The sequence below is a fragment of the Cyclospora cayetanensis genome, unplaced genomic scaffold, assembly GCF_002999335.1.
Source record: "Cyclospora cayetanensis isolate NF1_C8 unplaced genomic scaffold, CcayRef3 CcayRef3_contig_225, whole genome shotgun sequence".
In the NCBI taxonomy this organism is placed as follows: Eukaryota; Apicomplexa; class Conoidasida; order Eucoccidiorida; family Eimeriidae; genus Cyclospora; species Cyclospora cayetanensis.
Genome location: NW_020312176.1, coordinates 1 through 54736, shown reverse-complemented (window position 1 = coordinate 54736; position 54736 = coordinate 1). Strand labels below are relative to the sequence as shown.

General features: G+C 50.8%; 9 protein-coding genes across 9 annotated transcripts; 5 read left to right on the top strand and 4 right to left on the bottom strand.

Annotated features, from left to right (window-relative positions):
* Positions 1-4049: 4049 nt before the first annotated feature.
* Positions 4050-5620, bottom strand: LOC34622584. Its single transcript, XM_026338063.1, has 3 exons — positions 4789-5620; positions 4578-4646; positions 4050-4309 (listed from the first exon to the last, which is right to left on the bottom strand). The coding sequence occupies exons 1-3, from the start codon at positions 5618-5620 to the stop codon at positions 4050-4052; spliced, it is 1161 nt and encodes a 386-aa protein (XP_026193848.1).
* A 482-nt stretch (positions 5621-6102) lies between these two features.
* LOC34622583 lies at positions 6103-9180 on the top strand. Its single transcript, XM_022735740.2, has one exon. The coding sequence runs from the start codon at positions 6103-6105 to the stop codon at positions 9178-9180; it is 3078 nt and encodes a 1025-aa protein (XP_022591375.2).
* Positions 9181-16557: 7377 nt separating this feature from the next.
* LOC34618535 (structural maintenance of chromosomes protein 2) lies at positions 16558-25899 on the top strand. The gene is given in 27 exon segments (XM_026338062.1): positions 16558-16725; positions 16986-17154; positions 17465-17578; positions 17785-18064; positions 18315-18513; positions 18772-19161; positions 19343-19477; positions 19738-19793; positions 19966-20109; positions 20276-20406; positions 20564-20664; positions 20841-20920; positions 21166-21250; positions 21462-21590; positions 21830-21879; positions 22078-22180; positions 22329-22508; positions 22717-22797; positions 22906-23046; positions 23282-23425; positions 23709-23759; positions 23980-24082; positions 24285-24430; positions 24634-24810; positions 25153-25321; positions 25494-25584; positions 25743-25899. Coding segments are annotated over 27 exon segments (3774 nt in total).
* An 864-nt stretch (positions 25900-26763) lies between these two features.
* LOC113147444 (pleckstrin homology-like domain family A member 1) lies at positions 26764-27231 on the bottom strand. The gene has a single exon (XM_026338061.1). It carries the CDS (start codon positions 27229-27231, stop codon positions 26764-26766), a length of 468 nt encoding a protein of 155 aa, XP_026193846.1.
* A 4837-nt stretch (positions 27232-32068) lies between these two features.
* LOC113147443 (ice-structuring protein 4-like) lies at positions 32069-32745 on the bottom strand. The gene is made up of 3 exons (XM_026338060.1): positions 32634-32745; positions 32401-32486; positions 32069-32182 (listed from the first exon to the last, which is right to left on the bottom strand). The coding sequence occupies exons 1-3, from the start codon at positions 32743-32745 to the stop codon at positions 32069-32071; spliced, it is 312 nt and encodes a 103-aa protein (XP_026193845.1).
* Positions 32746-37967: 5222 nt separating this feature from the next.
* Positions 37968-45523, top strand: LOC34618537. The gene is made up of 10 exons (XM_026338059.1): positions 37968-39068; positions 39403-41079; positions 41450-41681; positions 42315-42588; positions 42743-42841; positions 43250-43721; positions 44028-44368; positions 44587-44822; positions 45087-45306; positions 45478-45523. The coding sequence occupies exons 1-10, from the start codon at positions 37968-37970 to the stop codon at positions 45521-45523; spliced, it is 4698 nt and encodes a 1565-aa protein (XP_026193844.1).
* Positions 45524-46049: 526 nt separating this feature from the next.
* LOC34618538 lies at positions 46050-47254 on the bottom strand. The gene is made up of 4 exons (XM_026338058.1): positions 47147-47254; positions 46809-47018; positions 46489-46635; positions 46050-46412 (listed from the first exon to the last, which is right to left on the bottom strand). Exons 1-4 carry the CDS (start codon positions 47252-47254, stop codon positions 46050-46052), a joined length of 828 nt encoding a protein of 275 aa, XP_026193843.1.
* A 1139-nt stretch (positions 47255-48393) lies between these two features.
* On the top strand, positions 48394-50081 carry LOC34618539. The gene is made up of 4 exons (XM_026338057.1): positions 48394-48759; positions 48974-49123; positions 49305-49519; positions 49922-50081. Exons 1-4 carry the CDS (start codon positions 48394-48396, stop codon positions 50079-50081), a joined length of 891 nt encoding a protein of 296 aa, XP_026193842.1.
* Positions 50082-52429: 2348 nt separating this feature from the next.
* LOC34618540 (AF4/FMR2 family member 1) lies at positions 52430-54718 on the top strand (the record flags this gene model as incomplete). Its single annotated transcript, XM_026338056.1, has 2 exons — positions 52430-54439; positions 54509-54718. Coding segments are annotated over exons 1-2 (2220 nt in total), but the record flags the coding sequence as incomplete, so codon positions are not given.
* Between the last annotated feature and the right edge of the window lie 18 nt (positions 54719-54736).

Below are 54736 nucleotides of genomic sequence, written 5' to 3'. Positions count from 1 at the left end.
TCTTCATTTATCAAGCAGTATACAGCCTACTATATCTAGTACGTTCTATTGCTCACTCACATGTCCCTAAGCCCTAAACCCTAAGCCCTAAACCCTAATCCCTAAACCCTAAACCCTATACCCTAAACCCTAAACCCTAAACCCTAAACCCTAAACCCTAAACCCTAAACACTAAACCCTAAACCCTAAACCCTAAACCCTAAACCCTAAACCCTAAACCCTAAACCCTAAACCCTAAACCCTAAACCCTAAACCCTAAACCCTAAACCCTAAAACTATTACAGTAGATCAGAACGTACAGGACGACTGTTACCTTAATGAGGATCTTACCACCTTCCTGTCACCCTAGTCCTGGACTATCTCCCGGCTGGTTTCGGCGTAAGATTTAGCTTAGTGTAACAATCTAAGTGCGACCGATACGAAAATAGCTGTTGAAGACGTTAAACATAGCTTTGCTTCTTGCCTATATGCGTGCTGGCCAAGTCACGCGCCGCCTATGGTACTCTACAAAAGTGTCACATGTCTGTTTTATATCTCATACAACACTAGATGCAAAAATGCAAAAATGCTATGTGATTGGAACCTGCCTTGACGGTGAATTGTTTATTTTTTTCAGCTGGATATTGGTGAAGGTAAAATTTATGCTCACTGCTCCGTGCGGTGCTAAAAAGGAAATATGCACGAACCATACTCTGGCCAACCTCAAATCGGGGCACCAGGGTTGGTTACAGCATTCTCGGATTATGGGAATACACCGTGCTCTGAAATTAACAAGCTGGATAAGGCCACATATCAGCGAACAGCGGAGAGCACTATTTCAAACATTTCAAGAATCAGTGTACTACAAAAACTATGGCTCTTAAGAAGATGCTGTGCTAGACACTATACTGCGGTTGGTTACCTTTTACGACCCCTCCACAACAAGCAAAACAGCACCGCGTTTTGCGTCAAGATTCCGTAGAACAGTATTGGAACAACTGCACCAATATAAAACCTTACGTCCACCGTGTGACTTGCACAAAAAGCGACCTGGTCGATTAGCGTGCCAAGAGGTGTCTTCCGACGGGTCCATTGAACATGTAACACGTGTACGAGGAAAGAATCACCTGTGGTTCCTGTAATCGGAGGCCAACTCATAGACACCCAAACCATGAAGGGCTAGTGAGCTGTTCAGCAGTCCAGTGCTAAAGCAGAACCTTCTGCACTGTCGGGGACCGCCGCGGTCCCAGATAGTGCATATTCAGCACTAAAGTATCACGTTTGTGATTGGTGATAATACTCTCAGTTTAAGCAACAAATGGACACATGCTTCCAACAGCTTGGGCATTGGCACACTGTCTTTTGGTGAGCTTTTGTGTCTGCGTGATACGCGGCAGCAGCTGAAGCAGCTAGAAAAACGTATATGCTTAGTAAAAGCATGCGCTCCATGCAAGGTGATATAGTCTGCGCGGGCTGGCTTTGCAGTTCACCAGTTTTAATGCCTTCTAAACTTCCTGCCCTACGCCTGAGACGTACTGCTATGCACACCACACCTAGGACTTAAAAAGACCTCCCAGCGATATACTTCTGTATGCATATGCATATTTCGTGCATCTGTGCTCCGAGCTTCGGCGATGACATTTTTCAAAACGATCAATAGACCAAAGAAGCAAAAATGGCTGCCTTGTCATTCTGCAGAATCAGCACATCCAAACAAAACGACATCGCAATCTATGACGAGCTCTAAACAAGGATACATATAATGCTGCATGCACACTCACAGTGCTCTGGGCGATTGCGCTGTCAGTTTTGTGCGGGTGGTCCACAGCTAATGATTCAACGCCTCGCACGAGGAACTCTTCCTGGCCACCCTTCGCAGGACATTTTGAAACGCATGCGCAACATAGCATATCGAACTGGCAAAGCCACCGAGATGGGCGGTGAGCTTGCATTCATTGAACCACCCATAAAACTTGAAGATGCTCTGAGTTAATTGATCGATCTTACAATACGAACGGCACAGATATGTAACTATTATACCTGATATATACAAGCTTCAATGCACCGGAGTTCATGCTATTTTGTTACTCAGAACTAAAACACGCAAGCACTTCTGTGGCGCTCGCTGTCCTTGGCTATCTACGTCGATCCCCCAGGCAGATAACCTTGGTTTCTCGCCGAACGTCCACAATTGGAAGCAGTAGGATTAAACGCATAACAATGGGTTTAAAAATCTGGGTTCCTAAAGACCACTGTGCGGCACTACGGATAGGTGAACTTCAAAGTTCGGCACACAGCTGATATCCCCAGAGTACAATGCATGTGAAGAGTGAGGTTGAAAGATATATGTCAGCTGCTGAGACTCTATACTGTCACTTCCTACTACTTCGCATGGGGACTCTGCTGCAGATGCTTTACGTGGTCCAACAACACTATCAGCTGGGGCACAGGATACACGATGATTAACATGCATCTACAAACAACCTGAGGCAACGCTCCTTCTATGCCAAGAAGAGTTTTGCTGAGGTCCCTCCCAAGAATCCACAACAGTGCAGTAGCTGTGCTTCTCTTTACACTGAACATATGAGGCGCACTTAAACTGGCTCTACCAGTGTCGAGACCACTGCTGAACGTCGACACTACCGCATTTATTCGACTTGCATTAATTCGTCGACAGCCCTCAAAACTGACAATGCCTAAGATTTTTGCCCAACAGGACACTACTGGACGTGGCCATAGTGTGAAGAATAAATACGACATTCGCGTCATTTTACTCATCTATAGAGACCAAGGCTGAAACGAACGAAAACTATGCTCTGCAAAGTCTTGCAAGGTTCACATATTGCACACAGCGAACCGTCCAATAGAAAGTAAATCACCAATGCTAGTGGTACTATTAACAAGCTAGATAGCTTCCAGCCGTGGAAGTCCATATTAGGATCAACACCTAAAAACGCATCGCTGTAATACATGTACTGTACATATATCTCCAACCCGCTATCAAAATCTTCAAGAACATTCCCATCTCTAGTCCGCCATACTGATCTGGTCGACAAAACCTCACTGACGCATCCATAAACAATATATTGGCTGTTGGATCGTGTTTTTCTACTAGCTGCATGACTACGGCATCCACACATCCTTTAAGCCAGCCTCTGCTTCCGCAACAGGCGTTGGGCCACGTTCAACTGTAATAGCCCCAGGCGATTTCTCGCCTACTGCTGCCAAAGAAAACTAGCTAGCTAGATTATTTAGCAAGTCGATCCAAGGTAGACAACAGTTCTAGAGAAATCTACGATCGCGCTGCATCCAAAGCCACTGGATGATCGTTGTCTTATAACAGGTGGCGCCACCAGCTACAACACCGCATCTTAACCCTCCCCGGAAAGACACTTTACTTAGGACTACATATTACAACAGAAACATGGCGGGAATCAATAACTCCCGGGTTCTCCCTGCCCGCGCCTGATTTCCCGAGATGGGTGACGGATTGCTTCAGTGCATTGCTGCACTGCCCAAGGACTATGATCAAGCGCACCTAGTTGCGCATAGCACTCAGCGCAGAGACACACATTGCGCACAGAACTCTGCAATAAAAGGATCTACAGAAAGCAAGTCAATGAGTCAATTCTTTACAAATTCTTACTAATCGAAACTAGCGCAGAACATCTTTCACCACAATTTAACGCGCTACATTCCCACTGCCTAGCTGGCTAATACATCAAATGTCCCCTTTACTCATGTTGCCTTACCCAGAAATGGGTAATATGGTCAAATACAAGGCAAAACACATTGTTTGCAGTTCAAGCTCTCGCTGCTGATGTCGCCAACGAGGCAGACACCCGAAAGCAGCAAATTACTACATGGCGCATGCATATCACTACTGCGTGTGCAATGCCTTTTTGATTAACTACAGCGAAGCCTACAAAAGCACTCGAGAAAAAAAAAGAGGCATAACACTTCAAAAACGTTGTAAGCCACTTAGTAGGCAGCATTAAAGCAGCAAGCCTTCCGTGGTGAGCAACTCAAGACATTGCTAGCTAGTATGCGAGCCAAGCACATGCAAGAGGTCACCCTGTACTTGTACGTACTCCCCTGGATCTGTGCTTTCCTGCGTGCTTGAAAATTTCTCGAAGATGCTTTCTTCGTGTTACTTGGGCCGATAGTTTTGAACGATTCCGCGAGGCTTGCTGCAATGATCCCTGGTCGTCTATGTGGCTTCTCACACCGAGGACCTTCGCCTCAGCCCATCTTGCCCTGAGGGCAGCTGTTGTTGCCTTCTTGCGAGACCGGAGCTCGGGGAGAGGCATTTTCTGCGTCTTGTTAGGAGCTGAGAACAGCGATTATGCACAAAGATCCCAGTTCGTGTGGATAGACACTGGAAAGAGAGAGATTGTAGTAAATTAAGTCTGGAAAACCTAGCTGCTGCCTCTTGGTATGCTAAATACAAAGGGAGCATCATAAATTTGCTAAAAGCAGTTCCTGTGCGGGATCCTTAGGGTTGCACGTCCTGTCTCGAAATTATAGAACAATACATTTACCTAGTGGAGAGGAGAGTACTATTTATTAGGTACCACATATTAAGCACACAAACCAACCTATGCCGAGGGCTCGTAGTGATGCTGCGACGAATTGGCGCCGTTGGAAACGGCCCAAGTGAGGGTAGACTGCGATCCAAACCAAATCCATAACAAAACGCAGTACCCTACATAAATAGGAAAGCAAACACTGCATTACAGAAATAGAAAGCTCGGGGATGCATGAAATCAAGGGCAAGTACTATTAGAGAGGCAAGAAAGAGCCACCCACCCAGATTCCGAATATCATGCACCGTAGCGTCAAACTCCTTTTGTAATTCAGCTTGTAACTCCTTGTCCCGCCCTGGTCCATTTGAATGTCCCTTTGAGTCCATTCCACGGGCTGTGTCAGTAGCTTCTTTCGATTCGCCGCTGGGGGAAAGACCTCCTAGCTTTCTTAGCAGGTGAAGGGACCGTGAGTGACTGGCACCTCCCTGTTCCGCGCATACAATATGAGCTGGAACTGAATTCTCGGCCCTCTTTGCTGCTCGGCTTCGTGCTAGTGAACCCTTACGCATACTTACCCATTCCTCACGTCCTTTTACTTGGCGCTCCAAGGGCCGGATGTCAGCCCGGAAGCCCTGCTGTTCGCGTTCGCGATCGCAACAAAATGGTTTTACATTTGCATTGTCAGCATTAGCACCTTGGTGCTTTCGGCGCTGCAGCTCGGGTCTAGTTACATCTTCAGGAGAGGCTGATGTAGCTGCGGCTGCAGTGAGCTTCCTTGGATTCCCTACATCAATACCTTTCCTCTTTTGAGGTTGAGATGGGAAGGGAAGACGGGTGCTATTGCTTTCATCTGTTTCGTCCTGATTCACAGCATCTTCATGGTCATCTCGTACATGGACTGGCAAGGAAGTACAGCTGGCTTTTGTGTCCTCCTCGCTGTCACTCCACATGCCTGCGCAGTGCTGCCGCAGCAAATCTTCCACTAACTCCAATTTACGCCTCTTTTTAATGCTCTGCGCCCTTTTGACAGCATTTTCTTTGAGCCGTTTCATGGGTTCTGATTTGGGGCAACAATCCCGTATACGCCTTGTGGGGGGCAGAGTCTCACTCGGCATGGCCAATTAAATAAAGCTCCTACATGTATGAGCACCATGCAGATAAGGCGTATGAATTAAATCCTTGGGCAATGATCCCTGTGGAGTGCTGAGTTCGGCGCAGTTTCTGGGTTAAAAGTTGTGACCCTAGTACATACCACTGGGTAGACCGAGTGCTTGAAAGCTGATCGTGAAGTCAGGAGTCGGAAGATATATGTGAATAAATCGGCAGGTAATCAGAACCTTAATTGGGGTACCTGTTCCGCACATTATTTGAGCTTTTGTGGCCTTGAGGCCAAGGTATTCTTCCGACGGGGCCCCCAGCGACGGGGCCTGACGGGGCCCAGGGAAGGGAACTAAAAAACGTCTGGAGAACACCAACTATATTCTCACACAAATAGCAGTCTTTCTGTTTCAGCACAAGGCCGCATGCCTGTACACTTCTGTACATGATGAGTAGAACAGGGGTTATGCGTTAACATTACAGACTGCTAAAATCGGGGATGCCGAGCCCTGTTTACCTGCCTCTGAGATCTCACCTGCAAAGAGGGCTCAACTGGCCTTCATTGTATCCTTTTTTAAGGGGGCGATGCGCTGTACTGCGTCATCCGTGGGTCACCTTGGGGCAGTCAACTTGGAAGCGTAGGCACTGCAAGAGGTCTTCGTTGTTTCAGCCATTTCGCTCAGGATATCCACGTATCAATTGGAATTCGCGGATTTGGGGGAGTGGAAGGGGGCACCGATTGGCATTGGAAGAAAGATCCACGGTGAAGCCTCTAGCGAACTACGCAAAGCTACCAAAGTTTGAACTATCTGTGCCCAAAGGCTCAACTTCACTGCATTTCTCACGGATTGAACTGGATTTACCCAAAACAGCAGTTCTTGATAGACCGCAGCAGCTCATTGCCGAAGCGCAAAATGCCGCGGTTCGCGTTCTCAGAGAGTCCCTCGCGGGTGAGCCAACCTCCTCTAAAAGCAAGGTTGCCCTGGAAGAACTGAGGTGCTTACTGGGCTTAAAGGGACATCCATTTCGTATTGTGGCACAGATGGAACGCCCGCAGGCGCGTTCGAGCGGAGCTGTACGCAGGCACTTGTGTAAGGAAATTTTACCACAGGAAGCCATCCCCGAGACTCGCAGTGATCAAGCCTCCCCGTATCCCTTTGTGGTTAAATCACTCCAAGAAACTACAAAGAGCATTCAGGGAATCGCCGGCACTGTCTCTTTTTTCCGGCTCCTGCAGCTCTGCTGTAACTTAGCTCAACTTGGCCGCTGTCCGCCTCTATTGGCTGCTTCAGTGTTGCAGCAGCTGCTGTTGCCGCCCCGTTGCCTTCACCCATCCAGTGTGGCCTTCGGTCTGCAGCTATCTGCCCTACTTCTGGAGCAGACAATGCTGCGGGTACAATGCAATAAGAGCTCTTCCGGCCCCAACGCCGTTCAGCCTGATCAGCTGACCCCACACGATCCCAGCAGACCTCCAAAAGGTCTTCAAGCTCAAACTGGTAGACGGCGGTATGTCTCTTCACCTACGGCTGTTTCTGGAAGCCTTTCCTCTACTGTAATCCTCAGTCGCTCCTCCTACCCAGGTTTTCAGGTCGACGGCCACATACCACATTCGACGTTGCCTGGCATGTCTGAGGTGGCAACGCTGCAACGGCTGTCTCTTTTAGTGGCAACGCAGCTCCTTGAGTTGCTGACCCAAAAAGATGACCTGCCTACGCGACTACCATTAAAAACATGCGTAATGACTGCAGAGGCCTGCATTCGTCTGCTGAGTCAGAAACCCGACGCGGACAAATTTGTACAGCTGCCAACAGCGTTTACTACTGCCACTACCCTATCTCCAGGGGCCTGCCTTCTAGATGGAGGAAAAACAGCTGAATCCACGCTTTTCCGGACAGACCCAAACGTATTGGGCTTGCCAGAGTGCTCAACGCCCTCTGCAGACAATACGGTGCACCCCGCAAAAGCGAAACTCACAGAATACACCCTACGAGACACGCACTTACCAATACCCGTTCCTTCCGGCATGCCACCGAGAGCTATTTGTGACTTGCGAGTCGCTAGCGGATTGTCAGCGGTAGCTCTATGGCATCGTATACAGAAGTCTCTGGCTCCTGCAGTGGCAATGCTGCTGCTTGCCGAAGCCAGCGCCCGTAAAGAGCGCGGCGCAGTAGTGCTCCGCAAAGAGCAGGAGGCATATGGACGGGCAGATGAATTACTGGCGGCCGCAATGTCCGCCGCTCTCAAATGCGGATTAACACGCTTAGTAGCCAAGAGGCTACTGTTGCGTCTTCTGTGCCGCCTACAGCAGCATCATTCTAATGTTTACCAGCTGCCTGCACTGGGACCGAGTAAAAACCGGGACGTGGTTACTGATACGCAATTCATGTGTGTGCTGGATTCCAACGCTGATGTATCACTAAGGGGTGTTACGGCAAGCGTTCTAACACCAGTCATCCTCGCTTCGATCTGCCGTTCGCTTGCCGTTGCTGGAGTCACCATTGGAACATCAGAAATAACCTTTCTCTTCAAAGCCATTGGGGCTTCGTTGCATGTTCATGCCATGAGGCAGTCTATTTCCGGTTTTGGGTCTGCTGGCCGTGTCAGAAAGTCTTCAGATAAACGTTGCTGTACCTTCCCTGCTGACTTCGATGTCGTTGGCGGCCAGAAAATCCCTCGTAAAGCGGATGTGTGCACTAGTACTGATCCTGCGCCACATAATCTTCCGTGCGCTTCGGCGAGTCTGTCCCATATTGAGGCTTCGTATGGGAATTGGTGCACTGTGCTGTGGGCAGGGGCAAAGATCATAAAGGGTGCCTCCTCCAATTTGCTTGCAGAAGACCCCTTTTTCCTGAAGAGACAAAGCCTGATTCTGTGCCAACTACTTGTTACCCTTGTTGGGGGGCTTTCAACTGCGGAGCCCGCAGATGCCGCGCAGATTGCTGAAGCGTTGCGACTGCTTTTGCTACTCGATCTGAGGCTAGACTCTCACCAGCCATGTCTCACAGCGTGCATACAGCAGTCAAGGCCTCTGTTGCTGCGCCAACAACTTTTTCGAGCAGAGGAACTCCTTTCGACCTTGCATGCGCTTGTACAGTACTTCATGGAGAATCATGAAAGATGTGGGGCCCTGGAACTTTTAGGAATTTTGCGTTTATTTGTACAATTTGACCTTCTGCATTACATTGACGTCAAGATGTACAAAACAGGAGAAAAATTCCATGTGCAGCAGGATGGGAATTGCAGGGCTCTAGCCACATCCGGGCAGTGTAAAGAGAAGCTGCTGGTGTCTGCTACAGAATTCTTGAATTGTGTGATCAAGAGGCTTTTGAGCCTTAATGGAACGCAGCAATTCAATGTCGACTGTACAGCTTCCTTGGAGAGTCCCCTGCAATTGGGGCATGGTGCTTTTGTTCATGCGGCTGACCAGCCGCTAGGAATGTTTGCACAGAGCTTACTGCGCTCGGTTGCAGTGAAATACCCCGAGGAGCTTCGAAGGATGTCAAAGGTGCATCAGGGAAGTGTACTCAGGTACCGTTGTAGAGGACATTCACACAGTGAATGGTGCAAATTTCGTTAGCCATTTTTCGTGCATTGCTTCAGCGAATTAGACTCCCAGCAACTGGGTTTGTTCGCATACATCTTAAATGCGATTTCCCGCTTCAAACTAGTACCTGTGCTGTTTCTTACACACTTAAATCTTGAGCGCATTCGGTGAAACACCTTTGAAACCGGCCCCCACCAGCTATCTCACCTTGGTACACTCCTCCAAAATTATCTACAGAACAGAGCTGCTAGCCTCGGTTATTGAGGTCCGAGGTGCCCCTTCTAATGCCTACTTGACCACAAAAGTGGCGTATGCAGCTTTACAGAGGATTTTTAGGTCATATGCATGCGAAGAAAGGAACTAGCCTACGAAATGGCACGTAGCAACAACGTGGTACCTTTTACCGTCTGAGTACTGACCTTTCCCATCAACACACGTAATTACACGTGCAAAAAGTCTCGCCAAGACCACAAAGCCGCTAATGTGTACCAGTGAAAGGAGTAGATATTTTGGGAAAAACTAGTAACCGTACATTCCTGCCTGGGGTTCACAGCTGAGAGCGTGGTGTTGACTGACTGAACAAATGAGAATGGCTTGTCGGGGAGGATTTCAAAAACTGGTCATCTTCAGTAAAGGTTGAATAGAATAGTCAAAGACGGCAAGGGCAAGAGAATCTAGAGCTGCGCGCAGCGTATTAAGTGTACAGGACACTTGAGTTTGAAATAACAGTTCCCGCAAACCTTACACTAGTTCGCTCTACGTGTCCATGATGCTTTCGGGCTTGAGCATGCTAGTAGCGTATGTGGGCTCGAGCTAAAGAAGAAAATTTTGTTGCCTCGCAGATTATTCAATCGGCTATTTACTCCTCCAATAGTTTGTTCAGGCCATTTTAGCACAACCCTGGAGCATAGCAGTGGACTGAGAGCCAACTGCGCGCATATCTGGATCAAGCAAATTCCATAATTCTCAATGCTTAGTCAGTCAACATAGCGATGTCAGCTGTCATTCCCAGCATGTGAAAATCATTATTAAAAAGCAAACTGCCACCCGGAGAGAATCAGCAATCCGTAGGGAAAATGTCCTGGAGGTGCATGCAGATAAGCATGAAAAGCCAGCAATTCGTTCACTTCCACTTATCAACTACGCAGTACAAGCCATGATTGAAAGAAACCATAAACAATTATCAGGAATATTCTTCGAGGCATGGATAAATAGGGACACGACAGGTTCTCACACATAACTATGGCGCTCCATGTTAAGCTGTACGCATCAATAACACGAGCTCTTTGTGTTAACCGCCAATGCGTGGATGTTAGTAGGTATCAAATGAGACAACCATCAGTAGCTCCACCAAAGAATTGCGAGTTTAGACTAATGCAGCTTCTTTCAAAGCGACAGGCAGTACGAAATCGCGATTCCCGGAGAACTTTTGTATCTCCCTTGCCTCCATAGAGCGCTCTTCGCAGCTATCTGTAGTGATCCTCCAGCTAATTCCCAGCAGCTTAAGTTTGGAATGCAGCCTCGCTATTAGATTAGCTGGGGCCAGTGCTTCTTTGTATTGATGCTGTCAAGGAGTTTCCGCAACTAGAGGTATTGTGCAATGAAGTTGAGCGTCGCTTCGGGCAGCGTCATGTAGCTGATTAAGTTGCACGAATTCACCTCCCTCCACACTAATCATGCATTATGGAGAAGTAGCGAAGGAGTGAATAGTTTGCTTGTTCTTCGTATGTCTTGTTTATTCTGAGGGGGCGCTACTTTGATATTACAGGACGCGACGTGTGTGGGTACGTGGGCTATTCACTAGGTGCGATGCGCAACTAGCTTCAAAGTGCTAAGAGTGCTTAGGAGGAGTATCAAACCGCATGCAAACAGTCCCTCTAGCCTCCTATTTGACCCCTGATCGTCTTGGGTTGAGAGAGGATAGATATTTATGCGAATTATGCTATCGCTTTTTCTTGAGCTAGTATCCGATACGATATACTTTAGTGTCTGCCTACGGAGGCTGTTCATGAAGCGGTACACTTGATAGTATCACGTGGTTTGCTGCAACTGTTCGCACTCATTGCAGGGGGGTGCCCGATTTCCCTAAAAAACTTTTCTGGTTCTGATCAGGTGATATGGAATATTGGTAGCGTAATATTCTCCGGCAAGTGCTCTGAGGGACATCCCTGAGACTGGGAAGCACGGTTGACGAATGCCTTTTGCGACGGCACAAGCAAGCCCGGAAGCCGATATGAGCACACTGGCCTCACAGCTGATAGGTTAGCATGTTTTCTCAGCCGGTAACATGCTCAAGAATATGTCGGTGAGGTTTTGTCGATCAGCTAAGAATGGCAACGTATGCATGGGCATGAACTCGAAGATTTCATCAACCAGGTGGAGATAAACTTCGCCTATTTGCTTGCAAGATGAGGAGAAAAAATGCTCTGCGTGGTGCATCAACTGAAGGGCGAAGCATTCCCAAAAATTCCACTTCGCGGCCACATGATGATTGGCGAGTCAGCATTTAAACAAGCGGCCGATGAAGCTTCACAGTTGGTGAACGATTCGAAGGTCCAGGAACGCCTGAGGCAGCTCCTGCATCTTTGGCTGAACAGTCAGAGTCAAGCGAAAACGTGGAATCTATATATGTCGAGGCCATATCAAATGACTGTAGTCTACAGTGTGCATGAACAAGAAAAGAAAACTTGAGGAACTTTGCGTTTCGAATCAGCCACAAATATGCAGCCAACAGCCTGTTTGCTTCTGCTCTACAGGGATAAATCGCATGATTCAACCTACAAGCACATGCAAAAACCAAAGAACTTGAACAGCTGGGATGGTCCCAGGAGAAGCAGGCTGCTGGGTTATTAAAGAAGGCGCAATGGAAACGGAAAGCCTTTCACGCTGCAGTTTAGTGTAGGAGGATACGAAGAAGAGGTGCACAGATGGCAACCTACCACGGGTCAGTCATACGCTATAACGCGTTTACGCTCATGATGAAGGATCGTTAGCCGCACTTGTCGCTGGATGTGAATTGAGTCTGTTGTCGAAGAAGACTGCCTAGAAACGCAATCTGCCTGTCCACTTGACAGCACATTTCACAAGATTCAGATTTGCTGGCAGATGGCCAAATGCAAAGACTGGTAAGGCGACTAAAGCTTTTCGATACATCAATTTAAATGTGGTTTAACCAGCATGAGCTGTGCTTGTATTCTGGACCGATGTACTATGAAGTAGTCCCAGGCACAGCGTGGATGAGCCAATGGCCGGCGCACAAGCGCGCACAGCTGCACGCTTTGGTAGTGTGTCAGGTAATGCTTCGAAGAAGTAGGTCCTGGTACTCGCAAGCATGTTCCTTTTACCTTTCATGAGCGGAGCAGAGTGCGTGCTTCAAGAAGCTTTGAGGTCGTCGATAATGAGGCGGCGTAGGACAGCAGTAAGATAAGACGGCTGCAAGCGAACAACCTTCCTTCAACGCTCTGCCGGCGGCGCTTTTTCGGGAACATTGTAGAGACGCTTTGGCCGATGAACAGTAGGATCAGGCAAATGTCAAGGAGCCAGTGGAGGTAGGAGATTGTAACGAGCTCTCAGCAGCCCGCCACCCCGTTGGTCGTCCAGCATATGGCACTACACCCTGAGCCAGCCCCAAGCTATTTTCCGCCGTACGGAAGGACCCCACAGCGTGGAGGGAACATTGAACGGCAGGTGAATGTTTTGTTAGAAAATGACAAATTGCAATAAACGATAAACTTGTCCGCACATAACACGGTAAGGGTGCCCAAAAAAGGCGGCGCTGATGCAGTGCATTTGAGATTTCATAAGATTGTTGCAAAGCTGAAGCTGTCAACTCCTCATTTTGTCGACGTACCTGACAGGAATCGAAAGTATACTTGACCTTGGTCGTTCCAGAGGCCTGCTAACAAACGCCCTTCTCCCTGACAATCGCTATGAAACGATTTTCTACACTCGCAGGTCGCAAGCTCGTGAATACAGGTATGCTGGTTGAAACTGTTTATGTCCTATTTGAGCAGGTGAGCCAAGGTGCTTGGGCCCGTTGTGCACCCATCAAGCGGGGGTAAGTATATTTCTTCGTGGACAACGTCATAGCCTTCAGCTTTCAGGATACACATCGACCGTCACGAATTTCATGGACCAGGCGGAGGTACGCAAAAGTTCGAAAGTGTTGGATTTTCCATGAAATCAGGCCTCCACCTTTCGCACAGCGCAGCTCAGTCAGAGATAGGAGAATGAAGAAAATTAAGTCGTAGCCACTATGCTTACGCATCAACTAGCACGCCAAGATTTTTTGTAGGCTTGCGCCTAATTGCTGATATCTTTTCCCTGGCTTGCTGCAGTCACTGCTCCTCTGACCGAGCTACTGTGAAAACGGCAGGCTGCAGCCTGGGAAGAAAAGGCTGATGCTGCAACGAAAACGTTTACCGGCCTCGCTGCACCTCCTCCGGCACTTGCGCTGCCAGATTGTGACTGTAACTGCTATAGAAGAACAGGTGTTGGTTAAGTCGCGGTGGAGGCTCTTCTCTCCCAACTAATTACTAATTTTCCAAAGCACAAAAATTCTTCTCGCTGCTCTTACTGCTTTATTAAAAGGAAGCAGCGGAGATCACTGCGGGAATTGGACTCTATGTAGTTTAGTGAGGCGTGGAAAAGTGCCGACACTATTGTTATGCAGGTCACTTTACTCTCCAGAAAAAGCATCTGCCTTTACTGTAGCTTACAAAGCTTTCTCTGGACGTGATAACCCTAGAGCTATTCGATAGCTTGGGTGTCTCGCTCAAAACGACCTTGCAGTGAAGTGTAGGATGGGCATCACCAACGGCGTTGCCGACGCGCTCTCGCGAGCCTCAGCAATTCTCTAGTGTGGCGCGATGCGCTCTTGCCTTTTCTAATTTGCGATAACTACCATAATCGCGTAAGTATAATGCGATGGACACCCATTCACCCGCTACCATTTTCAGAATCTAGAATGGCAAGAAGGTAAAGGAACGTCTCGGTGATAATGACCTCTGCCTCAAAAGAAAGCGAGGACTCCCCCGCTTGTACATTCCAACTTCGCCTCGCAACGCCGTCCGCACACAACACATGCTCTGATCCTTGTGGCGGCCTGGGATGGGTCCTGCGGGCGACGAATGTGCATTGGGATGAATGCACTGGGCTGCTTAGATTCTTGGCAGCTTAAGCTGCACAATTTTTCTTAACCGAACCTTGCACTAACCCTTTCAGGGCTTAAAGAGCTTGGTACCGATTTGACAGTGGACTTTGTTGGGCTCAGGATAGCATCTACATCCTTGTCGACAGACCCAGCAATTATGCATATTCTACCCCTCGCTCCAGCTATGTCATGCCTCGTGCAGTCGCCAAATTATTTTGTATTCATGTCTGGAAACTTAACAGATTTTCCAAGAGAATTCCTTATAAGAATCCGGAGTTCGTTAGGGAGTAGTGCGCTCTGGCGTGCCACAACGACATGTCTATGCACTGACCGAAACATGACCACTGCAAACTACATCGGCAAATGGGTAGAAAGGATGCACCAACTGCAGCCTCCGCAGGTGTGGTGTCTCTCTATTCACGAAATTTCAATTGCTTGCTTGGCTCGAATTTCTTCCTCGAGTTAAATGGTGTGCAAACGTTGCTCTAGGACTCAGGGAAGCACTGCTAACCTGCTGCATTTTGAAAGTGTTTGTACATTTTAGTTGTCTTCTGTTTTCCGCAGCAAGAGGCTTCCACATTTCAGCATTCTGATGACAGCGAGCCAGCATGCCACCTTGGATCATGTTCGTCTGGTCCCTCATTCGTTGTTGGGTAGAGTGATTGTCTGTCTTCCCGTCAATTTCCCTTTAACAATTGATGCACACCTTTCTAATATCTTTTGTACTGCCTTGTACGTTTCTGTATGCCTGGGGATTGACGAGAGGCGGGGAACTTTTGCTCTCTCCAACACGCAGTAGGTCTTGACGTACAGGCGTAGAACATGAGCGGGGTTTTTGGAAAGGGAAGGGGGAAGAAGTCGCGGGCTGGGTAGCACTTCACACATTCTGTTGCGGTGCTCTGTAGGACTGAAAATTAGTTAAGAATTGACAGATTGTTTTTCGGTTATTATTCTTTATATGCCCATGTGTGCGCGTGCGCTAAATGCTACGTGTGACTAGCTGTGAATGTTTGCAATCCTTAGAGGGTGCAGCACCGTACGCCTTAGCTGTCCCTCTCTTGGTGGCGGAATTCTGTGGGTCGCGGCATGAAACCGAGGGGCTTCTCTTGAAAGGCACTTCATAAATTTCTGTCGAGTGTGCATGAGTCTAGAATGAAGTCTGTGCCCATATATATCGTAGATGGAGCATTGCACTATTTTGTATCTAGTCAAAAGGGATTATCACTGCATAAGATATGCAGGCATAAAAGTTGGTCAATTCTCGATCGATTCTAGGTTAATATGAATAATCTCATAGAAAGTGGTTGGATGTTGCTCGGCCAGTTACAGTGAGCCTGTGAGAGCAGGTGATTTTACCGTCTGTTACTGTGCTGGCTGTATAACCAACTTTATATCGGTGAACACTCGGCCCTCTAATCCAGTCGTTTGGTCTGGCTTGTTTAGAGGCACGCGGGAGGCGAAGTGACTCGCAAAATTGTACGCCATGTCGGGTCCCTCTCTCGGATTCACTAGTGTGGTAACCACAGAAAGTTGCCGCGACAACAATATTAGGGGATTGACGTAGCTTAGCACCTATAACACAAGGTGAAATTTGCGTTACTCTACCCGTGAATCGGCGTAAAGGATAGAGGTTAAAGTAATGTGGGGCTCATGCTGATCACGTGGGATGTTACGGGAGAAGCTTCCACTGCCTAACATAGATTTCCTCGTTGTTAAGTATATAGGAAGCTTGACAATTTGTTTTCCGTACATGTGCATGCATTTCAACATATTCTAGTAAAATTGGTGGGGGCTGCGTTGGGGTCGGCTACTTGGGTCGGCTGCGGGAAACAGCTCGCGACTGATTCTACCATAGTTTTTAGCATTCGCATTTTCCTTTTCAACTTTGTTTGTGCTTTCTCGAACTCAATTATACCACCAGCGGATTCAGCTTATCGTTCGCTCGCCCCATCCTACTAGTGGGGGGCGCTTCGCAATACAAACACCATGGCGAAAAGCAGCTCATGAATATATTGCCATTGATCCCTGAAGCTCACATGCATGTACTCCCCCTAAGGCATCACTTTGAGGCTCTTTGTATGGTCTTCCTCTCTTTTGTGCGCCTTATGTACGGCACTTGCATGGAACGAGCCTATAATGCCTTCGATTACAAGGTAAAAGGGTGTTGGTTTGTTGTTTATTTGCTCACCAGGCGAGGTAATATGGTGTACCCGATAAGTAGCTATTATTGAAATCTTCACTCACATACATTGTTGACGATGTACATACATGAAATCATCTTAGATGGATTCAAGTCCTACTCCTCGCGGGTGGTGGTGGGACCCCTCCATCCCCAGTTTAACGCCATTACTGGTCTCAACGGTACAGGCAAATCAAATGTACTCGACTCAATCTGCTTTGTCCTTGGGATCTCAAACCACTCTTTGGTGAGCACTATTCGGGCGCGAATTTGCCGCCACGGGATGCTGCTGTACCGATATACCGGGACACCAAGACTTACGTCATTCATGTTCAGGAAACGGGTTAGAAATTTTCTATGCGCGATAGTGAACAAATTTCAAGGCAATTTACCTCAGGTTTGCACGTATGCTACTCGCTGCCCCCAGTTTTTAGCGCTGGGGGTGCCTTCCGCTGTCTTGAGGCTCACAATCTGTTGTTTACACGGTATGTTGTGTATTTTTTGCAGGTTCGCGTTGCTAGGCTGGAGGACTTAGTCTATAAGCAGGGGCAGGCAGGAATAACGAAGGCCACAGTAACCATCAAACTCAAAAATGACCCCAACCAACCAAACAATCCTCTTCCTCCCCCGTACAAGGATATGAGAGAGATCTCCATTACGCGGCAAATCATAATCGGTTCGAACAGCCATAATCGTTTTGCTGATGCGTTCTGAAGAGCCCTCAAGGGACTTCCTTGATTCTTAAGATGCTAACAGCGAAGTGAACTCGAGGGCACCAGAGAGTGGCAATCTGTAGCGCAGCAATTCTATTTTTGCAGCAACAACACAATAGTCTTGTTAGGTGACAATCGTCACACGGTATGCAATGTGTGTCTGTTCGTGGGAATTAGAATGCTGAATGTAGATAGTACGTTTTGGGGATGTATTTTTGATGCATTATTCTTATGTTTCAGTAGATCCGCTGTGTGGCACGTTTCGCTTTGTAGGGGGCAGAGATCGGTACTTACTCAACAGTCGCATCGCGCAGGTGAAAGAAATTCGAGATTTCTTCCAATGTTGCCAACTCAATATCAATAGCCCACATTTCATGATCCAGCAGGGTGAGCCACATAGTAACGAAAAAATGTGAAAGGCCTCTGGAATTTTCCTTCATTTATGACGTGTTGACAATAAGTGTGTCCGTAGTGAAATCCACGAAGTTTCCTTCAGTTGCATGCACGTTCTTTGTGCAGAACGGTCATTGTCTTTCCGTTTTGTCAGGATTTTGTGTGCCCCTAATTGTGCCTGTGTGTGTATGCACGCTTAGGAAAGATTACCAAGGTGATCAACATGAAGCCCAAGGAGCTGCTAGGGCTTATAGAGGAGGTTTCGGGCACTCGGATGTACGAAGTGAAGCGGGCAAACGCGGTCAAGCTTGTGGAAAAGAAAGAGCAGAAACTCATGGAAATACAGAACATCTTATCGGAGGAAATAGAGCCCAATGTACAACGGCTTCAAAAGGAGAAAGCTGATTATCAGAGCTACGTCACCCTGAAGGAAGCATTACAACACTTCCAAAGATTTGACACGGCATACCGCTACTACTGGTCTGCCCCAAGTCACATCGTTCCCGATGTACTTTCCTTTGCTGGCTTTGCGATTTTGTGCACACCGATCTAAAGTCACTGTCTGTGCCATTACGTTAGAGGTTCTTCAATAATTGCGAAATAGTGGGCGGTTTACCGAAGGTTTGTTCTTCACCAGGTAGCAGAAGCCATTTCCTAGGGGCTTGAGCTTGCGGTCAATGTGGAGGAGCGGAGGATTTACGGCTTTAGAATGTGAATGTCATCTGCGCAGTGCAAAACAAACTGTGCAACAAGAGGTAGAGGCCTTTGCCGATCTACAGCGGCAGAGGGCAGCCTTAATGGCGGAGCTACAGGAGGCCGACAGGCAAAAGGACGAGGCTGAACAGCGTCTAGAGGCTCTTCAGGCAACAAGACTGGAGAAGGACGCGCCCCTAAAGGCCTTACGGAAGAAGAAGGAAGAAGGAGAAAAAGTAATGTGGAATTTAATCTTGCACGTGTGCACTAGGCACTGGGGGTTTACTGTGACATCTAGACATGTTCATTGATCCAATATCTGTAGGGCACTGTGGGTCATATGGGGCCACTCTGGCCTGCACAAAGGAACTTTGGGAAGTAGAAATCCATTTTCTGACAATTTTATACAGTCTTGATTTTCACCCCCTATTCTCGTTTGGTCTCTATTCTGTTAATGTCCTCTTCTTTCCTTTCTCGTTGCTTACCTTTTCCAGGCTCTGTCGCGCCTGCAAGCAGACGCCCGTAGCTGCAAGCGGGATCTAGAGATGCTGCACGCTTCTGTTAAAGAGCAGGAGAAGGAGGAGCAACGTCTAGAAAAAGCTCTGGAGGACAGGCGGAACTCGCGGTCAGCGGAGGCAGCGGAAGCTGAGCAGCTGGCAGAGGAAGTCGAGCGGCTCAGAGCTGACCTAAAAGAGAAATCTGAAAAGCTTCAGGCAGTCAGCAGCGGTGGCGTGGGGGGCTCTGGCTCCATTCGGGATTCTCTCAAGACTGGTCGATCAGAGGAAGCCAAGCTAGAGGCTATGGATTTCTCCATTATGCAAGATATCAGCTATCACAAGAATGAGCTCCAGGAATTGATTGCAAAAGACAAAAACGCATCTGCGGTGTGCCAACGCAACAATTTCTTTTTTTGTCTATCCTAATGCTTGTCTTCATCCATTCTGTAGCGGCCGGGTGCAGATCCGCTCTTTTGTTATCGGCGCTGTTGTGTTGCATCCGCAGCGTATTGCCTCACATCTGTCCTTCAGCTGTCAATCCACCTCCTGTCCCCTGCGCTTTCCTCAGGATAGGCACAAAATGGAGAAAAACGTCCAGGAGCAAAGGACTCGTGTAATGGAGCTGAAAGCGCAACTGGAGGCCCTCGAGACCACCGACGGGTCGAGCAAGGAACTCGAGGCGAAGCACACGGAACTTCAGGAGGTAAACAGCTCTGCGGTTGCTCCGTCTAGAGCCAAGAAGGCTTCCTACAATCCCCTTCCTTTGCATTGGCACACTCAGTGGCTCAGCAAACGCCCGTGTTGTTACCCGGTTCGCGCCACTTGGGAAATTGTGTAGACCCTCTGCAAGGCAATTCGTCCATATGCCACCCCTCTGTGGGCGTTGCTGGATGCCCATTCTTACCACTTCCATTCATGTTCTCTACTTCGCACTAACGCCGGGACTGTTGGCTGCTGCCGCAGAGATTTCGTGCGCTATCAGCGGAGGCGCAGGAGGCCCTGCAGGAACTACGGGCGTGGTAAGCTTTTTAGGCTGGGAGTTCCTCTGCCTTCAGTCTTTTTGGGGTCTTCACGAAGAAGCACTGCAAAGCTATTCACTTGTTACGGTTTCGTGTGCGGATGCGCTTCTTCTCTGTAAAGCCCCCAGCTTCCTGGCTATCTTCAGTTGAGTTTCCCAAATATCATTCTCAGGGCCAAGATTGACGTAAAGCTCCCCCGTGAACTAAATCCATCGCGCTTTCTCGGTCAGATCTTTGAGCTGGTATCCATCAAGCGAGAGTTCCTTTCTTACAGCAAAGCCATGCAGGTGAGCTCTGAAACATGAGGAAAGGCTACTTTGATAAAGGATGGAAAAATGCATTTCTAAAAAACGCCCGCATATCTATAAAAGTAAATAACGCTCTGCCCATGAGCCAAAAGCTCTTATTTGCGCTGTGTGCTCGCGGCACCACCGGAATAGCAAGCTTAGCACGTAGGCGCCAGTTTAAAAGGATTAACGAAGGACCTTCAAGCAGTGCTTGCTAGACAGTACAACACGAACGTCTTGCTACCTTTGAGAACGGTACTTTGTTTGCTGGTAGGTCCTTGTGGGGGGCAAGCTCGAGTACATCGTGGTAAAAGACAAAGACGCCAGTAAGTCACATCTGTGTTCATCGCATGCAGAGCTTTCAGAGCACAGGAAGAAAAACCAAAAGAACTACTATGACAACCAAGGCTTTTTTGCAGGCAGCCGAAGTGATGAGGGTACTGAGTGATGGGCGGGCTTGCACGTCTGCTTTTTGTCTTTCAGGTAAAGCCATCTTTAAGGAGAACGGCTTTGCCTATGGCCGGCGTAGAGTGACACTCCTGCCTTTGTCGGACTGCCACGTCGGCAGAGTGTGCGACGCCCAAGTGGGGAAACGGAATAACTCACTAATGCTCTAAGATATTCAGCATCCGAGTTGTGGAAGTGCTGCCATGGGCCGGGTCTGGAAGTCTTCCGAGAAAGGCTGTCGATGACTGCTTGGGAGTGCAATAGGGAGCCTTTAAACGAGGCATCCCTGTCTGCTGTGTGCATGTGTGTATAGGCATTAGCAGCGAATCGACGCCTTCTGGGTCTCCCGCCAGACGATGTGAAGGGCGTGTTGCGCTGCTTGGACATGGTGGAGTGCGTCCATACTGCTCAGATATATCCTATTCTACATATTACAGCCCTTTTGTTGCCGGTCCTTGCCGTTTTATGGGGATACCTGCTGGACTCCGATTCGGCTTTTCCTTTAGCCGTCCGTATCACCTGTGGGCTTCCGTTGCGTTGTGGCCTACATTTGAGCCAAGCCACCTAAAGCTGTGAGGCTAGCTATGAAGCCAAGATCCCTACTCTGATTCTTATTTTCCTACTTGAACTTTCCGTAGGTTCGACCCCCATAAGCATACCAAAGTGGCAGAGTACGCTTTCGGAGGAGGCTTGATATGCCGCACAGCTGCCATGGCACAGAAGGTACGCTTCGCCGTTCTGCCTCTGCGCAACACCCCTGTCGTGCCCCTCCCTCTCCGCAAAATATGTGCTCTGCATGCGCATAAAAGTGCACTTAGCGCGTAGTAGGCCATTAACGAGTTCGCGTCTCTGGGTTGTGAAGAAGCCTACTGTGTGTGCGTAATGCCACCACCCGTCGCTCCGATGCGACCCACTTTTCCCTGCTCTGTCCCAGATAACGTATCAAAAGAACTATCGACTGGCCTTTCCTACGGCCACTGAAGAGGGAGATGTCTTCCAGACAGGAGGCATCATGGCGGGAGGCAGCGTGCGAGACGTACGACAAACGATGCTCTCGTGGAAGGTCAGGTCTACACAATAGGCCGAAGGGCGAGGTGCAAGAACATGCCTCTGTTTTCTATGCATGTATAGAGTTACACAGTAGAAAGGTCTGCCAAGGAATTAAACAGGATCACCACTAAAACATTAAATACTACCATTTTCTTTCGGTGTTCTTCCGCGGACGTTTCGGTTTGTAGCATGTGGCATTCCCTGCAGCTTGTCTCATAAAGCTTTGGTTTACTCGTTTGTGCCTCTCTGCAGCGCTATAAAGATGCAGCGGAGGCAGCAGACGAGGTTGCAGCCCGAATCAGGCAAGCCAACTGCAGGCCCTAGTGGACCTACGGAGGTCCGATTCGTGCCTGCCACGAGCTCCGAAATAGCCAGCAAATAAAGCCGCCCGTCTAACTTAGAGGTCATTCATGCACGTAATATGGTATATGGTAATCGCCCTTGTACTTCTTACCTACAAACAATTACAACTGCTGCTTGCGACCCTATTGTTTTCTCAGAACGCTAGAGGCAGAACTGGCTCCTATTCAGGCTCGTGCAGCGCAGTCAGCGAGCCTTCTGAAGAGCCTCCGTCTGGCCGAAAACCAGCTGCAAAATACGGAGGTACCTTTACTGACCTTCCCTTGTGGACCTTGCTCTACCCGCCGTTCATGCGTTACGGGCAAACGGGGTGGTTGGTCTTTGCTTGTCGATCCAAGTGGCAATCAGATGTGGATTTGAAAGGGGCTGTGTTTGGTGAAAACTATTGCAGCGCTTACTCAGCAGCAGTGACGCAGGCTCTTGCCGTGCCCGGATTGAAGAACTGGGCAAACTGCTCGAGGAAAAAGAACAGCTGCGAAAAGAGGTGACTGAAAAACGGAAAGGGGTGCAGAAAACCATAAAGCAGCTGGAGGCTGAGATTTACGATCTTGAGACAAACAAGGACAAAATTGTGCGTCTGCACGTACACTCATAGCCAACCTCTTAAAATGTCACTCGAATAAAAGTGTTAGAGGCAGGAAGCGTTCAGCAGGGAAGTGCAATCTTTCTTACAACATCCGTCACGCACGAAATGGTCCATTAGCTCTTTCCCTGGCGCGAGCCTCAGTTTCTTCTCGTGATTTCTCGTTTTTATTTCGAATATGAGCCTCTTTTCTCAGGAAGCTGCCCTCAACAAAACGGTGAAGTCTCTGCGTTCTCAGCTGAAGTGCTCCGAGAACCGCCTTGAGAAGCTGCATCTGGTAAGCATCTGTGGGGCAGGGTTTCGTATCCTTTGACGTAAAAGCTGGCCAGCGCTTTGTGGTAAGCCGACCTGTATGTCCCCTCAATGTGTGTTGTGGCCGCTGCAGAAAACGGGAGATGTGCGCCTCCAGCTGCAGACCATGCAGCAGGAGCTCGAGGGAGCCCGCAGCGATTTGGCTGCACGTAGGGAAAAGGTGCAAGTGCAGCAGCAGCAACTCGATAAGAAAAATACTGATATAGAGAAAAAGGTAACGTTTGCTTTAATAGGACATACTATTAAATCTAAGTAATCAGAATTTCCGGCATTGATCGACCACGCTGAGGCCAGCCAAACTGCATTTGGCAATGACCCTCCCAACTGTATTTCCGCCTTGGCGATGATGTGTTGCCTGATCTTTACTTCAAAGCTTTGAAGCCTAAATTAGCTCTACACGCTGGTAATTTGTAGAGAGAGCTTGTATGATTGCGTTCCTGACCATAAAGTTGGCAGAACAACGAGCACTAGAAGCAGAATTACTGCAAAGCGCTGAGGAGGCACAGAAGGAAAATCAGCAGCAGAGTCGGGTCGCGGACTCTTTGAAGAAAATATCCAAAACCAAGGAGGCAAAATCGCTAGCGCTTAAAAAGGTGTGTTACGCCCTGACCTTGCTCCTGGTGCGCACTTCAACATATAGATAGGCTTCGATGCATGTGCACGGCCGATGCATCGAAGGTGGCCTTGTTAACAGCGTCGTTTCCTCGAAATATAGGGTGGGGCTTTTCTTGAACTCCCTGCACAATATTGCCTGCGGGTATATCATAGTTTCTAAGTATCAGTGTCATTGTTGTTGGTTGGTTCACATCCTTAAATCCGACGACCGCATTTTTGTAGACATCCTTTGCAGTGTCACTGCCGCATTGTCGTGCTCAGCTTGATCTCGAAGCGGAGGATCGTGAAAAGACGCTTTCTGCAACACGAGGCGTGCGTTTATAGCTAGCAGCCTAGAAAGCTTGAGAAACCTTTATATGCATTGTCGCCTTTATTTACATAACACTCGTGACCCAACTGCACGTTTGCGGCCTGCAAAATACCCCTCTGGAACTCTTTGTATGTGCATGAATGTTGAGTTTTTGTAGAGTATTATGTATTATTCCGACGTATGTTTAAAAACCTTATTGTGCATTTGCGTGCAAAATCACAGGAAGTGAAGCAGCTGCTTGCGGTGCATGAATGGCTCCTTGCTGAGGAACCCAAATTCAATCAAACGGGTACACCCTACGACTTTAAACAGCTGCGGCCAGAGAGTAAGTGTGGCACCATTTGTCTTATGCGTTAGTCCATTTTACATGTAAGTGGCCCTCAGTTTTTGTCTGTTTTCTCCAGTAAGCCAATTTAATTTGCCATCTCCGTGTGCATGTGCACATGGGGCATTGTTATGGGCAAGTATGTACATACGCGACTTTTGCATCACTTACTCACTGTGCCTTTCTGTCTTTGGCGTTGCAGCCGCTCGCCAGCGCATTCACCAGTTAAAATCTGATATAGACAGGCTAGGCAACAGCATAAACAGTTCCGCTGGAATGATGCTTGAAAAGACAGAGGCTGAGCTGCAAACTCTTTTACACCGCAAGGCGCAAGTAGAGGCGGATCGGGTACGGCCGGGCTTATCTTGACTGTTATAATTCATCTGAGCGCTTGTGTACTATCCGATCTGAGGATCGACACATTGTAATACGCGCATTTAAAAACTTATGCGCAATCTAGAATAGGTACATTGTTTTCAAAGGGTCCAAAACGCATTGTGACCCAGACTGTACCATTGAGAGATATTCGATGTCCTACAATGCCTTTCTAGGAGAAGATCAGAGAAGTAATCGCTTCCTTGGATGAAAAAAAACAGAATTCTCTAAGGAATGCATGGCGCCTCGTTGACGGGAACTTCTCAACAATCTTCGAACAACTCCTGCCCAACGCGCAGGCTAAATTGGTGCAGATGGACTCAGAAGACTTGGAGAAAGGACTGGAAATGAAGGTGAATGAATCTTGAGCTGCTTTCATGGGTAAACCGGCAGAAAATTCTGTGTAAGGGGGTTTGGACGGTGCATGTGATTAGTTATGTGTGCGCCAAGTACGATCCTGCGGGCCATATGCCGTCCTACTGCAATGATATGTGCATTTAGCAGACTACACAACAAGTGTTTGCTCTGCGTAGTTGAAAGTGTGATGATAGGATTCACGCGGCCAAGGGAGCCGGCTTAAATGCTCCTGCCAGATAGTTCTACTCGTCCGTGTTTCGCGGTTCCTCGTACCAACACAGTGGGTACGCCAGGTTTTAATGATTCCGCCTTGATTCGTCACTGTGCGTTGAGCGCAGATAGCCTTTCATCATAAGTGGAAGGAATCTTTATCGGAATTGTCTGGAGGACAGCGATCACTTTTGGCGCTTTCTCTGATTCTGGCTCTTCTCAAGGTCAAGCCAGCTCCCGTGTACATTCTCGACGAAGTCGACGCTGCCTTGGATCTCTCACATACACAAAATATCGGTATATTTCCACGAGCAAACATCCATTGAACTCGCCGAACTTTAAGCGTCTTGGAATGCGGGTAGAGTTATTACATGCATTCGCATGAAGTAGCTGCGCCCTCCTTGCGTCTCGGCACCATCGTGGCAACTGGAAGTGTCCGGAGAAGCAGCTTACTGTTTTTTTTGCGCAGGCAGCATGATAAAGACACAGTTCCCCACATCACAGTTCATCATTGTTTCACTAAAGGAAGGGATGTTTTCGCATGCGGATGTTCTCTTTCGGTAGGCCGATTTCTCGAGCAATGAATTCATACCTAGTCCTCAACTTAGATGCAAACCTCTGCCAGCATTGCATCTACGGAGCACATCCCTCTGAACAAATGCAAAAGTTATTTCTCTATGCTTTTTCTATATTTATCATGTTCGGCTGTTCTCCGTAGGACGCGGCTGGTTGACGGGACTTCTGGGGTGGAGCGTCATGCTTTGGCTGACAGAATTGACCCTCAGAAGGGCACCACATTGCCCGTAGGGGGTCCCTCTCGCAAGCGAAGCCGCAAAGCAGCGGCAATCGAGAGTCGGACTGATGAATCCGAGTGATATGATATTCAAAACCCGTTTCAAGAAAGGCATTTTCCATTGGGTCGGGAATGTGCCATGCGCGTACCGCAGCAAACAGTGGACTACGCGCTCTCACTCTAGTTGCGAGTAGGTACAAGCTTAATATTAGCAGCTAATTATATCTCTTCTTTCTGCTGGCGGAGTTTTTGCGAGGAAACGGCGAAAGCGCCTAAATCACTTATTCCCCGTGTAAAACTAATGTACCCAGCCCACCTAGCTAAAGGCACTAGTAATAGAGTATGAAACTTCACTACACCTTGAAGCTCCACCGTGTGGAGGCTTCGGTTTGTCTTATTACTGAACCACAGCTCAAGGATAATCAATTAACCTTAGAAATTGTTCACGCTTGAGTACCTGTGCCCGCATGAGTGAGGGCATCTTGCCGCTGTTGGCAACTGCGAACCTTTTATAAAGCCGCATTGGCTTTCTTTCTACAAGAAAGAACTGCAGCCTGTGCAAGGAGTGAAGTGAGGCTCATTCAGAGGGAAGTCAATGAAGAACACGATGAAACGACTTCGCCGTAGAACAGGTTGTTTGGATGGCAAGAATAGCGGTAATGGGTGTTGTGGAATGGGATGCTCTCTGGTGTAGTGAATCGCCTCGAATGACATAAGCCATACTAGCAACTTGGACGTCTTGCACCACATGTTTGCCGTCAAAAGAGCTCCTTGGGTAGCCACCAGGGAGAATAGCGCTTCATGGGCCAGAATCACGCCAGTTCAGTTTACATTCAGAGGGTCCATATGGTGATCAGGTGAGCACCGAACAATCGGATGATGGGGAGTGGTCCAAGCCCTGCGTGGCACTTCGGAGAGGGGCATGGCTTCGTGCTGAAGAGGCGGATTAGTTCTGGTCAGCTCGTGAAAGGAGCCCGCCTAGATTAGTATCAACAGAGATAACGGGAGCGGTCGTGGTGGGGACCGTGACAGTGCCGTTGACAATGCCATTGCCAGGGACAGCGCCTCCGCCATTGATAGGGAGGAGGTAGACAGGGGGAGGAGGAGGAGGACGAGGATGATGATGATGATGATGATCAGGATAAGGATGGGGATAAGGATGAGGATAAGGATGAGGAGGAGGAGGAGGAGGTGGGGTAGGAACAGAGACAGGAACCGGAACGATGAACTTCGCAAGCTTAGCGGCGACTAGAGCGTTCAGGGGGAAAAAGAGACGCGGCTCTGCGTTCGGATCTTCCTGAACGGCGACGATTTCACTGGGGTTTAGCTCAACCGCGACTTGGGGAGAAGTTTCTTCCGCAGCGACCGCCGCGCAGGCTACCAGCCCGACGATAGTGCTAAAAACGGTCTTCATTGTCTTTAGGGAAATTCGGTTCGAACCTCAGTAAAAGATACCAGTTTTACTTCGACTGTAATCATTTATATTGTGAAGAGCACCATTAGTTGCATTAGGATCGTTTTTTGACCAGGGTGCCATTAAAGCTGGCAGTACTGGGCGGGTGTCGCTCCTCGGGTGACCTTTCGCCGCGCTAGTTCGCTCCCGTCTCCCTATTCTATCGTTCATTGCTTTGCTTGAGCTACCTTTTGCTTTTTAAGACTAACGGCACGTTCTTAGAGATTCGTTACTGATACGAACAACTGTGCTAAATGTGTGATTCTGCTTATGTGCTCTACTGTTTTGGTCCGTTGGTGGCAAACTGCTGTTCTTCGGGAGCTATTCAAAAGGCCTTTGGAAGGAAGCCCACTAACGCGGGAGAGAAAACCTTAATTTGCCCTTTTGGTGCTCAAATATGACTTCGAAATCATTCTCTTGAGGACGCTTCGTTTTTTGTCTAAACAAAATACTGCAGCCATTCGAGAGGGTCAGCTGAAACGCATTTTGCATTGCTGTACGGATCCCGGAGGAAGCAGCAGTCCGAAACGCGCCCCTTTTACACATTTGTAGTGTGTTAAATTAGAAAGCTGACTCATTCGCCAGCATTTTTACAAGGCTAAAACAAAAAGATTAACCCCTATAGTTGGCTAAGCACAGGCTTAAAGCAGTAGCTGAGATGCGGCCTGAATTTCGCGTCCAAACTGGACCTTCAGTCACAATCTCTCAGCATTAGCTCGCCCAACCTTTGCAATGCCTAGTCTGTGAAAAAACGTCAGTACACGTCGTTCATTCTCTTCACTTTTGGCACAAAGTATTTGAGATGACCAGCCGTTCAAAAAACTAATGAATAGTGGAATTCCATACAATCAAAAGTCAGGGTGTGTCTCTTCACTATTACGCATGTACGTTCACTCCAATATAAACAAGTCCCGACGGCCAATGCCTTAAATTCTCATTTCCTTGTTCACAGCTCAATCCATTTAAATGACACGAAGTCTATTATTAGCCCCCCCCAAAATTCATAAGGGTGCTTATCTGCGGGTGCATCCCACGGTGAGCGTTTTAATGCGAATTTTCGCTAAGCGGCAGCTGCCCAAAGCTCGCCGCTAGACTGAAAGCATCACGTGGGTAGCGTACTGTTCCGCGAGCTCAGCCACTAGCGGCGTTTCCAGACTCCAACTTCTAGTGTGAAAAACCATATAAGTTGACTCTGAAGCAAAAAAAAACTGTCCTGAGTTTGAGGTTTATTCTTTGTACATAATTCTTATTACTGCACGTCGGCACTTCACTCCCGTCCCTCAAGCGATATAATGGCTCCCTTTCTGTGAGCTAGGATCAAATTGTCACCTGCAAGTGCAAAAAGCTAAAGTGTAGTTTGGCTGCTGCTGACAAACTTTAGACGCTTTAATCGACCATCCACCGATGGATTTGCCATTTTAAAATCTGGGCAGCGGATAGGAATCCTTCCCTCCATGGGTCCATTATAGGATATATGCCACCTGAGAGGCGGATACGGAACAAGCTTGTCACTTTCAGGCAGTCGCGCCCACAGAATACGGCAGTCTTAAAAGCAGGGCAAGAAAACAATCATCAACACAGCAGAGGACCAGTAGAATGGAAATCAAGAACGAAAAGCGCTGTTACCAAAATATTTGCTTTCCCCACAGGCGAAATAATACTGCAAAACTACCAAAAGCTGAAATCATCCAAGAAATTTGAGGTATTCAGCTCAGGCGATTAAAACACCTAGCTCCAGATTTCTCAGGCATCCTTGTTTCTGAACCTGGACTACGCTACTCTTCCTTTAATCACAGTCCATGCGTTAGAGCTCCGTTTCTTTCGTTTACTACTGGAGGGAAGAACTTGATACATACACTTGTTAATGGATCTACATTTACTACTACATGGAGATATGGCTCAACAAGTCAGGATAGCAAGCTGCTCGTAGGAGCGGAGTCTATTCATCGAATCACAATCCATTAGCTCGTGTTTGTGGCCCCAACAGTTTAGGGGTGGTACGGTCCTTCAGAAGTGTATATTCCTTTGAACTGGTTGAAGGGCGGCTCCCAACCTACAATCAAAGTAGAAGTGTAGGCATTCTATCATTCGGCGGGAAAATACGCTTGCTACCGGTACATTCAAGTCAACTTTCCTGCAGCAGCAATGCACCTTTGCTGAACATCCCAACAAGCATCTGAGGAATGGCCGGATAATTGTTCTTAACTACGTAAGGCTACAGATAAGGTTTGCTAACCAGACGTTTTAGACAGAATCACTCGTATACGAGCGAATATCCCACCCATGTGCACTCTATCGGCCAATGTTGTACATCACTCACATCAAAAAAATGACATTAAGGCTAGGTGGACCAACAAATACTTCGAGCGTAGCAGTGCATGCTACCACTAGGACGAATACCTGATGCCTATTCCACACCTGAGGTGCTTTTTTTTTGCCACGTGTCACGGTTGTGCGTATATATAGTATACACCTGAACAAGTAATTGCAGGCGAAAATACCCTGGCACCAACGCTTCCGCCACTCATGGCATTTAGCTAGGAAGCGCAAGAAAGTCGGGTCCCACGAGCACTCCTTAGTAGGCCTCAAAAGAAGCATCTTTAAGAAACATGCCCACTTGTGCTGCTTCATTGCTATCTACATTCGTACGCCGGTGGCTTGTTCCCAGAAGTAATTCTAGCGGTCCAAGGTGCAATCAAACACTTCCTACCACACTACGTAACCGTGAGAATTAGTAAAGGACTCAGTTACAGTAAGACCGAAGGCTGTGCGCATATGGGCTAGACACTATGTTCAACTAGCTGTGGATGCCTGAAGTATTTAGTGGGTCGGGCTACGCGCACCCTAGTCGACACGCCCTCAAGATGGCTACACTCCGAGGTGGGCGGGCAGGGGAAGGGCGGAGTCCTTCATCGAGACGCTCAATCGCTTTCTACCACGCTTTCATTAAATCTGGAGGAAGGCGTAACTCTAGGGAGACCCTAGATGAATCAACACACAGCCCGCTACAAGCACCACACCTGCAGTCCCATGGCCAACTGCGCACGGCCATGCTTACTCTAACGATTAAGAAAGAGCTTGTATATCGAGTGTGCGCCACCGCGAATGCATAGATTAGTATATATTGCCTAAAAAGTAAATACAGAGGGACTATTGGTTGTACGGCTGCTAGAGTATGTGTTCGACGACCTATTGCGACAGTTTTGGGATCATCTGGGGTATGGAAGCGTTTCACAGGTATCTACCTAGGGTACCTACTTGTTTCTTTAAGTTGAGGGGAGACTGACTGCCTGAGACATAGACATCATCGGGTTTTGCTATGGGGATCAGTGGCATTGCCTGCTCGCGCCGTCCTGAGCCTAGAATTCCCCTTCTGCATTGAAAAGCCTTCACAATAAGGCTAAACAGACATTAAATATTGGTAGTTATTATTGGAAAGGAAAAGACAACCGCAATGCCATAAGTTCTTTGAGGATATCTCTGCTTGCGTGGATGGATGCACAAGCAGCAGCCCCCCTGCCGTGTGGCTGCAGCTGGCTGAGTCTGTTGCATGTACACCATCAGGGCCACTACCGCCTCTAATGATTTAACCCCTTCCATATTCCGATTTGTTAGTGAAAGTATTTTCGGTGTAAGCTCGGGGCTGTAGCGTTCGACGAGATGTGCAGGCCCCCCTGCCAGCGCTGCCCTGTGGTATAAATGGGTGACCCCTTGTTTCCCTCGACCGACCCCCTTTTTGTTCACTTTGTTGCATGGGTAAGGAGTGCAAAGTCCGTAGACCTGGCCCTCTTCACCTACCCTTTTTGCTCGCGGGCGGTGGGCAGGGCCCACCCCCAGCTTGAGTGCAATGCAGCGGATGCTGGGAGGTCCCACCCGCGAGCCATCTTTCCCCGGGGGCGCAGGGGCCCCCTGGGCCTTCGTTGAAGGCCCCCACGCCACCAGTGGGGCACTGAATGCCTCACAGTCTCCTCATGGAGGGAATCCCCTCTCCTGCATCGGAGGTGGCTGGCCAGCAGCTGCCGGGCCCAAGAGGATCTCCTCAGGCGTGTTGGGGCTTTAACGGCGTTACGTCGCTAATGGGGCGCGCGCAGGCTTTGCCTGGTACGCCGTCTCAGACTCCGCCGTTGCCACGAGGCCCTCAGGCTCTATTGCCGTCTGCCGCGGGGGTTACAGCCCAAGTAGCGGCGGCTGCTGCGCGGCTGTCAATAGCGTCTGCAGCGCTCCAGTCTGCCGCTGCGGAGCGTGCTGGGCTTCACCATGCATGCCCTGGATTTCCTCCAAGTGCTCCGGGCCGTCCGTGGAATAGGGGCCCCCTGGGCGCCCAGCGGGCTGTAGGGGCCCCCCTTGGACTTGTTTCCCCCCTTTACACAGCTTCTACCGATGTTTCTTTGGGCCTGAGGGGCCCCAATGCAGCCTTGCCTTTTCTTGGAGGGTCTTTGGCAGCGGGCGCCCCAAGAGGCCCCCAGACAGGCGCCAAGTGGACGTGCTTCCCCCCCCCGGGGGCCCCTTTGGGCGTACCCCCCACAGAGGCCCCTCTACCTTTCAGTAGGGGGGCTTTCGTATCGAATCGTGATGTGCAGACTCATCAGGTGGCGCCTCCCGCTCTGCCGCCGTCTAGAGAATCGACAACAGGAGCCTCCTCAGCGTCCATTGAAACAGCAGGGTCAGCAGCTGAGGCACAAGCAGTTACAGAAGCCGTATCGGGTTCACGAGGCAATCTAGATTCCGGTAGAGTAGAACAGTTGTTGCGCTGCCTTAGCCGCGGACTAGAACCCAGCTGTCTTCCAGCAGAAGCCCCCTATGACGTGTCTGTTGGGCGGGCTTTTATGGGAGGTAAGGCAGATTCCTCAGGTGTGCTTGAGCAGCTGCCGAGCGCTGCAGCAAAAGCAGCTGCAGTACATGCGGAAAAGGCCTCCTCGGATCTCTCTGCGGGGCTCATGTTTTCCCAGCATGGCAATCCCCCGTTACACCCACTGCAAAACCAGCAGCAGCACCAGCAGGGGAAGCATCTACGGCAGCAGTTGCAGCAGCAACAGCAACATCTGCAACAGCAGCAACAGTTGCAGCAGCAACAGCTTCTGCAGCTGCAACAATTGCTACAGCATCAGCATCTTTTGCAGCAACAGCAGCAGCAACAGCAGAAACAAAAAAGGCAGCAGCCGCAGCAGCAGCAACTGCAGCAGCTTCTGCATCTGCAGCAGTTACAGCAGCAGCAGCTGTTATTGCAGCCACAGCAACCACAACAGCGCTTGCAGCTGCTGCAGAAGCAGATGCATTTGCTTCGCCAGCAGCATCACGAGCAGCAACTGGAGCAGCTCCAACAGCAGCAAGATCAGCTGCTTCGACTCCCACTGAGCCCACACCTGCCTCACTCGTATCCCGAGCAGCTGCTGCAGCACCACGCACATCAGCAGCAGCAGCAGCCGCGGGTACAGCAGCAGCCTCCGGGCTCGAAGCTGCAGAAGCATGATGCATCTCAAGAGTGGAAAGAACTTCTGCAGCAGCAGCAGCAGCAGCAGCAGCAGCAGCAGCAGCCAGCGTCACACGTTACGTCTGAGGAGGCCGCATCTGAAGCTGCAGCTCCAGCTCCTCTGCATGCAGCTACAGCGCATGCTGCGCAGGCTGATGGAGAATCTGCTGACGCTGGAACTGCGGAGGCGCCCACATCTAAGGGCAAGTTTTGCTGTGCTCCTTGGGGGAGGGGCCCCTGCGACGTCTGCAACAGCGCCGGTGGCTGTGATGGGCTGCAGCGTGAGGCCCCCCATGGCTCATGTGAGGCCCCCTCCCTCCGCTGCCGCCACGAGGCCTCTATGGGCCCCTACGGGCGTCGAGGGGCCCTCTCTGGGCCCCCAGGGGAAGGCTGGGCAGCGGCGAGGGAGGCGCTATTGCAAGTTTCTGCACGCGTTGCGACGGCTCCTGCCTGTAGCCCACAGTCGCTCTTATATGGATGGGGCAGCTACCGGAAGACTCCCGGTGTAGGACTGCATGCTCGAGGCAACGGGGGGGGGGGGCCAGAGCCTGAAGGAGCCTCGGCTTTACTGCAGCGAGTTGCCTCCATGTCCGACGCTCTGGACGTGGTGGCAGGAGAAGAAGCCACGAAAACGCGTTTAGCAGTTAGCCGGCTGGGGCTTGCAGGGTGTGACGCTGCGGGCGCGACAGAAGGGACAAACGGAGCGACGAACGTAGCGGCGAAGAGCTTGGAGGAGCTCTTGGGTTCAGCCGAGCGAGAGTCGAGAGCGTTCTTCGAAGAATGTAGCAGATGCGCAGAAGCTGTGAGCCTGCACAAGGCCCAATCTGCCGCTCTAGCAGTGAGAAACGGACTTTTGAAACGCAACGGGCAGCGGCAGGAGGATCGGCAAGATGCAGCAGAGGGGGCGTGTGGCTCTGTATCTGCGTCAGGCCTTGCAGGCACCGGCGGTCCAGAAGTGTCAGGAGCGGAGAGTGCATCACCAGCGCCTGCAGGATCTGCGGGGGGGGGACTAGGAACTGCAGCTTTTGGAGACGAGGCTGCAGCAGCGTCTTCGGCAGACGAAGAGGTGCTAGGGCAGTTTACCTGTTGCATCGCCTCTAAGCTTGCTGCTGAGGGTGCAGCGGTAGCAGAGGCCCTTGAATGCATATATGATTCTCTCGCCGATTGCTGCCCCGTTATAGGGTCCAAACGTGGGGCAGCAAGAGGGGCCTCCCCTGCGACGCAGCAGGTTACAGTGGTAGAAGGCGGTGCTTCGCTGCCAGCAGCAACCCTGGAGCAAGAAGCTGCAGCACCAGCATCCCCATCGGAGAGGCCGTTGAGTCTTCGGCGTCGGGGTGTGCGAGGTCTGCATTGTCCTCTCCCCCTTATTAGGACGATTCCAGTTTTCCTCAGAGGCATGGAGCAAGACTGCCAAGCCAGCGAGCCCTTAGGAGATGACTTGGGTAGTGCGGAGGGGCACCTTAAGCAGGCCTCGAATTTGGCGATTCCAACGCATGAAATAAGTGAGGCCCCTTTGAAGCCCGACTTGAGCCTTCTCGCAGCTGGGGCTGCATGCGAATCGGAAGTTGCAGAGGCAGCGGCAGGGGGTACGACGGCTGACCAGGTCCCTCCCTCCGCGGAGTGCAGTGGTGCAGACAACGCTGCGCGCTCACGGGATGCAGCTTGCCCCCCGAGCCACAGCCCTCGACGATTTGAGGAAGTTGCTCTGCTGCTTCTGCAGCAAGCGCTTTCAGCGCCTCGGCGAGCCGCCGAGCTGTGTCGGTACATGCAGCAGTTGAGAGGGGCAGCTGCGAGGCTTATGGCCACGGAGCAGCCGCAGCAACCCGACGCGTTGCAGCAGCGCGGCGAGCCATCACAGCAGCAGCGAGAGGAAACTGCGCATCCACCGACGCAGGAGGGGGCTCCAGCTGCTGCCGCGCTTCTTGAAGCAGCGGCAACTATAGATCGCCGTCTCTCCAAGGGGCTGTGCTGCCTGCAGAGGGGCCTTGATGAAGTCTTTTATGCGTTTCTCGCGAACACTCAAGCAGTCCTTCTGCCGCAATGCGTTTTCTCCCTGACGCCGCCGCGCTCCCCAAGGCACTTGCGGAGGAATTTCGGGGGCTTTGGGGGCCGTGTGCCTTTCAAGGGCTGCCCAGGGACGGCCGAGCCTCACTCTTCGAGCAACCGGAAGGCAGCCTCTGTGGAGGATAAGAGTGGCGGCGTAGCCAGGCGCAACCGCGTCGGTACCAGCAGCGCTACTAGCAGGTCTGTGCCTCCGGGGGCGATGGGATTTCCTCCTGCGGAGAGTCTCCCTGAAGCCTTTGACCGATCGAGAACCCCTGAGGGCCCTCAGGCGGGCCCCCCGCCGGAAGCCTTGGGCAAGCTCTCACTGTCGCACATAGTCTACAGGAGTCTTATGGGGCCGTCCGCCCCCAAAGGGAGGGGTATTAAGCGGCCAAGGCACACGCTCGCGGGGGATTGCAGCAGCAGGAGCTGCAACAGCAGCGCGGGAGGCAGCCCGCAGGCTACCTGGAGGCAGCAAGGCCCAAAGCGCAGTCCGTGGCTCCTCGTGAAGCAGCAACCGCAGCAGCAGGATCTTCAATCGCAGCACGCGTCCATGCCTGCTGCTCAGCAGCAGCACAGTCCCGTGCAAGACGGCGATATGCTTGAGGCCGATGGCACTTCAGCAGCCTTCACGGCTTCCTCTCCGTCCGCCGCCGCCGCCACTGAAGCTCTTCATCGCGGGTGGGAGTGCCACCAGGTGAAGCAGCGACAGTTCGCCGCAGTGGCCTCTTCTGCGGCCCTTCTCCCGCCGTCTCCAGAGGGCAATGAGCGTCCACTGGGGTGGGATGTGCTTTAGTCTTGAGGGCCTCCTCTGGGGTATGTCTGCCTGGAAAATAGAGTCTGACTACCCTCTCTCCAGAGTATACAAACTATCGCTTTATTGTTTATGAGCCGCCTTGCGACTCCGTTGAAGTGAAGGTGAGCTTCTGTTCTAGTAGCCTCTAGGGGACGGGGGGGGGTTTCACGTGTAGAACGCCCCCGCTACGTCCAGATGTGTTAGGTCTTCGTAGAGGGAGCTGCTTTTATAGCCTCATCACGCTCAGGCTACCAGTGAGTCTTCGAGAACTGCCTGCGCACTAGGAGTGGTACTGACAGAATCGTGAGTTTTCTTGGCTGAAAGTTCACCAGAATTTTGTACTTCAAATCTTTTTCACAAAATCCCCAACAACACGGCGTGCCTATACTCTGTCCCACCAATGTTAAGATACCGGCTTTTTTTCACTACAGCCGAAATGAGCGCTGCTTAGAAAAAAATCAAGAACTGCTTCCCAGCGCTTCCCGGCACACCAACTGCTAGAGTACAGGTGTGCATGAAGCCCCTCCACCACATCTCCAATGGGCACGATTTCGGGCTTCAGCAAGACAACCCCGCAGTGCGTTGTAATTTCATGCCCACTCAGGAGTCTGTAGGCCTAAAAGGACCCCAAGGAGGGGGCATCGCTAGAAAGCGTGCACCTTGCAGCTTCCGTGCTGACAACTGCGGCTCGCTGTTTCTCACAAAATTACGAAAAAATGGCAGCATGGCAGGGACCGTGCCAGAGGCCAAGGGGTGACATTCCGGGGGCTGGAGACAGTCAACAATCCAACTGGGCTGGCTGCTCAGCACTGCACATGCCTTGACTGCTGATGTGGGTTCTTCCACACTGGCAGGATGGGTAGCAGCACCTACGGCAGAAGAAGGCAGATAGGCGCATTGCGCAGGGGGAAGATCCAGTACACGTTAGTAACGCTGCTGAGACCTCCGCTCAAACGAAGTGAATAAGAGAACCTGGCCGTCAGGACGGCCACGGAAAAACGCAGTTCACTTTTCTTTCTGTGAGTCTGTCAATCTTTTCACGTGGTGCCGCCAATTCAATCATTATTTAAGGCAAAGCGTCTCCGATAGGTCGTGTCTCTCTGCCCGGTGTGCCAATGCTTTATCGCCTTCCCTTGCGAGAACGTCGTTTTTTACGTGAATTTCCTGTACTATGGGGGTTTAAAGCAAGAACGCGCAATCCTCGAGTGATATAAGCATGGAGCTTGCGCTGAATGCCCTAAAGGGCTGGGTCTTGAGGGTGGCCCTCATGGCATCCGCCCATTCGGCAGGTTTCCAAGTAGCAGATGCGAATGCATGTATTCGCATGGACAACTATACACAGGCACTCTTGCTATGTATCGTTACATGAACATGGAGCGTGCTGAGCAAGACAGTGCACATCTCGGCGAAGTCATGTTCGTGCTGGGGTTCGCATCCAAATACACCGCTCCATATTGTTCTTCCATGAATATACAGGTGGCTTGGCATATTGCGGACGCAGAAATACGCACAGCAATTTGGAAGACCTACGATATGCAGGAAAGAGGACACCAACATGACATACGCACATGTTTACGAAAGCACATGAGTGTGCGCGCCTCCATTTGTACGAGCTGTTTTCATGCTTGCAAAATAGCTCTGTTACCCCAGTTCTCTGACGATAACATTTCAAGCTAGCAATGCCCTCCCAACTCTGTTAAGCCGTTGTTTCACAATGGACAAGTGTGTGCATTGCACGCTAAATCCGGTTATCCTTCCATACACGCCTCCTTAAGTGACGAGAACATTCAAAGGCTTTTTGCAAAGTTTTAAGTATGCGTAATAGTAAACAGCCCAGGAGACACTTCCATCTAAGCTCCATAGGACATTCCACGCGCATAACGAATCCCTTTGCTTCCAACACAGCCGCGCAACATGTCCTAGCACCGTTTATAGCCGTTTGTAACAATGCTCGTGGCTGCTCCAAATTTTGGTGAGGATACAGAATGGCTGCACCCTTTGTTGGGGGCCCTGTCCTGGGGGGCCCCCTACAGAGGGCCCACCCAAACCCGGGGGCCCCCATTAGTTGGAAGGCCTTGGAACGCTCTGATTCTATTTCACCAGTATTCTTCTGTCCAAATGAGGACAAGCGGGAAGAATTAGTACGAACAGAAGGGGTAGCCCATTGTCTACCCCTGCGTGGGCCTTCTTCTTGAATTCCCTAGGCAGCATATGCAGCTTTTGCGCTCAGTCCCCCTCCGTTAGCCCTTCTATGCTGAGGCAGCATCAACACATAGCATGCAAGGGGGGGGAGAAGGGCCCTTTTCTCCCCTCTAGGGCCCTTCCCTCCCCAGGGCCTTGTGTGGGCTTCTAGTAGGCTGCCAACACGCCGCAAACATATCTCTCAAAATGAATGACATCTTAGGGTACCTTCATTTCAGAGACTTCTTTGGCATTCTCCAGCAGCAGAAGCCCAATCAAGAGGAGCAGCATCCGCCCCTCAGGCTGCTGTGCTGCTGTCTCCTTCTGCTGGTGCAGTTGCACGACTGGTACACCATTCCTCCTGATAGCCTCAAGGCTATCCTATCTCGCTTTCCCCTCGAGGAGGTGCATGCATGCAGGCAGTTGATCCGTATTGCAGCAAGGGCCGCCGAACAGCGCGAGCACGCGGAGGCAGCAGGAGCCAGAGCACCTTCATCCGCTGAGGCAGAAGCTCTTCAGGAAAGACATGCCCCTTTGCTTCAAGACAGTCCCTCGTCAAGGCCTGATGAGGGCCCCTCCACAGAGCTGCAAAACGAAGCCAATCATCCGTATACCTGCTTGTGGGCTTGCGGGGGGGAACCCTCGGGAGCACCCTCTGTATCGCTCACTAATGCGTGTGCATTGGATGCAGCCTTACGGAGGTTTACTGCCGATGTTGCTGGCTTCGCCGCTGCCGCTGCTGCTGGTACCGCAGCAAAACACGCTTTTGTGGCCTCTGGCATGAAGGCGTGGGGGCCCTTGCTGCCGCTACTCCTGCCTGTCCTTTATCCTTCCCTGCCCACAGGTGCCTTTTTTGCTCCTCTAACGTCTGAAGCCGCCCCCGTAGGAACTCGCCGGAAGCACCCTTTGCAGCCGCAGCAGCAGCCACACGGGCATAAACGACCTGGTACGAGCCAAAGAAAATTCTCTACCTCAAAAAGCGGAAGCTCAGCTCCAGCGTCTAGTTGCCCCTCCCCAGCATCCAGCGTGTCGGCGGCACACGCTGGAACCAAGCCGGCAACACAGTTAGCAACAACGCAGTCAGCACGAGCGACTCGCCAAGCAGCGCTGCATCTTTGCGCGGAAGCTGTTTCTTGGCAGTGGCAATACGCTTCAAAAAACTACCCGCCAGAGGGTTTAAACGAACGGGCAGGAGATGCGCTCAGCAGGTTCTTGCTCGGAACCCCCTATGCAGAGCCAGGCCTCAACCTGGCGAAGCCGTTCCTCGCCGTCATTCTCAACAGCTCCTCTTCTGAGGAAGCGCTTGCTGTAAGCATTCCAATTTCTCAAACATCCAATAGGCTTAAACGCCCTAACGACTCCTCATGAGTCAGCTTGCATCCCCTAAGCCGACGGAGTACAACTTCGCAGCTCCACACTCCCTCTCCTTGGTCTTGTGCAGCAGACCTTCCCTGCGCCTCTGTCTTCAGAGCATACCGCGAATACTTTGTTACACCCTAGGGGGTCGATTTCTGTGGACAGCCTTAGCAGACGCCTCCAAATTTCCCCCATAGGAGGGACGTGGAGAGCTGCACAGACGTCTTTCTTGTCTATTTGCAGCACAACAGCTTCAGATCTGGGGCCCTTGTGTGCTGTACTTCAGGCTGCCAGTCAGTGCATCGAGGTGCTGATAGAGCACCTGCGCTTCTCTTCGTTTTCAATTGGATCACCATTTCCCCTCATTTTGGGGTGCATAGGCAGCTGCTCCCCTTCTTTGTCTACGCTTCTGGTTGCTTCTCTGTCCTCCCCAGACCTCCCTCTTCATTCCTCGCCCGTAGCTGCTCTTCAGCTCGCATTGGCCCCTTCCGCCGAGACGCTGCTGCATGCGGCTGCGCGTAAGACGCTGTCGCTGGCTGCCCTTAGGGCCCCTCCGGGAGCTTTCTCCAGGGCAGACAACCCCCACGGACATCAAGGGGCCCTCAAACCAGGCCTCTTGGGAGCCGTTCTCAGAAGGAAAGGGGGCCCCCCGCACCACAAGGCCGAATTGCTGCTGAGCTACTACGTCTTCTGCTTTGACTATGAGAAACAACAAACGCAGCGACTCTTGGCCGCAGCAGCTGCTGTTCCTGCTTCATCAGCAGCGCCCGATGCATCAGGAGCTTCGCACGCGAGGGGAGGCGGAGACGTGCCAGTCCAGCTGACCGAAGAGACGGCTGTTGCGGATGCCTTACTGCATTTTTTAGAGGAAGCAGCCACAGAGGTGGTAGGGGAAGGGGGCCCTCCGTGCTCAGAGGTAGCGGCTGCTTTGGCCACTGAGCTCACCAAAGTGACGCCTTACGACCTGTGTGGAGCCACGTGGGGCGTTTTCGCTGTAGCTGAGATTGTCGGCTTGATAGATCTGAACAAGGCGCATGCACGGACAGCGTCCCGTCTGCGTGCATCCCTGGCCCATGCGACACTACTTGGGTTGCGGCATTGCTGCCTTCGGGCAGAGAGGGGCCCCCAGAGGGAGGCCGAGGTGGGGGCCCTCACAAGCGCTTGCAGTCTCATGCTGGGCGAGAGCCTTCGGCACCAGGACACGTGGGAAGAGCTGACGCAGCGCCTGGGGGTTTTGCTCTACAGTCAGGGGCTTGGGGGCCCCCCTCCTTTGGTGTCTGTTGGGCCGCCCCTCGTGGGCCCCCTCTCGTCAAGCGAAGAGATACATGCAGTTCTCAGAAGCCTCCTCCCGCGCACGCTGCCAGTTTCGCCCTTCCTGTCTCTTCGAGCCGCCAACCACTCGCTCTTCGCGTTCGTCTTTCAGGGGTTCCTTGATGCTTGGCAGGCGTGGGGCCTTCAGACAACGCAGCCCCCCCTCCAGCAGCACGAGGAGAACGAGGCCGTCCGAGAGGTTCTCACCGCGCACATCTCTTCAGCAGCGGCTTCTTTCACCGATCTTTTGTCGCCTTTGAGCGACTCACCCCCGGATCATGTCGAAAGCTCCCGTGCTTCTTGCGGATCGCTGTGGGAGGAGGGGCTCTCTGTCCCCTCATACTGCGCCGGGGGCGAAGAGGTGGAGGCAAAGGAGGGAGAGGCCCAGGAGAGTGGCCCTGATTTTCTGCTCTCTCTGCAGTGCCTGCTCTTCGTGTGTCAGTGCGGACGCGAAGCGTTTGCTGCCGCTCTGTGCTCTTCTCCTCGAGAGGTTCTGAAACAGCAAGGGCAGGGAGAGGGAGGAGGCTTCTTTGGACTTCCCTACGGGGGCCTCCAGCGGTGGATGCATCTCGTCGCTTCCTTTGCCACCTTCTTGGAAGGCCACACGGCACCTACTGCCAAAGTTCTCATCCCTACTGTTTGGTCTCCTCTAGTGAGCAACAGCAGCAGCGTACAAAATGCCAAGCAAGCACATCTCATGGTCACTTCCCCTCAGCGCGTCGAGTCAAACCTCCTATTCGGGGCAACTCTACAGGCGGAGGTGCCCCATAGCTTGTGTATGCACAACATGCGTCTGCTTTAGTATAGTTTGTGCCTTTGTTTGCGTCTCCGTCTCCGTGATGCAGCAGCAAACGCCTGTTGCACTTCTAGTACTTGTCTGCACGCCTAGTCCTCTAGTCTCTCCTTGCACTTGACGGTGTATGGGCTGTTCTGCGTGAATTCGGGCTTTGATTGGCTCTGGGGTGTGCTCTAAGTGCTCCTAAATGACTCGCCAGCTTGCGGCATGTTGCGTCGCGTTTCAGGATTACCCCACTGTGCTGCTTGCCCTGCAACGCCATGCATTTCCCAGCGTCGGGGCTGCCGCAGCGTCTCTCCTAGGCGGGATAGAGGCTGCAGCAGCCGAACGGGAAGGCGTGGCCTGCAGCTGCTTGGCTTTGATGCTCCTGTATCTTGTCGCAAGAATGCACAGTATTCCCTACTTCAGGGGTGAGCTGTCTGTTACATCTTTGGCGTTGGCATGGCTAGTTTCAAGCCGCAGCACCCATAGCAAATGTCGACAGTTACTCTATCTACTGCAGTTATCACCACTTCGGCGGCACCTGGCGATGCAGCTGTGTGTGCGTCTGTTGGCTGCTGCACACCCCAGCGTGTCAGTTGGCTTTGGCAGCTCCGCATTCGGCGCTGTGCAGCGGCTGGCCGCAGCCAAATGCCCCACCTGTAGATTCGCGTCTTGCTAGCTGCACTGCTGCTGCACTCGCTGCTGGGTCATTTGCTGCTGGTGTGGCTTCACATCCCTGCAGTTCGCGTGCATTTGGTGTGGCCTGAAGGCGCTGTAAGGGCACCTCTCTACAAACGTCCATTCCACTACCTCTCCAGCGTGGATGACGCTTTGCTCGTCTGTCTTTATCCTATGGTGTCTTGGCTGCAGCTCGTGACGGCCGGTATCTACGCCGGCTCCATTCCTTGCCGTGGCACTCGGCTGTCCACTTTGTGTCTTCCCAGTGCGTTTTCTCCTTCCCATCCTATTTTCATCCTGTTTTTTCTGCTCCCCATGATTTGACTCCAAATTTTCTGCTCTGCTCTCCTCTCTTGCCATCATTTCAGCCTTCATGCCCGTCGCGTCCGGTCTCTAACCGTACCTTGTCCAGCCGTGACTTCTTCTTTCAGGATTTTCACTGCTTGCGAATCTGACTGTCTCATATGCTCTGCTCGCGGAAGCACTGTTTGTGCGGGGTCTTCTCGTTCTGTGCTGCTTCTCTGTCAGCCCCGCCTTGAGCCATGGGATGCTGCGGCTATTCTCGGAGGCTCTGCAGTCTTGCCTGCCCGAGGCATCCCTTCTTGAGGGCCCTCTGCCTCCTCTCACCCCTTCAGAGCTGCTGCCCTGCGAAAATCTGCATCCCGCTGCTCTCGCCGAAGCCGACTTGGCAGACCCCATTTCCAGGTGCTCTCTAATTGCACAAAAACGATATTTTCCTAGATCGATAGCCTTCCCCCAATTCTCTATAGCAGAGCCCCACCGTACCGCCTTTGCTGCATGCTGTTGCTTCACTTGCGCAAAGCCCGCGTTTCCAGCTTGTGCCCCTCCGTCTGCTCAGGGCAGCAGCAAGCCTTGCATTAGAACCTTTCCCCCTTGCCACCTGGACCGCTGGAAATCTCGCCTGCAAGCACGACACCCCGGACGCCTTTGAATTGCGGCAGAATCTGCGACTGCCTTCGGCGGCTGAAGTGCAACTCCGAGTCTCCCTTTGGACCCGACGATTGTGCAGGCAAGGCACTACACGGCTCACAGAAAGCCATCCCCCCCTTCTCTGTCCTTTTCTCTCTCTCGCTCTTTGATTCGTTTGAGACGTGACGCTATTTTGATCATCCTGCTATGTAGATGACACGGTGCTACCCATTTCGTTTGGAATGGCTCCTCCTGGACAGCCATGCTGCCCTAAGCTCCATATGCGGCAACGCCTGCATCTGCCTCAGGGCTGCACAGCAGACTGAATACGTACAGGTTTTATTTGTAGCTGGTGAAGGATAAACTGCGCCTTATCCACAGCAGGCCCTGAGCGCTTTTGGTTGAATTTGTGCTTGGTAATGCTCCCGTGCTTCAGGGCTTGTTTGCAGTCTTCCGCAACGGCTGCGACTCTCGAGGCTGACTGTGAGGAGTTGCAGCTGTATCTGGCAAGCGAACCTCTGGCTGGTGTTGCTGCCGCTGTGTGCTGCTTAATCGATGCTTTCTTTGAACGGCATGGTGAATCCCCCCCCAAGCCCTCTCGCAGCCTGGATTGGAGCCCTGTTGCCGAGGACGTCCCTGCAGAGCTTCCGTTGAAGGCCGTTCCCGAGGTTCCCAGATTTACAGAGGCCATGCTTGATGCGCACTACTTATGCACCATCCAAAATCCTCTGAACCTCTTGCTCCACCTTCCCGCGGACGTGATCCTGAAGCTGCTGACAGCAAACGTTTTGGCTGAAGTCATCCTAACGCTCTTGCTAAAATTAGAAACATACGCTTACATGGGGCCTCCGGCCCTTCCAGGGCGTCTACCCGAGCCAATAGCAGCAGACGAAATCGTACAGCTACAGGTATGCCCTAATTCAAGTCAGATTGTTACATGAAAGTTTTCTCTGCTTTCCCTTGGAAAACCCCATTGTGCGCCTCCAACTAGCGTCGGTCCTACGGGATCCGGGCGTTTAGACGTGGCGTGCCATGCTCAGCTCATGGGTGTAGATACGCAAGCAGTCCGTGGGGTAATAGGGAGCAAGCTGCTTATCTATTTCCTGGAAAATAGTATTGCTGCTTTCGTAGAGACGGCTAGCGGCCGTGAGCCGCTGTAGGCTGCGGAGTCTGCTATGCACGTGGAGCTGACGGTTGTGTATGTCTGTTCGCAGGAAACAGCTGCCTTCCAGGTTGTGATAGAGGCTTGTTGCTTTGCAGAAGACGAAGCAGTATGGGAATTGGTGGGAAGATTTTTGGACCGGCAGGCGAACAGGAGACCTCAGAGCCTTGATGCCCTCTTCGCCTCCGGCTTCTCCCTCGAAGCAGTCGATCAGGTTTGTCGGTGCACGAAAGAAGTGCAACGTCTGTTGCCTCTTCTTTGCCGTTTGCTCCGGCAGAATGCTGCCTTTTTCTGGGAAACAAAGTCTGAGGGAAGAGGGAAAGATGCAACATCAGAACAAGGGAATACAGCTGGCACCCCCGTCTCGACGTTGCAAGATGATCCGAAGTCTGAGTACGCTGCGGGGCGAGCACATTTGCATTGCATAGCCACGCCAGCAACCAATCACCAGAAAACCTCTCCGGGCATACCCACCCCGCATGCCTATGCAAAACACATAGCCTGTGCGTCTTTGTATATTCCTCGCAAATCGCGTAGTTCAGTGAATAAAAGAGGCTACTCAACTTGTGTGTATCTAATGATGTGTACTTGCTGACACGCGATGGTTGCAGCCCGGCGGATGGCGTACGGATCAAGGCGCATCAGACGGTTACTGTGCACCCGGCGTTGGCTCCAATGAGTCGCGTAGATCTCTGTCTCTTTTACCTCAAATGTGTAGTCTGTGTTGCGTGCGACCTGAGAGACAACCGCCCATATCCTGGGGAGACTCGCGAAACTGATCCATCGTTCGCATCAGAGAATGCAAACGCTGTATTCCTGGAGGCCATCAAGCACTCCGAGTTTCACGGTAAGCGCAGAAGGCAAGCAAGGCATGCCAGGTAGAGGATGCTTCCATGGGCTTGCAACGCATGATTTTCTCTACTGTTCCGATTTAATCAAACGGCTGAATACGGCACTTCATGATAAAGAAAGCCTGAAAGCAGACTCCCTGCAATAAGCTAGGAGGTGTAGAACAGCGAATTATAGCACTGTTGGCTGGATGACGTGTGCTGAAGAGCGAATTTGTGTCTGAAACGGCATAGCAATGGTCGCGTCTGTCCGTGGGTGTCAGAGTCACGCCCTTTATGCGAGTTTGTCGCCGCTGCGGTGCCCATCATCTTCCCGCTGTTCTACACCTTTCCAAAGCTGGCGGCATTGGTCAGCACCTTCCTCGCCCACAGAAAACTCTTGCGTCATGATGGCAATTTAAAGGCCCCCTCATTCGGCGCTCCTTGTTCACCACAAGGAGGCGGCACTTTTGTGACAAAGAAACGTGCAGATGCTGTTTTAGAGTAAGCCAGCCTCTCTCCATTTATCAACATCAACGCGTTTTGAACTGTTTTTGCTAGATATAGCGGTGTACTATATTTAGGGAAGCCACTTTCAAGTATAGATGTGCACACTCTGGCGGCCAACCGACCCTTATGCGCTTGCAGCCTCTCCGTCCATGCGTTGTGCTTCAGGAAGCTTGAGCAAGACCTAAGTCGCATTATTGAACTCGACTTATGACCGGCCCAAGGCTGCGCTACTCCGCATCTCGCCGGGGTACAGAGCACTGCTTGTATACAGCATATTCATGGGGTATTGGGGACTAGGAGACATTTTTTCTTGCCACTAGAGAGCTGATGGTGAAATTTAACATGGTTAAATAAAAGGCAAATGAAGTGTCTTCTTTCTTCTTGTTGGCCCGAGGGATGTTAAAGGGTCAAGGCACCCTAAAGCATCTCGAACAACCACTCCCCATCCGAATTAGAATACCTGACGAGCTAGTAAAATTGTCGCTTGATGCGGAATCAGTATGTGTACAATATTTTAATGTTGATATTTGCATTCACAAGATAGTACACGGTTCGAAAAGTAGCGCCTGGGAGATTGACACTCCAACACTCCGGGCTGAATCAGGGGGCATCAAGCAACTGCCTTTAGTTTTTATCGTGCGCAAATTCATTCCAAAAATGTATAATTCTCTTTCTGTATGCCGCCTCCCAGCATATGCTGTCTTTCCATGCGCCTACATCGCTGGGCGGTTACCGGGCTAATTGATGGATGACGCAGTATTTTCATGCAGTAAGTGGGGGGAGGGTGTTCCCAACTGCGGAGGGCCAACGGCAAAGGGCGGCCCGCTCGCAGACTTCCGTACCGCTGTGGCTTCTGTTGCAAAGGATCCTTGCCTGGGCGGCATATCTGAGGGGTCTCTGCGAAGTCCTGGAACATGTGTCACTGGAGAGCTTGTAGAGAGGGCTTCGGGGCCCCACAGTGGAGGGAGCGCCTGAGTCTTCGGAACCCTATCATTTGGTTGTCCTCTGGGCTGATTCCTATGCGTGGCATCTAATTCAGGCGCAAGCGCACCGCCAAACGGTATCTGCCAGCACAGTGGCACAGGCTTTGCTCTGCCTCTCTAAAAAAGTAGCCCCACGGCATTATCGCATTCTGCCCAATCTAACGATTACGTCGATTCTAATCAAAGGACTTACTTGAGCTTCAGGCTCCACAGACACTACTTGCTCTTTTCTGTAGCTCTTCAAGACTGGAATAATGCGTTCAATGACAAGTATTTTGGGAACTTCAACTATTTTTTCCTTTATCGCGTATCGAGGGACTTCAATTATTTTGTCCACATACTGGAATCACAACACACGGTGCAGAATCATTTGCTACCAGAAATCGATATATCCCAGTATTCCTATATAGGCAAGTACTGTGTACAACATAAAGCATTAATCTCGAGAGTGTACGGTGGGGCAGCTGTGAACACATCCTCGTAGGCAGAGGTCCGCTGGGCACACCATCTTACTTTGATCTCTGGAACTTCAACAAACTTGTCCACGTATACAGGTTTCTTGACGTACTTGATGACCTCCTTCTTCACGGGCTTCACAACCCGTACGATCTTTTCCTCGGGTACTTCTCGGGGGACCTCCACGACCTTTTCAACATAGTACACTTGTGGCACTTCGATGTACCTGTTCTCCACGCGTTCTTTGACCACTTCGCGAACTCTTTCCTGAGAGAGGCCACCACAATCATGGGTGATGGGGCTGTTCTGTATGCGAAACTATTTCCCAAGCGGCATTGTGCACCTGCAGGGGCAACACTTTGCCTGATCAAAGCGTTTGTATTTGGGTAACGTACTTCTACAATTGGCTGCAGCACAGTTGCTCCAGGAGGGGGATTTCCTTGTAAGCCACTGCGCCCCGGAAAACCATTGAAGGATGAAGGCACCTGGCTTTCTGGTTTCATTCTCGTGCTGATCCGCAATTCAGGTTAAACTTGTAACAGTGTAACAGCTTTCGGGCCCGGTGAAATTGTGCTGCTCTAAACGCAATTGGCTTCTCCCATTGAACGCTCGTACCTCCACAGTAATGCCTTTTATGCAGTTAGGCTCTAGAGCCTTAGGAACGCACGCGCTTGGGGACTTTGTAACGAGCAGTGATGCAACAGGCCACTGTGACCGGCATCTCGGCAAACGACACAGATTACCTTCAGCCTTCCCAGAGATATTTAAATGCGTGATTCTTGGTGTACTAATGACAAGGATCAATGGTGTTGTGAATTCACGCTGTATATCGCATCGCGGCCCACTGCCGACAGCGAGCCTGGTCCTCGGGCCGCCCCAAATGCGCCACTGCACTGGTCTTGAAGTGCTCAAATAGTCCGGCAAACTGGGACCAAATAGCGGTAAAAAGAAGCAGATACCATACTGCGACGAGGCGAAACAAGTGAACCGCTGCGTTCGAAAGCCCCCTTTCCCGCATACTGCAGGCGACCACCGTCGAATCGACTCAAGAAGGCTGCGAAGTTCATGGGGCTGCTGTTGCCAGCAAAGTGACGACAGGTCCACCAGTATTATTTATTGTTTTTTGGTGTTATTCCCTGGCTTGAACTTCTGGCGTTTAGTCATTGCCTTTAGATGCGAATGCGATGGGTGCTCTGCAATGGAGGGCGAAGAAAAAGGGCAGCGGAGCAGGGCTGTTGAAGCCATTTATTTGACTACGGATTGATAAACTTCTGCACATTCCTGTTTCTGAAGTTTAATTCTTTGCTGAAGAGATCTTAAGAAGAAGCCCTAAAGAGATTCCCCCCCAGCTCCCGGCTTGGATGATAAAATTTAAGTTGTATTGGAACTCTGCTCGGTGGAACAGCTTTTCTGCATTTGTTTGCCCTCCCAAACAGGCCAGCCTCAGGCACGTGCTTCAGTGTGTTTGCCATCTTGGTAGACACGGCACCCGCTTTTGTGTTAACTACCCTTCGGTGCCGGTGCAGGGGAGGGGGAAGTCCCCGCGCTGCGCAGCGCCAGAGATCTGATCTCTATCTTCCCTCGTGCGGAAATTTTCTGCCAATTATGAAGAGGCTTTAACTGTTTCTGAAGTCCACAGAAGATGGATAATCGGGGAGGGCATGGGCAACGTGGTTATGCGAGGCCAGATATTTCCCGCCAGTGGAATGGGCCGCCAGTTGATCTTTTCCCCAGTAGAGTTTTCGGCGACAGCCGACCAGAAAACGACAGAGAGAGTCGTTCACCGACTCCAATGGCCTCCTGTGGAGAACGTCATCCACTGAAAACACCGCCCCAAGACCTGTTCCTCTCACCCTCTGGTAATTTGAGAGAATTCCCAGGAGCGAATTCGCTTGCATGGGAACGATTTGGACCTCCAATGAGCTCAGCTCCGGATCGATTATCAGATCGTCCAGGAGTCGCGGGGCTTAACACTCCAGCGGAATCCTCTAGGAGCACTAGGGAATGGGTGAGCTTTGTGGCCGTCTGCGGCGTCCTACTCTCTTGCCGATACTGTCCCTGCCGACTGTGGCTTCCATGACAGGGTTCTCAGATTACAGAGTATAGCGCTCACAGAACTACTCGGGTAGGCCAAGATGTAGTCCTCAATGCTCATCCTAATTGGTGCTTCACCGCGCTCCGTGAAAACAGAGATCGAGGGTATGTTTTCTGTGTGCTTTCAGGTGGCAGTTACTGCGTACCAGCCCGTAGACGTCGTGACGAGGACGGTGGAAGTGCCAGTCACTCGGACTGTGGACGTTTTCGTGCCGAAGCCGGTGCTTCGCGAAAAGATTGTTGAAGTGCCTAAATTGGTGCCCAAGTACATAGAGAAGGTAGGAAATCGGAGGACTTTCCGAACATCCATTGGATGTGCGTAAAGTTGTTGCATTTTGACTTTCAGAAGGCTTATACAGGGACTTTGGGTGAAGGCGGGTAGACAGTATGTTTTGTTCCTGATAGGGCCACGCCTGTCACATTGGATATGCGCAGAAGTGTATTTCTCTCCCTCCACAGATTGTCGAAGTCCCACAAATTGAATGGGTTGAGCGGGTTGTCGAGGTACCAGAGGTAATATACAATACCAAGGTGGTTCCCAAAGTTGAAATAAGGGAAAATATCGTAGAAAAGCCGGTGTTCCATCAGAAGTGGGTAGAGAAGATTGTTGAAGTTTCGGTTGTAGAAGAAGTAATTCGCTACAGGACCATCCACGAACCAGAGGAAATAATAAAGTATGTATTGGGCAGAATGCCCGCATGAGACTTGCATAAAAGCACCGCTTCATTCTGGTCGAGCAGCGTGGCGCTTTTCTCGGAATATCGAAGAAGCGTCAACGGTCTGCAGTGCCCAGATGAATTCAGCCGACCAGCTTTGTCTGTAATTCCACGCTTAGCCTTTTTCGACGAGTTTGCTGAGCTGGTTCTGCTATAAAGAACCGAATTTTATGCTTCAATGCCCCAGCTTGCCTAATTATATCCGATTCGTAAAGGAGCTCCTCAAAGCTTGTAATCTTGGCGTCGAATGCCGCTTTCCGTTCACGTTTCTGTCGATTGCCATATACCCCTGCAGGGGGCGCTGCGGCCATCTTGTAGGCTGTTTGGTCTTATGCTGGATATGTATCTTCTCCTTTATAGGTACATTCCTCGAGGCCATCAAGAGGAAGAGTGGAGAGGAGCGCCTATTCTGACAGTTCCGCCTCACCAAACTCCGGAACTGCCGCCTAAGTGGGGGGGCACACCCCAGCCTTCTCCCCGACATCCACTGGTGCAAGCAGCTACTCAACGAGCAGAATAGTTTGCAGTATTTTGCCATGGGGTCCTATCTCGTTGCTCAACTGGCTCTTCCACTATACAAGCAGGGCCTCCTAAGCATCCTGTACGCTGCCTGTAATACATTCTGACCTAAGTCCCTTATTCTAGAACGCTTACATCAAACATTCCAGCGACACTCAGGAAAAACTTTCCGAAGTGCTCACTGGCACTTACAGTGAAGAATATGTGGGTAAAGCAAGCAAAATACGGTGGATTTGTACCAGAACCATTTTAAATGCTGGAATCTGACGCATTTTGCATATTTTCTCTTTAACGATTAACTTGGACAGCATCGTTGTGCTCTTACGTGCTCAAGCATGAAAATCGCTATATTTATGTTCCGGTTGTAGAGAAATTTCTTTGCCCTTGCTTACACACAAGGACATGATGCTGTCAAAAAAGTCGCACCAGTTTTCCTGGGAGATTTTATCTACTATTGACTTTCATTGTTCACGGCAATGCAAACGGTTCTAGAATCTTTTCACAGTCCGTGACATCAACTTTTGCTCAGCTAATTTTTATCTCTTGTGTGAGATGACGGCATTTCAGCTGGGCCGCTTGTTAGCAGATTTGCTGTGTGCTTCTCAGTATATTCATATGTGTAGCCTGATAGTGCATATGTGTGTCCCTTTCAAAAGTTTCATTTAGGTTTGTTCATGGAGGCTTGGGGAGGGACACTCGGTCAACCTACTTTTTCGTTAAACGCCCAACTCAGCATGCTAGCCTTTAAAGTGGGTATAGTGAAGCTAGCTTGCTAGTTGCTTCACTCCCGCGTTGGACGATTTCTAAATATTTTGTCAGTCACATTCATAAGCATCTCAATGCCAGATGAAGGTACATTGCTTTCCTAAAACGGAATACATGTAAGCCAGTGGAACTGTTCCACTGGTTGCCTCATGGTAGGGCGGTCTTAGCTTCTAGTAGAATTTTGTTGGTCTAAGGTAATGACCAATAGAGTAGATCGCATTCTATATCATTTATGTATGTTAAGCGCCTCTATTCTAATACAGGGCTGTGTACAGGGTAAGCCTACACTCCTGGATTGAGGAGCTGCTGGCTCAGCAGCCTCGTCCTTGTCTATTGGATAAATCGGCAACATCTGTTCAGGTATCAGGGACCTCGCGTTTCCTACTGTTCAAAGAATGGCCTGATAAAGGAAGGATTCATATCTATGTGGGATGGCGAACAAAGATGTACTCATATTCACGATCCTTCTGGTCGGTTCATTAGGCATGCCTGTTGCACAACCTGTATGACCAAAGTGTCTGTATCTTATTACAACCACCAAGGTGAAGGCTGCATACTCTACCGTGGCGATTTGGCCCACCCTGATGCACTGCACTCAAGGACTCTGTAGGACAGGTACTTTTCAGAAAAGGCATAGCCATTGCCTCTCAAAGGTTTACGAAGCGGGGAGCAACTGGTCCACAGGTAGAGGTCCATTCCATGCGTCAGCCTCAAGAAACAGAATGTCCATCTCGAATGAAAGCCAATTCCGTAATCAGCTTTGCAGCAGCTTTCGGAGCCGATGCCAGATGGGCCGCGATGCTGTGCAGCATTGTACCGTGCTTCATCGAATACGAGACTCAGTGATCAGCTGCCTATTCATCACTGCAGGTCAAGATGTAGGCCCATCAGTAGAGAATTTTGAATAACAGGTAGCATTAGTGTATTTCTATATTGGCCAAAGCTATCCATTACCACGGTTTCTCACAATAGAGGGTGGACCCCGGTTCCTACCTGGGCGATATGGAGTACGGCCGATTGACGGATCGGACGGCATTTATACATTAATGCGTGATATCCGTAGCAGATCGAGACAGCAATGAGTCTCAGGATCGTGCCTTTTACTCAAAGCGCTCTAGCATTTTGCGCAGCACGAGAATATGCCAACACCGATACAGCTCGTCTCAGTGCATTCCTTCCCAGCTGTCTGCAGGGGCATCAGTCCACAGTCCGGATCGCTGTTGCAGTGTCTGAGGGCTTGGTTAACCGTTCACACACTGTGAAATTTAAGCGCATTTTACATAGGGGGAGGTCTTAGCTATTACGGGGGTTATTGACCACTAGACTGGGGTTTCAGTCTCCCGAAGTCCCTCCTTAACTCGGAACCCGGAGACCACCAACTTCGCCCACGCCAGATGAGACATACTGTAGGCATTACCAAATTCAGGCTAATTTTTCACTTCCCTCGTCTTCTGTTGCTTCGCTATTAGTGGAAGGTGTTTAAGTGGGCGCCTGTGGGCTCTCCTCACCATGGTCTGCCTGGTCAGTCCAGTCCATTAACCACAAATTGAGCAATTCTCATTGGTTTACAGCGCATCGTAAAATATGTGGTTTTTTGCCCCTACCGAGGAGAAGCACGAATCTGATGACACGGATGAGGCTTCACTGAGGCTCTCCTCTGTTGAGTCACTCGAGCACAGTCAAAGCCAAGAAGACAAACAGTCGCCGGAGCAACCCCCGGAGACCTCCTCACCCTGGCAGTTTTGGAACCAGCTTGCTGCGGTTGGGCAAAACATAGGCACAGATCTTGGTAGTTCAGCTTCATCTGAAGCAGAATCTTCAGGTGAGGGCGAACCGGCTCCCCTGCACTTATCGTCGGTGGAGTCAGCCAGTGGAGGAGTGCAAGATGGCGGGCAAGGGTTTGCAGCAGTGCAACAATCAGATTCGCCTCAGGGTGCGTCAGGGTGGAACTTATGGGGCCAGATAACAGGTACCTCAAGTGGTGCTGAGGCTTCATCTACAGAGAAATTCTCGACAAGCGAAGAGATACCCGGGCCTTCACGTAAGAGCACAGACACACTAGAGGCAAGGAAGCCCAGTTTTGAAGAGAATGCTGCGACTCCTAGGAGCTTTGGATGGGGGTTACTTGACGGGGCCGCCTCTTGGATCGGCGAACGCAACCCGCAGCGTGGAGTGTCAGACGGCATCCTTCCTCAGAGTTCCAGTGCAAGCCTAGAAACCACACAAAGTCGAACATGGGGCACAGAAACGCAAGAGGAAGCTGGCACCACTGGTAACACTATCTATAGTTCTGAATCAGCCGAATCGCTGGAAGATTCCACAGCTGTCCCCCCAAGACTACAACAGCGCTCTGCGGAGAGCCGAAGTCCTGGCAGCAGCACTGAAATCAAAAGCTCAGAAGCGCTCGGGAACATATGGAAAAACGAGGAGCACTACGAGACTGTGAGCGACTTTGAATCACCCTCTCTCAAGGATGGGACGATGCCTGACTCGGGTGAGGCGGATTCTACGTCTGGTTGTATCGCAGCACCTGAGGACCTCATGCACGCTAGTGAAGCCATCGGCGCCACACAAGACACCCGACGCGATCAAGATAAGACTCAGACCCTCCGTAGCAATTCATTAGATGTACGTGAAGTCATTAAATTAAAAAGAGCAAAGTCAAGGCCTGTGAGGGCCTCCAAGCCTCATGAAGTGGCTGCGGAACTCCCAGTACCTGCTGCCTCAGGCGAGGTTGGCTCGAAAAAGGATGTTGCACAAGATTCTGAGTCTGAATCCAGCTGGTCTTCTGAAGAACAAGAAGGTTCCGCTGAGGAATCAACTCAGAAGTCTTCTCCGTCTCCTCTAGCGAAGCTGTTGGCAAGCCAGCTATCAAACAGCTCAACTTTTGTGGAGCGTACACTGCCCGATAACACCACCATTGTTATCAGCAAAGAGGGACGCCGTGCACCCAAAAGTAAAGCAAAGCCTCCTCTCAGTGCAGGACGCCTGGCGCCGCCAAGTGTTGGTGTCACTGCCTCAATCCACACCAAAGAAGAGGCAAAAACTCTTGTCCAGCAGGCCCCTAAAGCAGCTGAATGTGCAGCAACAATCGCCAAAACAAGCCCACAGGCACCACCTGCAAAACGCAATGAGGAAACAGCCACCAGCGCCCTATCACCTCAGAATGTAGAGAGCGCAGAAGGCACAACAGATACGAGTATAGGCACACAAAACACGATTACCAAGGATGACCCCAACACCCCTCACGTACCAATCGTCCAAGCCATAAACCACACAAAGAAAACGACGACCAATGCACTTCCTACATCACTCTCAAAACACACGAGGGTCCCGTATGCAGAGCCTAAAGCAGCTGCTGGACTGAGCAAAGGGGAAGGAGCGGTGGTGGAGGGTGAGAGTGAGGCAGGAAAGGGAGAGGCTGAGGAGAAGAAGGAAGGCGTTGAAGGTGTGAAGGCAGCAGTGCTGATCAAGCCGGCGCCACCTGCTGCTAAGGCACTTGGCCTCAAGATGCCTCTTCCTCCTGCTGTCAAGGCTAAAGCGGCTGCTGGAGTGAGCGAGGCGAAGGAAGTAGCTGTTGAGGGTGAGGGTGAGGCAGGAAAGGGAGAGGCTGAGGAGAAGAAGGAAGGCGTTGAAGGTGTGAAGGCAGCAGTGCTGATCAAGCCGGCGCCTCCTGCTGCTAAGGCACTTGGCCTCAAGATGCCTCCTCCTCCTGCTGTCAAGGCTAAAGCGGCTGCTGGAGTGAGCGAGGCGAAGGAAGTAGTGGTTGAGGGTGAGGGTGAGGCAGGAAAGGGAGAGGCTGAGGAGAAGAAGGAAGGCGTTGAAGGTGTGAAGGCAGCAGTGCTGATCAAGCCGGCGCCTCCTGCTGCTAAGGCACTTGGCCTCAAGATG

What these genes read in the sequence shown, in the direction of transcription:
- LOC34622584 (XM_026338063.1), bottom strand. Translation starts at nt 5,620, where the DNA reads ATGCCGAGTGAGACTCTGCCCCCCACAAGGCGTATACGGGATTGTTGC. An exon ending in GCATGATATTCGGAATCTGG is followed by an intron (nt 4,647 to 4,788) that starts GTGGGTGGCTCT and finishes TTTGGATCGCAG; the next exon opens with TCTACCCTCACTTGGGCCGT. An exon ending in ACTACGAGCCCTCGGCATAG is followed by an intron (nt 4,310 to 4,577) that starts GTTGGTTTGTGT and finishes CGCTGTTCTCAG; the next exon opens with CTCCTAACAAGACGCAGAAA.
- LOC34622583 (XM_022735740.2), top strand. Translation starts at nt 6,103, where the DNA reads ATGCCGAGCCCTGTTTACCTGCCTCTGAGATCTCACCTGCAAAGAGGG.
- LOC113147444 (XM_026338061.1), bottom strand. Translation starts at nt 27,231, where the DNA reads ATGAAGACCGTTTTTAGCACTATCGTCGGGCTGGTAGCCTGCGCGGCG.
- LOC113147443 (XM_026338060.1), bottom strand. Translation starts at nt 32,745, where the DNA reads ATGCATCATGCTTCTGCAGCTTCGAGCCCGGAGGCTGCTGCTGTACCC. An exon ending in TCGGGATACGAGTGAGGCAG is followed by an intron (nt 32,487 to 32,633) that starts GTGTGGGCTCAG and finishes CTGCAATAACAG; the next exon opens with CTGCTGCTGCTGTAACTGCT. An exon ending in TTTTTGTTTCTGCTGTTGCT is followed by an intron (nt 32,183 to 32,400) that starts GCTGCTGTTGCT and finishes AGATCCGAGGAG; the next exon opens with GCCTTTTCCGCATGTACTGC.
- LOC34618537 (XM_026338059.1), top strand. Translation starts at nt 37,968, where the DNA reads ATGAATGACATCTTAGGGTACCTTCATTTCAGAGACTTCTTTGGCATT. An exon ending in CTTCTGAGGAAGCGCTTGCT is followed by an intron (nt 39,069 to 39,402) that starts GTAAGCATTCCA and finishes GCTGTACTTCAG; the next exon opens with GCTGCCAGTCAGTGCATCGA. An exon ending in CTACTGTTTGGTCTCCTCTA is followed by an intron (nt 41,080 to 41,449) that starts GTGAGCAACAGC and finishes GTCGCGTTTCAG; the next exon opens with GATTACCCCACTGTGCTGCT.
- LOC34618538 (XM_026338058.1), bottom strand. Translation starts at nt 47,254, where the DNA reads ATGAAACCAGAAAGCCAGGTGCCTTCATCCTTCAATGGTTTTCCGGGG. An exon ending in TTGAAGTTCCAGAGATCAAA is followed by an intron (nt 46,636 to 46,808) that starts GTAAGATGGTGT and finishes TTGTGATTCCAG; the next exon opens with TATGTGGACAAAATAATTGA. An exon ending in CTGTGGAGCCTGAAGCTCAA is followed by an intron (nt 46,413 to 46,488) that starts GTAAGTCCTTTG and finishes CTACTTTTTTAG; the next exon opens with AGAGGCAGAGCAAAGCCTGT.
- LOC34618539 (XM_026338057.1), top strand. Translation starts at nt 48,394, where the DNA reads ATGGATAATCGGGGAGGGCATGGGCAACGTGGTTATGCGAGGCCAGAT. An exon ending in CTAGGAGCACTAGGGAATGG is followed by an intron (nt 48,760 to 48,973) that starts GTGAGCTTTGTG and finishes GTGTGCTTTCAG; the next exon opens with GTGGCAGTTACTGCGTACCA. An exon ending in GAACCAGAGGAAATAATAAA is followed by an intron (nt 49,520 to 49,921) that starts GTATGTATTGGG and finishes TCTCCTTTATAG; the next exon opens with GTACATTCCTCGAGGCCATC.